The sequence below is a fragment of the Equus asinus genome, chromosome 7, assembly GCF_041296235.1.
Source record: "Equus asinus isolate D_3611 breed Donkey chromosome 7, EquAss-T2T_v2, whole genome shotgun sequence".
Lineage (NCBI taxonomy): Eukaryota > Metazoa > Chordata > Mammalia > Perissodactyla > Equidae > Equus > Equus asinus.
In genome coordinates, this window is record NC_091796.1 from 12,678,180 (window position 1) to 12,750,268 (window position 72,089).

The following is a 72,089-nucleotide window of genomic DNA, read 5'->3' on the forward strand; positions in this document are numbered from 1 at the left end:
AGCCAGAAACTCAGAGTAACCAAATATCCATTGCTCCACTTATCTATTCTAGCATAACAAACTCTCCCAAAACTCACTGGCTTACAACAATAGTGTTTTGCTATTTCTCATTATTTTGTGATGAGGAATTCAAGCAGAGCTCAGCTGGTGTTTCATTTTTTCCACGTGTCATTGACTGAGGTTTTACTTGAAGCTATTTAGATGGTGGAAGGGCTGGTCAGGAGGGTCCAAGATATCTTCACTTACATATCATGCCCTTTAGCACGTATAGGGGATGAGCTCAGTTGGCGTGCTCAGAGCACCTGCATGAGGTCTCTCCAGCATGATAGCCTGTAGGAAGTCAACTTCTCACATGTGAGTCAGAGCTCCAAGAGAAGGTGTTCCAGTGGAGAAGGTAGAAGATGCATGGTTTGATGTGATCTAACTTTGAAATTAGTTCTATCACACTCTACAGGCTGACACTGTCACAAGTCCACTCAGATTCAAGAGCAGGGATATTCACTACACATCTTTTTGGAAGGCGTTTCAAACATATGTGGGCATATTTAAAGAGAAAAAAAAAAAAGCAACACCAAACTACACCTCTGGCCATAAATTTCACATATTCTTAAATGCAAAATGAAATCACCCCTGCGAAACACACTCTCAAAAGTCACATCCCACATTGGCATCAACTTGAACTCAAGGATTAGAATTTCTGTTCAAATCAAATCCAACCCCAGACAAGAATCCTCACCTTTAATTTCTCAGTTCTAAAGAATTGTGAACTAGAGAAGTTATCTCCTCCACACATCCAAAGCATAGTAGTGTGGCAGGCACAGGGTAACCTCAATAGAGAGTTCTCTTCAAAAACAGGAGAAATGGGTGTGCGCAGCAGTCACTAGCTCACAACCATTCTGAAAGCCGTCTAGGTACATATTACCAAATCCTTGAATAGAGCTCAAACTTACTTCCTTGGAATGAATCTCCATGGCTCTTGACTTTGCCCTCTGGGCTCTTGATTCCACATTCTGTGTCTTTCTTCCTGGAAAAGTAAGAAGTAGGCTTTGTTTTTAGCTCCAAAGTTTTCTTAAACTGCTTTATTCCCATAGAAATTTTAGAGTCTAATTACTTTATCTCCAAACAATTAAGCCCAAACTAATATAATCCTGTAAAATGCATAAGGGTTTTACGTATCCAATTATAACACATTTCACTAGACAAAGGACATATCCACAAATATCTCTGAGACAAATTTTTCTCTATTTTGGATATTTTATGAGGCTACAGGGTGAAAATGACCTTAAAATTCTTAGAAGCTTTTTTATTAAACAAATAGGGTTTGCCAGGCCTATCTTGAGATCTGTAGAAGGCCTTTTTCTATCTGGAAGGATCTATGAAGCATCAACTTAAATCTTTCTAAGATGTTAAAAGGTTTTTATGGCCACAACTTTGGCTCCATCTTCACACTGAGATGAAAACCTAACAGTGACCTGGATTTTATTTTTTCCCTGAGAGTTTTACTCATTCTTTAGGAACGCTTTTCTGGTTGGAAAAACTGTCCTGGTCCCTTAACATTTCATACAAATTATACTCAAAAAATAAAGTTATCTCCCTCTTTCATCTGTCCCTTTCTTTATGAAAAGCAAATAGAAGAAGACAAGTGACAACTCAAACACTCAGCCCAGAAATCTCATTAACCAGATCATTGAGTTCATTTGGAATATTTCCTATTTTCCACATTACTGCAGGCAACAGTGTTGCCAAAATTTCACTACTATATCACAAAGGCCCTCTTTTCTCTACCTTCCAACTCATTTTTCTTACTTTATCACAAACTCTCATCAATAGAGTCCTCTCGGGTCCCAACTGCCACTCAATTCTATAACAAATGTCATATACTTTAGGTTTTTGTTATAGCATCACCCACTTCCAAGTGTAAAATTTTTTTCCATTTATCCTTTTCCATGAAACCATCTCTGACAAAACTTAGTGGCTTAAAACAACAATCATTTTGTTGATCTTATGATGTGGGGATCAGAAATTTTAGTAGGACTTGACTAGATGATCTTTTTGTTCCATGCAACATTTACAGAGGTTACTTAGTAATATTCAACTGGTAGGTGGACTGGTCTGAAGGTTTCTAGATGGTTTTACTCACATGTTTTGTTTCTAGACCAGGATTACTGGAAGGCTGGTATCAGTTGAGACTGTTGACCAGAGTATCTATATGTTTAGTTTCCATCATGGTACCCTCAGTGTAGTTGGACTTCTAAGGTAGCATCTTAGAGCAATGAGAGTAACTGCTCCAGTGAACAAGATGGAAATTCCATGGTCACACACCACCTAGCAGTGGAAGTAAAGCTTCTTTTCTGTCATGCTCTACTTGCCAAAGCAGACATAAACCTGCCCAGAGTAAAGGGGAGGGAACACAGATCTTAGCTGGGGTGGGTAGGTATCAAAGATTTGAAACTTTTAAAATTGCCTCTTCCATCAGCAGGAAAATGGATACATAAAACGTGCTATGTTCATACAGAGATGTATTCATACTACAGTGAAAGTAAATAAACTGCAGGTAAACATATTATCATGAATGAATCTCATAACATAATGTAACATAATGTTGTGTGATGGACACGAACCATAAAAGATTACACGTCGTATGATTAAATTCAGATAAATTTAAAAGCTAAGACAACTAAACAATATATTATTTCATTATATACATATTGAAATAAAATTTAGGATGGTGGGTACCTGTAGAAGCAAGAGAAGGAATGCAATAGGAAGACACATACAAGTGCTTCTACAGTACTAGTAGCTAACTCTTTCAGCTAGCTTTTAGGAACACTAATTTTTGTTTTCTGTTAACTGATCATATACTTCTGGATACCTTGGAATGTATGCTGTACCTCAAATATAAAAAGATAGGAATAGATAAAAAAATAACAGAGATATAATAGGAATAGATAAAAATAACAAGGATGGAAAATTCTTGAGAAATTTAACCTTGAAGAGGAGGAGAATAAAAGAAGAGGTAGAGAGTAAACGAAAATTTCATGTATGTTAGTTGGGAAATAAAACAGTAAGAAATGATCCAGGAGAGAGGGAAAAGGAAAGATGTAAGAAAAGAGAGATTGCCAAAAGACGTATCTGTGCCGTGATAACGCAGGAGATGAATCAGAGCACAAGGAGAGGGGCTGGTGTTTGATAGGAGAGACAGAGCCAACAATGTATGGGAAGAAAAGGAAGATGGATTCAGATGCAGGTAGATGTCTACTGACAAAATGAAGGTGTAGTGGATGAAGAACTAGTCCTCTACCATCTTGGTCCTTCTGGCTGGTCTAAAAATTAAACTGACATGAGACAGAATAACAGGATAAAATCCAACAAAGTTTAATAACATGTATTTATGGGAGAAACCCCGGAAAACTGAGTACCTTGCCTAATGGCCAAGGCCATTATTACCTTCTTTAGCTAAAGACAAAGGAGGATGTTGTGGGTAGTTTGGAACTTCAAATGGGGGAAGGCAATTCACGTGGAGATGGAAAAGCAATTGTTTGATAAACAAATGTTGACCATGCCTTGTAAAGACAATGAGAGATGGAGAGGACTTTGATTAAATGGCCTTTGCTAGCTTCGTCCTTGTCTATCACATCTAGTTTATGTAATACTACAGTTATCTTATGGTATTAGCTCCTTCCTGGAACAGGCCTTTTATTTTAAATTCTTTTAGCTAGTTAGGCGAAAGATCAAAATTTCTTCCTGAGTCTTCTGTTCTGAAAAATAATCAAGCCAAAGAGACACATTTTGAAGTGGCAAATTCTGATCTCCCATGAAGGCAATACAGATTTTAAATTGCTTTTTTAAAAAGGCATATTAGGGGCCAGCCCTGGTGGGGCCTAGGGGTTAAGCTTGGCATGCTCTACTTTGGCAGCTGGCTTGGTTCCCAGGTGCAGACCTGCACTGCTCTGTTACAGGCCGTGTTATGCTGGCAGCCCACATACTAAAAAATAGAGGAAGATTGGCATGGATGTTAGCTCAAGCAAATCTTCCTCAGCAAAATAAATAAATAAATAAAATAGGCATATTGGGCTAAAATATTGATTTAAATCTACTCAGGATGCCATTTATCAATTCACAATGAAAAATACAATTGCTAAGAAACCCGGACAATAACATGCCACCTCGATATTTTTCATTCTTTCTGTAGGAAAATCTAGATGGGAGTCTAAGCATTGTCAAAATGCTTGTTATTTCCCCAACATAAGAATATGGGAATTTGATAAGATAATTTTACTTGCTAATGACATTAAGCTAACATATCCATCTAGTTATTTCCATCTTTAGTGATAATCCTGCCAAGGAAACTGGAGTGTTATGTTAAACTGGACATCACTGAATGAATACTGCCAAATTCTCTGAATCTCATTGACATAAACTTTAGGAAAAAACAGGTTTCTAATTCTACCTCCGAAAAGAAGTATCAGAATTTGTTTTAGAATACCTGCTACCCCTACAGTCTAGTAAAGATTGTAAAACATAAGTTATAATTTGAAACAGATAACATTATTCTCAGTACACGTATACTGACAAATTCATAATGCATCCTAAAATACCGAGTCAAATATATGAATACAGAAAGAGCCCACTGATGCAGCCTTCTCCCGTCATGATGTCTGCTGCTTCACTTCTCACTTTGTGTATTTTACACTCTCCATTTTCATCAAATGGAAGTGAGCTAGATTAAATAGATTTATCAATCTAAAGGCTACCTGGGAGTAGTCAATAGCAATGTTTTCCATTTTCTAGCTTAGATTTAGAACACAAATGGTGTAAATGACTGGATAAACATAAAAAGTGCTCCATATTTTGTGTTATGGCTTTAAAAGCTTTTTGAAAGTAAATAATAATATTGAGTAAGCATTTCCACCCTCTTTTAAGTACAATTTATATTTAGGAACTTTAGAGAATCAATTCATAGAAATGGAGGAGCAGCAAGTAAAGTGGAAAGCTAAATAAATTATATGCAATTTGTAGAAAGCCACTGAAGAAGGGAAATAGCATTACCCTTCAGATTTAGTGCTTTCCTTGTCAGGGTGCATAAATTGTACTTCTAACAGGTTGTCTGTGCACTAGAGTCACTTTAGGCCATCTGTGCTCTAGAGCTAGGAAGTTGTTTCAGACTTAAGGAGCATAAAGAACATCTAAAGTCAAGGAGATATTCAAAGAAATTGATCAAATATGTGGTTTTCCCAGCCTATTATTCTAGCTGCTGGCAACTAGATGGTTATAAGTGTAAATCAAAACACTTACAAGCTAGATGTCCACTGATGTAGGTACTCACACAGTATTTCCATCAAATCTCATTTCACTCTTCCTTTGAATGAAATGATTGATTGATTGTTCACAGCTTGCATGACTCTGTGCTGCCCTAGATCCATCTCTACTCGCCACATTCCACACTGAGTTTGCATCATTGACTTTCTGCCAGCCATTTAGCTGCCAGGACACGGAGTGACATTTAATGATCTTTCAACGTGGCAATGTCACATTCATCACTCTTTATCACTTGTGACAGACCTAAATTCAAATGCAAACGTGAAATGGAGACTGACTTCAATCCAAAGTCCGATATGCTTTTGAGTTGACATCTATCAACAGAGACTGACATGATAACATGGAAGAGAAAATAACTTGTTGCTTATACAATAATTAAAAACACTAGTCCTAAGACTGTCCTGAGAAATGAAGGATATTTTAATTTCATGAGGCACTGGTTTTTATAAAAAGCTTTGATGTGGAAATTGTATTATCTCAACTGTCATATCAACTAACATCAACTATCTACAAACTTAGGAAAGATAATTTACTTTTAAAGTAATATTCTGCTTTATAAACTAAATACGATAATATCCATGCATGCTATTTACAGAGTTCTTAAGGGGAAAGGAGACTTGAAAGTTGTGACAATCATTTAGAAGAAAATGTAAATCAATAGAATTACACAATATTGCTCTAAGCTCCTTTTTCTTCTGAGTTTCCCTACCCTGCTGTGGCCACTGTTATATTCTACACTACAGTTTTTTCTAAACCAAATACCTCCCTGATACCTGCACTCTTCCAATATCACAACAGAAGCCTACATTTCGCTGATGTTTTGGGGTATTGGAATATTGGTACTGTATTTCAGTACTGTTTAACAAGTAGTTGTTAGAATATATACAAAGACAGATAAAAAATGTATACACGGAATTCAGGTTTTTGGAGCTCCTCAGCCATCCTCATTAGCTTAAACTGCAAGGAAAACTTCACTTCCTCTCTAGAAACTAAGAGATCCTTTGTTAAAAAATACCTTTAATTAGGAAAATTTTGCTATTTAACCACTCCATTTTCATTTTTCAGTTAAATCAAGAGAAAAAATAATCTTCAAAACATAAGGTTGACACTGACCTAAACTTCTTGAAGTCAGAGACTGTCTTATCCTGCACACTTCTATATCCACGGAACCTGATATTTTATAAATAATTATAGTACTAAATTGAATAAAGGCGTCATAAAATTTTATTAATTTCACAGTGAAGGACAGCAGCGTTTTTTATATGTCACAATATCAAGAAAACCCCTTGCTATTACAGTAGTCCTCCTTTATCCATGGTTTTGCTTTCCACAGTTTCAGTTACCCAAAGTCAACCATGGACTGAAAATATTAAATGGAAAGTTTCAGAAATAAACAATTCATAAGTTTTAAATTGTGCACCTTTCTGAGAAGCATGATGAAATCTTGCACTATCTTGCTTCATTCCACCTGGGATATGAATCATCCTTTTGTCTAACATACCCGCATTGTATACGTTACCTACCCATTAGTCACTTAGTAACCATCTTGGTTATCAGATCAATTGTAGCAGCATCACAGTGCTTGTGTTCAAGTAATCCTTATTTTACTTAATAACGGCCCCAAAGTGCAAGAGTAGTGATGCTGGCAATCTGAATATGCCAAAGAGAACTCATTGTTAATCTCTTACTGTGTCTAATTTATAAATTAAACTTTATCATAGGTGTGTATGTAAGGAAAAAGCATAGTATAAATAGTGTTCAGTACTATCCAACGTTTCAGGCATCCACTGGGGGTCTCGGAAAGTATCCCCCAGAGATCAGAGGGCACTAATATAAGCTCATGGAAGTATTTCTCTAAAATAAGTGCTTCTTTGATCTCATCTCCCTTTACTTTAGACCTAAAGCAATTTCCACATTCTGTCCTACATTTTGATAACCGGAGTACCTATCTAACTTTTGTTCTGTCAACTGCTTTAAGAATGCAGAACTGTGTTTTGTATGCAAGATAGGGCCTATCAGAGAATTTATCGTATTTTAAATGTTCAGTGAACATTTATGGAGTGAAACTGATATCTTAAAATTATTAGCCTCAAGAACCACAGAATTTTCATGATGTTATACTTGCTAAAGTGAATTCTGGTGGTGTTTCCCCAAGTTCTATTTTAGTAGCAAGAGCACCTATCACTCTGCCTGGTAGTGTTGCCAACAATTCACTTGCCAGAGAACTGCCTTCAGCTAAAGGACGCCACCTCACTCAAGAGGCCATCCCCCTCTTGCCTCCACCTGGGGCAAACCTTGCAGCAAGATGCATGTGCCTTGCCTCAAGGTAGCACTAACTCTGTGGAGCAGTTTCCGAAGTCCATTTCTCCTGAGAGAACTCGCCCAATATATCACTTGAACGGGAATTCCCATCTTATATTCTGTTTCTAGGGAAGCTGTTCTAAGGCACTTCATGGTATGAGTGGCCCTAGAAAGCAGACTTAAAGGATGACGTCCTGGATTTGCATCACTTGCCGGCTGATTGCAAGGTGTACCCTATCCTTGGTGGTATGTGAAATAATGGAAGTCCCTGGTGACCATAGCGATGTGATTCCAAAGAATTTTACTTGTTTAAGTTGGGGTGGATACAGGTGGCAATCTCAAGAATTTGAGAAGTATGGAGGAAACAGCAACTATAGAACCGTGTGGCTATTTCTCAGCATGACTGATTCATTTAAGAGTGGAAATAACAAACTTAGATAACCAAGTTAGCAATTTAAAGCCAAGTGTGAGAGTCAGAGGGACTTTAAAGTATTTAAATAGATACACAGCTCTTACTGCCCCAAAACAGATACAGCTGAGTCTCAGATGCAACGCTTAATTCTGAGAGTGATAGACATTCAGGGAAGTCTCACACATTGAAGTTGCTTTGGCAGGAAAAGAGAGGGGCCCTTCCATTTGGTATAAGAATATTGCAGTAGATGCATTCAAGAATTTTGAGTCCTCAGTTTCTTCTGTACCACCTGACTCTCCAAATATGGTCCACCCTTGCTCATTAAAAGAGAGAGACAGAGACCCTCCTGCTGGAAGAAAAGGCAGAGCACTCGAATTAGGCAGATACCTTATAAGAAAACGCTTTCCCACCACTGGGTTTGTTCCCTGCTCTTCTGATCATGATATAATAACTAGGATCAAATCTCAGCATAGGTGTCAAGACCTCAAATGGAGAAAAAAGAATACATGTCAAAGGTGCTGGTACTGACTAACGTCTACTGGTGAGTATGCCTGAGAATGGATCCTGTGTGTGCTAGAACAAGAAAGCTGGGCTATAAAGTTGGATAGAAGAGTTTGTAAACATTTTACAGGATTCAACACACTGACAAGACCCTAGTGACAGTTCTATTATACTCCTCTGACAGCTCTTAGAAGCTTGGAAAAATGACAGAAGTGTTGATTCACATAGATGAAGTAGAGATGCCACAACTACCAGAACAGACTGTGGCATAATGGATCAAAAGGCTCAGAGAAACAAGTGTGTTAGAATCGACCCATTGTAAAACTCACCTTATCACCATATTCTTTGGGAGGGCTCTGAGCAGCCTCCGATTACCAAGGACACAGGGAATGCAATGAGAGGAGAGCTTCCAGAATCATGGAAAATTTCAGTAGGGCTGTTTCACTAGCTGGGACAGGCAATGGAAGCTGCTACTACAGATTCCCCCTCTCTAGTAGTAATAGGGACAGTTTGATCCCAGAAGGGCAGAGACCAGTTGGCAGCACTTAACCGTTGCAAAGCATGGCAAGTATAATGGTGTTAGTTTGGAGCAAGTTTGGAATGTCAATCAGTGATATGACAGGCAGGTATTTATGGAGAGGACTTACAGGAACTGGTGTCTCCTAGAGCTAGACTAATGCACAGCCAAAATAGTATTTCTTACTATAGAATTAAAAGAGATTAAGAATGCAGGTGCTGAAGCCAACACTGCCTATTTTCCAGAACTAAGTCTATGCAGATGTCCAATCCCCAATGGAAGGGGACCTTGTAACACCAGAAAAATAGTAAACAGTTGTGATCTTCCCAGTCTTTCAAGAAACCTGAGACCATTTCCTGGGGCAATCATACATGGGGGAAGTGGACTGCCAAGTTATTTCGAGGGCTGTTGGATACAGGGCACATATGGGGGTCAGATAATAATTGGAGTTTTAACCCAGATCCGTATCAAAATGTGTCCACAGTGTACGTGGACTCGCCCCCTAGTCATTGCTTCAGATTTCAAATGTATAATTTAAATGGGCTTTCTTCGTTGCTTACAATATAATCCCAGTGGGATAAGAGCTATTATAGTAGAAAATTCATGTGGAAGCCTCTGAAACTGCCCCTTACCCACTGTCAAGATAGTAAATAAAAGGCAATATTATATCCCAAGGAAATGACACAAGTTGATGCCGCACTCAAAGATTTAAAGGATGTATTTAATTTATAAGCCTGATCCTTGCAAAACTGGATAGGTCATGCCAGATAATATGGGACTACTGCAAATTACACCAAGCAGTAGCTAAAGGATACATAACACCTTATGTGACTCTTGATACAGCTATGCCCAATGAAAATACCTTTCAACAATGAAAGCAAAATAAAGATATCTAAAGATGTACAAAAGCTGGAAGAATTCATCACCACCAGATGTACACTGTAAGAAATGTAAAAGGAAGTCCTCCGGGCAGAAGGAAAATAATATCAGAAATTCTGTAGGAAGAAATTTGGAAATATGGTAGAAGAGCATCAGAAATGGCAACGTGGATAAATACATAAGATATTTTTCTTTGTTTATAAAACTCTTTAAAAGATAATTTATTGTTAAAAAAAACATAATAACACTGATTATTGTGAGGAGGTAGAGTTGCTGCTGTCTATTGGGGGCAGGGAGGAAGATGCTTGACACCCGATGATCCCTTGGCTATCTCTTGGTGCACAATATCTACTTATAACTCTTAATTAGCACCTACAGCAACAATGACCTGTGTCTGTGCTCAGTTTTTTAGTAATAGCAACACAAAGGACTAATAACTAATTTAAAATACATTTAAACCAGCTATAGAGAAGTCTATTCAGCTGGTAAGGAAAAATAATTGCCAAGCCAGAATATTTAAATGTCAGTCTAAATAAGTAGAGTTAGCTCTTATTATCAAAGAAATTATCAGAATTACCCTTCCTACAAAACTTGCATTTGAACAGAAAGAGAAAGTCTGCTGTATTTCCGTATTAAAATTTAAGAACTCTTGAATTCGTTGTTTCAGGATATTATCAAAAGTTTTACCTAGTTGGTATTTTTGCTGTAACTCTGTGTGGAAATGTGATGGTGGTAATAATTGCTGAATAAGTTAATATATCACTGATAAATATCATATTATGATATTAGTAAATAGTCTCAAAAACGAGCATTCATCTCTACAGACCTATTCTTAAGGGATGGATCCTAATGTTTTCTAAGCAAGTATCATATCACAGCAAGAACATCTAACTTAGCATATGAACCCAATGATATAGATTTGCCCAAGGACACTTGCTGTGAAAAGTAATTGAAAATATTGTCAATTCTCTCACTTTCACAAGACGTAATTTCAGACCAACTGCCAATGTTTTCACAGTTGCTGATTCATTTAATGTGAGAATTTGACAAATACAGTTTTCTTCTATACAGATGCACTATTTATTTGAATCAGTCACTTCACTCAATTAGTATATATGCTAAAGGAAAATATTAATTTATATATTATTACATGCTAAAACGTCATTGAGTAGAAAATAATAGAATCAATATGAATGTATTTTTACACATTTTACTTAAAGAATTGAATCAATTGAGTTCAAATACTGGCTCTAACATTCACTCTAGGCAAAGGTACAAATTATTTGAATCAATTTGGTGCATATCAAGGTGTGCATGACCTTTCTGAAACTTAAACCACTATGGTTTAATAATAAGCTTTATAACCACACAAAGAAATCTACAAGTTTTATATTCCTACTTTTTTTCTTCTTCTTCTCCCCAAAGCCCCCCAGTACACAATCGTAAACTCTAGTTGTGAGTGCCTCTGGTTGTGCTATGTGGGACGCCACCCCAGCATGGCCTGATGAGCGGTGCCACGTCCGCCCCCAGGATCTGAACCAGCGAAACCCCAGCCGCCAAAGCGCAGTGTGCAAGCTTAACCACTCAGGCATGAGGCCGGCCCCCAAATATTCCCACTTTAACATATAGGGAAAGTAGATGTAAAATATCAGCTTTTATCTAGCCAATTGAATTAATTACTTTGGATGAGCAAGGATGGAATTTTGTTAATCATTTTATTTGCCCTAAGCACAATTTGACTTTGTCCTATCAGTGATGATTATGGTTAATTTAGAAATTTTTACTTGCATTTCTTATTTAAAATTAAGAAAAGAAATCATTCTGAGATGCCTCTACTTTTTGCTTGGTTTGGGGACAAAAAGAGCAGAAAATCCACTAAAGTTTAAAATAAATTATCCTATCCATAGGAAGCCCAAAGTTTAATTTGGGAGACAAATACTTAAATAAGTGCAAGTATGATAAATTATAATTGATAAGACATTTATATGAAGAGTACTGGAAACTTGAATGAAAAAGTAAATTCTGCTTGAGGGAGTCATGGAATAATTTCAAGAGGTGGCATTAATTACTCCGATCTTGTTTGCACTTATCCCCAGAGCTAGAATATTGTCATTGCATATTACACACTTAATCCGTAGAATGGATGATTCTCCTTGTTGCTAGTCATGTCTTACTTGACTTACCGTAATAGCTTTCTTTCATCTTCCTCCACTTCATTATAGTCTCCCTAAAACAACTGTATTATCTTTTACAATCCTAAATGAGATTTGCCACTCCTCTACTTAAATGTCAATGGTGTCTGATTAAAATGAGACAGAACTCCAAACAATTTTTTGTGGTCTACAAGGCTCTCCATGATCTGGAGCACCTATCCAATTCTCCAATCTCAGCTCATATTGCACCTCTAATGCCCCACTCCTGACTTTTCTGAGGTATTTGAACTCACAATATCAAGACTTTAATGTTTTATTTCCTTTTTTCTGAGCTAATTTTCTTCCAAATGTCAGTGTGGCTGACTCCTCAATATTTAAGATAGTGCTCAATTGTCACCTGCTCGCCTAATTTAAATGCCTCTTTTCTTGCCTCCGGTCACTTACCCTTCGTCTACTGTATTTTTAACACTTATAACTAATCAAAATTATTATATTTAGTTATTTGTTTACATTGTTTAGCATAGATTTTGCTTTGTGTTTTGTTTTCCACCATTTCCCTAGCACTTAGACTTTGGTGATAAGGATTCAATAAATTTTTTTGGATGGCTGTATCCATCTTTGAAGTATGGGTAGTTATTGAGAAGAAGGAATGACCGTATAGGATTATGAAATTATGAAAAATAAATGCATATATGAAAATAAATGTCTTATTTTGGCCAATAAATAACACACTGAAATTGAGAGGGTTGCAGTGACTGAAAAAATGAATAACATGCCAGCTTATTGAATTTTTGCACTTAAAAAATTTGGTAGCAATTTTTGGGTGTTGTTGAAACTCATCAGAAGATTGTAAGCAAGTACTGTAAATTTATATTTCTGTTTTATTAGATGCTGTGGCAAGCTGAATAATGGCTCCCTAAAGATGTCCATATCCCAATCCCAGAACCTGTGAATATGTTATTTTCCATGGGAAAAGGACCTTTGCAGATATGCTTGAAGTCAAGGATCTTGAGATGGGGAGATTATCTTGGATTATTCACGTGGGCTCAAGGTAATTACAAGGGTTCTTATAAAAGGGAGGCAGGATAGCAAAGTCAGAGAAGGTAATGTGACAGCGAAAATAAAGAGAAGGGAGAGATGTGAAGAGGGTATACTGGCTTTGATGGTGAAGAAGGGATTATGAACCAGGGAATACTGGCAGCTTCTAGAAACTAGAAAAGGCCAAAGAACTGATTCCATCCTAGAGAATGCAGAATGAACCAGACCTGCAACACTTTGATTTTAGTCCAGTGAAAATGATTTTGGATTCAGAAGTCCAAAATATCAGACATCTAGAACTGTAAATAATACATTTTTGTTGTTTTAAGGCACTGAGTTTGTGGTAACTTGTTATAGCAGTGGGAGGAAACTAATACAGATATCATTTCAGATGAAAAAGAAAAGCTGTGTTATGCTGAAGGGCATTAGAACGGAGTAGGGAGGGATGAAGACCAGACTGGAGGCCTCTGCAATATTCAGAATAGTTATATCTAGGATATGTGGCAAGGACTAACGTAATGACGGAAGATACAAATGCAAAAGCTGTTTCTGAAAATTGACAGAACTTGGTAATTTATTTGACATAGGGAATAAAGTAGAGTAAAAATATCAATAATAAAGTAACAGATTCCTGACTTGGGCAAACAGGCAAATGGAGATTCATTTAATACGCAAACAAGGAATGGGTTTGGAATGGAATATCATGAATGTAGTCTTGCATACTCTGAGATTTCTCTGGATATTCAAGGAAAGAAGTTTAGTAAAAAGTTGGAAATAATGGTCCTAATTTCAAGAAATAGTTTGAGAGTCATTAGCATTAGCACAGAGGTTAAGTCTTGGGAATGTATCAAATTGCCCAGGAAGAAAACATGAAATGAGAAAAAAAGGTAAAAAGAGAAACATGAGAAATCTAGTAAAATAAAGAGTAGGGGCTTCAAGAGGTTACTGTGAAAAAGAAAAAAAAAGTTATGAGAAAGATATGGGTAGAATCGTATTATGCCAGGGAAATATCAGAAAGCAACAGACCATTGTAAGTATGTTCATTACAAGCAACGGGTAATCTCAGACATAAACAAAAGAAAAAAAGTAGCTTACTGGAATGATACTTGGCATCTCATAGAACTGAAGGAAGATTTCAACATTCAAGGCTTAAGAAGAGAAGATAATGGAAAAGATTAAGGATGCTCCCAGAGAAGTACTTGGGTCTTCTCTAAAGCTGACTCCTTTCAACCACCTCTCAGTCTCTGCTCCCACCACTTAAAATGTGAAGGTGGGACATCTCCTTTTATTCCGATTCAGCCTCAGTCCTTGGCAGGCTCTGTGTACCCAGGTCTCAGATCTGTGGCTTTACAAGTTCTCCTGCTCTCTCCCCAGAGATAGAGACATTTTTTCCTGTCCCCTTCCACAGTTTCTGGCAGTCCTAAGTTTTCTTGTTCTTTCCACTTTTGTTCCACAGGGCAGTTAGGGCAGATGGAATGGGCAGATTTTCAGCAGTGTCCTTTCTTCAGCCAGCATCTTGGGGGAAGCTTTCTCAGATCCCTCTCCAGTCTTCCCTGTCAGTGCCTCCTCTCTTTTCAGAGAGGAAAAGACTGTAAGAGCAGGCAAACCTTCACGTGCCAGAAGCCCCCAGAGCTTCATATTCTCACACCAGTCACACTTGGTCATTAGCAATTCATTACAAATATTTAGCTGAATCTTCTTACTGGCTAAGACGGCATCCAGCAGCGACTGGCCCAGGTGCACATATGCTCAGGTCTTCCTTTGTCCCTGTAAGGACCTAGCTCTCTCCAGATATTGGCTTAATAGTTTGCCCTGAATCCTCAGTTCTGCTTATTTCAAGAAAAGTCATTAATTTGGAATTGGTCCAGTTTTTTTTTTCTTTTCGTTGTTGTCAGGGGAAAATGATGCTCTTTTCAGCTCTACGTTTCCAAGATACAACTTGATGTCTCAAGTAACATTTGGCCTTTTACAAGAATCATTGCAAGTTTCTTATTGTTAATTCTTCAAAAAAATAAGGAATGATAATATAAGAATAGATTAGAGTTTAATATCTGAAGCCTTGTTCTGACGGTTTAAGTCCTCATTTTCAGACACTATGCAATAAATGTGTATTGAGGGTTTGTTGTGGTCATGTGTAGTCTACCCAGATGGAAACAGCCTCCTTTAGAAAGCAGTTTGTAAGGTATAGTGATATAGTTTCTATCCATTGAGAAGAATAATTTTGGCACAACTGTAATATATGAGATAGCCAAATATCGCTTCTATTTATACATATGTAGTTTATATTTGGATGAATTCCCGCACATATTTAATAACTGAAGAAAGTATTTAACTCAAGACAAAAAAGGGAAGACAAAAAAAATTCATTCACTTTGACTAAACCCACTCTATAATGGGAACGGAATATCATTTTCTAAGATTTAACGAGTAGAAGAAGAAAGAGAGGCAGACGGGCAGAATGTTGTAATTAAGGTGCATCACAGCTCTGTGTTAGTCTCCTTACTCTTCCCTAGGGAAGTAAGGAGATGCTTCAGCGGGTAGCTAAGAGACCTCCCTGTTCAGCTTCTAAAACTCTCCTCTAGATTGCTAGTTAGATCTTCTCTGGTTCTCTTCTGCATCTCCATGAGATTCTGCCCAGGGACAGCTTCGTTCCTCTTCTAGAATACGATAATGAGCTCAGAGAATTCTCAGCTGCTCCCTCTGCTGTTATGCAGCGTTCTCAGTTGAGTACCAGGCCCACAATATCTGTATTTCTAAGTAATGGTATTTGCTTTGATGACAACCCTCCTGTAACTGTTAGCAGGGCTCTAACCCAATAATAGTTTAATTGTTGTTTGTGAGCAACGAGTAAACCAGCACTATGACTATTGGAGAGGAATCTTTTTTCTCTTTTAAATGTAATTGAATGTTGTCGTTGCGTGAGGGAAAGAAATGATTTCTTTATAAGCAAAATCTCGGAAATATGCTCTCCACAGCACAGAAGTCAGTGAATTTCTAACAACTCCTCTTTCATTCAACTGAACATCTTGTACCCAGGTACCCTGTATGCTTGAACATGGGGTCTCTATTTCCCTTCCCAACACTGATCTTCGCATGTCACAAAAACTAGTTCCTCAAGTAAAAATGTGTATTGATTGTTCATGAATCCAGGGGAGAAAAAATGCAAAGGCCAGAATTGGGAACATTGCAAATAAGAATATGACTAAGGAAATTATGATTATAAACCATCCAAAATGTTCTAAAGGGAGCTAGTAAAGCGAATGTTAAGATAAGGGATGTTTTTGTCAGAGAGAAAAGAAGTTAGCCTTCTATTCTATTTCCTTACCCTCACTGTTAGCTGCTTCACGCCTGCTATGTGGGAACTGCACGTGCAGGGCATTTTCATACTGAGCAAGTGCTATACTCTGATTTTGCCTAATTAACAGCATTGTTTTAAACCTTAAGTATATGTGACGTTTTAAGAATTACTTTGTATTATACATGAGATGTATGTATCCATCCAACGTAGAGTAAATGTTAAGAAACAGTCAGAATTCACTTGAAATATATTCAGGCGTGAATTTAAAATTATACAGTTTTATATATCTTCAAGGGTCACTGAGATACCTTCTAGCAGATGAAGAAAATCTTCTGTTAAGTGAGAGTCCGGCATTCTAAAATAAGCACCATTAACGTGTAACTGCATACCTTTATTTTATCAAATTTTCAGTGGAGTGAACAAAAAAATTCTGTGAAGCAGCACTGGCCAGTAGAAATGCAATGTAAGCTACAAATGCAAGCCAGATGCTTCATTTTAAATCTTCTAGTGCCCAACATTTTTGTAAAGTTAAAAGAAAGATGAAATTCATTTTAAAATACATTATTTAACCCCAAGTATTATTATTTTAATGTGAATAAATAAACGACCATTAACTTAATATTTTGCATTATTTTTTCATACTGAGAGTTTTTGAAATCTGATGTATAATTTAAGCTTAGAGCTCAACTCTATCTGGATTGGTGACATTTTAAGTGCTCGATAATTTGGCTAGTGGCTCCTGTATATGACACTTTAGTTCCAGAGTTTTTCTTTACAGAAATGCTAGTCTTACATAATTGAATGTATGTGCTGTGATAAAGAATATTTATCTAGGGTCTTTTACTCAGATCATTACAAGGTGGGCTGTATCATCCCCAATATTCACTCTTTTGAACAAAATCATGGACAATAGCTGTTAAAATATAAATAATATCTCAAAGGAGTAATGTAAAAAGCCATTATCAAGCATTGAATATTTAAGGCAGATAACTTCATCAAATTAATTCTCAAAACATGTACTAAGGCCCTTAGAGATAGGCTATTCAAACCTGTATGCTTGAACACGGTGTCTCTATTTCCCTTCCAAACATTGATCCTAGCATGTCACAAAAACTAGTTCCTCAAATAAAAACGTGCATTGATTGCTCACGAATCCAGGGGAGAAAAGATGCAAAGGCCAGAACTGAGAACAATGCAAATAAGAATATGACTAAGGAAATTATGATTATAAACCATCCAAAATGTTCTAAAGGCAGCTGGTAAAGAGAATATTAAGATAAGGGATGGTTTTGTCAAAGAGAAAAGAAGTTAGCCTTCTACTCCATTTCCTTACCTTCTAACCAAAAGCATTAAACTACTTATTGCTGGGGCTCGCCAGCCTGTAGTCTTTGGTGAAGTCAAATGACAAGCATCATAAGGAAGCTTGAGGCATTGGTCATCAGCCTCCCCTTTTGTGTCATGCAAATATAAAGTTCTTGCTTGCTTGTTCTGAAAGAATACCTCACTAATATGGATGTTTTAAGCTCTCTCTCCATATCCATTATATGGATAAGTGGTCTCCATCATTTAAGTGGACTTCAGAAGAAATCTATATAATTTATTTCATTTTATCACTTCTGAGAAAATGGCTGGGCCATTTTAATTGGTAACCATCTACAAATTAATAAATTGAAGCTCAAGGGGATAATTGATTAGCAATAGGATATAAAGGTAATTGAAACTATGGGCTAGGATTAAAAATCTAATGAAAGCCAATATTTATTAAACACTTAATGTTTTCCAGATAAGATGTGTGACAACCAGGGTCTTTACATGGCCAGAAAGTAAATAGTTTCCACTTTGCAAGTCATACGATTTGGGTCACAACTACTCTGCTCTGTTGTAGCATGAAGCAGCCATGATAATACATAATCAAACCAGCATGACTGTGATCCAACAAAACTTTATTTGGTGCAGTTTACTGACCTCTGGTCTAGGATAATAACAATAATGTTTCCAGGTAGAGCAGAGGGCAGGCATGCTAACTGTCCATTATAAGATAGAGCAGAGAGCAGGCATGCTAACTGTCCATTATGAAAGATTTGGGTTCTCTAAGCGTGCCTCTTCTGTAACACATTCCACTGCGTGTGCAGCAGCATTGGCCCTTTTTGAGCTGCCTTGTGGGAACTGAGGATCAGGAAATCAATGCAAAAATACTCATACCCCAATATGACTACCTATCAGCAACAAACTACTGTGCTTGTGGGAAGCGAAATCAAGAAGAAAAGGATAAGCTCTTGCACATTTAAGAGTGCGTCCATAAATGTGGATGTAAAACTCTCCTCACGTTCCATCAGCTGGAATCTATTCACATGGCAACACTTAGCACAAACAGATTGGCTAACTCTTTTGTTATCATAGAAGAGAAGGTGAACATTATGGGGACATCTGAGTCTCGACTGCTTGTGGAAATCCATATATATTGCACATATACTTATATATACATATATACATATTTGTATAAAAATAGCAAATGTCTATTGCATATATGAATAATTAGATGTGCAACCAAGTGTAGATATGAGACAACTCCTTTTTGTTTCAGTTTTCTGGTTTCAAAATGGAAATTACTGTGCTCTGGTTTTACCCCTATCATAATCTAAGGATTGAATGATGAGGGCTAGCAATGTGTAACTTCTATCATATTTTTTAAACATTATTTCATGCAATTTCTAACATATACAGGAGTAGAAGAATAGTGTGTTCAACCTATATGTACCCATTACCTAGATTCAGCAGTTAAGTCATGGCTAAATTTATTTCATCTCTGTCCCTATTCACTTCTGCCCTCGCTGAAATACTATGAGATGAGCCTCAGAAATCATATCATCCATAAAACCTGCAGGTATACATTCGAAAAGAAAATTATTCTTTTTATTATTAATACCATTATCACAGCATGGTGTTTTAAATAATTATTGTATCCCAGAAAATGAAGGTGAAGTCTCTAGACAGCCGAAAGTGTCATTTAAAATTAGAAAATATCATGGAAAATTGTTGAAAAGGAGCAAGAAAAAAACTTTACTTTGAAATGACATAGATATTTTTTCTGAATATTGAAGTCTAAGAAGGTTAGAGTTACAAGTTTAAAATAAATGAAATTTTCCTGAAAAATATATTAAATATTTGCTTTCAATTTGAAGTACTACTCTATACTATGTGTACATGTTTAGGTATTGAAAGAGAAAATTTTAAAAATAGAACAAAAACATGGATTATATTTAGGTTGTTTTTCTTCCCAGATCCCCAGCACATAGCTGTATATCCTCGTTGTAAGTCATTCTAGTTCTTCCGTGTGGGATGCAGCCGTAGTACGGCTTGATGAGTGGTGTGTAGGTCCGTGACCAGGATTCAAACTGGCAAACCCCAGGCTGCCAAAGCAGAGCACAAGAACTTAACCACTTGGCCATGGGGCTGGCCCCCTAGTTTTTTTTAAGGACTATAACGCCTTTTAAATATACAGTTCAGAAAACTGTTTACAGGGTAAATGAAACTTAAAACACCCAAAAAGGGGGCAGATTATGTAGAAGGAGTGAAACAAATAGGAGAGTTATATTTTACAGTGTTGGATCTTATTAATTGTTTTTGAAAAACGTGAAAGCTAATTTTTGGATACCATATTTAATTCTTCCTATCTTTTTAGTTACCATGTGTTTTGATAATATTGCCTAAACATACTTTTATTGCTATAAGAATATTAAATGAAGATTCTTCCATAATTTGAAAGAATAGAGGCAAAAAAACACATGGCTTTGTCCAATAGTGGCAATTGAGCCAAATAAAATATGCCTCTTACCTTTACTGTATGAAATGTATTTAAACCTTGAAGGAGATAGAAGACCAAAGAGATACATTTTCCAACTTGAACACCCTTGCAATGTTGAACAAACAGAAAACATCTAGAGACATTTCAACATCTGTATCCAATGTAATATAGACTTTCACTTTTACTTACTGCTTCTAAAGCAAGAGTCTTTACTTATAATTAGAAAGCGAATGATCTATAAAACTAAGCTAGAAATAATAAATTATAGTCATCATAAGTCTCTAAAATTTATATTCACTTTTTACATGTTCATTTTTGTTTAATCCTGCTTTGTGCATAAAGTTCTAGTTATGAAGCAAAAGCCATCAAAATTGAAATACTTTCAAAAGACAAAAAGGCTGAAAACACTTTTTTAAATCTAAGTCAACAAGGCTCTAAGGGAATCAAACATAATCCACTTTAAAACACAGAAAATTCTTCCTGAAATTGAGGTTTACTTGTAATTCCTATGATATTTAAACATGTATATTCAATAAAATTATTAACTAGAAAGGTTAGATTGTGGTTTTATTAGAACAAGAAAAGCCTATGAAATCAAGCATAAACGCATATAGCTAAATTCTGAGAACAAACCCAATGATGTGGGATGACATAGTTGTTAAGTCTCATGATGTCAAACTTTAGTTTTCAAATCAAATGTCCTCATTTTAAATTTCAAAATATTTTCTTCATATTTTGTAGCAATTTCATCTCTACCAGAAATCAGAATAAAGACAAAAGAAGAACACTTAGCATTTTAAAAATATTTATTTACACTCTTGTTTACAATAGTCCAACAATTATGTGTTCTATCAGCATGTGTTTTATGATGAATTTGGGAAAATCATATCAGTTTATTGATTTGAAGATCGTATTGCCAGAATAAGGACATGCATTCCCATGTATGATGCCGGTATTGGACAGCAAAAAGAAATTTATCCATAATGTGAGAGGAACAAATCTGAGGGACATAGAAGCTTTCTGAAATTAAAGAGTATTACTGGATTCTGTTTGGCACCTTTACTTGAACTAAGCTTTGTACATTCTAGAACTTGACATCACACATCCAATTTCCTGCTTTCTAATCTCCTCTCGAATCTCTTCTCATCAATTCTCTTGGTCATTACGCATCTACATCATATTTATTCTTTGTGAATGTATTTTTTAAATATGTTAGAGTCTACTGATATAGTCTTCTGATTATTTCCTTCTATTTATGTCATAATGTCTCTTAGATTTTAAGAAATTCTCTAATAAGAATAAATGCATGTAAATTTCTCTTTATAGCACAGTTTAAATAACATAAAATTTAAACACTGTTTTGAAGATGATGCCACATAAGTAAATGGTAGAAATAGAACAAGTTAACCTACATAATAATGTAGGTTTAGTGAATATGTGTGTGTGTCTGTTGGATGTCTCTGTATTTACATAGGGTGAACACAAATGTTTGATGAAGCATATAGGAATGATAATTTACAAGGTCACTTTCATTCCTTACTTAAACAATGTTGATAAATCATTGTTTCTGTTTGATTTGGATGTAGAAATAAATTAAGATCCTTTTGTCTTGCCTTATTTATTTTCCAGTAATTTCTTTTATGTGAGCACAAATCATTAAATGAAAATCAATACAAAAGCAAAATAATATTGTCCCTAAACAACGAATTATCATGTCCTGCATTTCAATCCTCTCTAGGCAAGTGTGGTTGATATTTTCTGTTTCTATTCAAATGATTGTCTAAACCTTTAACTTATTAAATCTTGAATGTCACTAAATTTTATGTATTTGTTCCTTCATGAAGATTACTAACTAATAAGGCGTTATCATATCTTATAGAGTAAAATTTACTCAAACATATCTTTTTGCAAAATTAGAAGTATTCACGTTTAAGTATTTCTTGATGGATACGTGGTAGTTTGTGATACTTTACTAAGTATTGAGTTTATTTTGACAATTTCTTGGCAACAAAGGAAGCAAAGATAGTAAATGAATTCAGGTAGTACCAAGTTATGGGGGAACGAAAACAAAAGATCCATGACATAGGTCTTCACACATCAGATAAGCGATAGAGTGCATCCTCTAAACCATACGGACTACAGGTGGCCAGTCTGTGCTGCTATCACTGTTTAACAGCAGGATGTGGTAACAGTATTCCCCATTCTCTCCAGTTACTTTGGGCATGCTTATTGAAAGATAAAATGATGGAAACTATAAGTTGGAGGGTCTCCCATTGATGCACCATCTTCATCTCTTGGTGGACCATGGCAGCCAGTCAAATAAATTGGAGAAAACAGTTCATACTTTGAGTCAAGCCACAATACTTTGAAAAATTAGACGCATATCTTAATATTTTCCTTTCTGAACACTACAAATTTATATTTACATACATGAGACTTTTTAACATAGCTATTGTGATTAACATTTTGGAATTCTGTTGAAAGTATACATTCTCTCCACCAGCGGAGGGTGTGGGGGAGTGATAGAAAATGTGATAGCAAGTTTTCTCAAAGAGATCACCTTTCTTTTATAGCAAGTCAGCAACTGTTAATCCAGGAATCCTGAATATGCTAAATACCATTGGCCAGGTGGGCAAGCCAAGTAGTACTCTTCATGACAAAGTTCTCAAGGATTGTAACAAATACGTTTGGTATATGGGAGAGGAGTTAAACAAAGAGATAGAGGCAGGTCACAGAGCACGAAGTGACAGAGATAATTGAATTGGAGTAACCAATAAAATTTAAAGGATCTCAGTTTCTGCAAGTCTCAGTGAATGGCTTGACTCAGGAAAAAACATAATGTAATTTGCTTCTCTGACAATTAAGATCTTATGTGCTTTTTACTTTTGAAATCTATTTGTTAAATGTTTGTTTATTTGTGTGATGCCTGTATCTACTATTTTTCTTAGATTCTTCTTCATATCTAAACATTATTTTTTTCTGCATACTTTATCTTGAAAGGTTTTAAGGTTTCTTCTATATTTGAATGTTCTATTCTTGAGAAATAACATCGGTGCATAGAATTTTCAACTTAGAGATAAACGAGTCGTTCAGAGGCAATTTACATTACACTGCCCCCCAAGGTTTTACAGTCATGGAAACTCAACACAGAAGAGTTCACGGAATATTTCCACTTTTACATGTAACTTTTATATTTCTTTTCCCATTATTACTTTTAGTAAATACCTTACTCCAGCAGCTAGTGAAAAAATAAGTATAATTTAAATCATTCTCTAAGATATTTTCAATACGGCAAAGTTAGGAACATAGTCAAGGGAAAAAACAAATGGAAATTTAATGTCTTCCCTTAAGAAATGGACACTTCATGGATACATCCACTGTTCAGATCATATACAAAAATTAAATAAGCAATTTATATTATAAAATAACTCAGTAAATGAAGAGCAGGTCAGCATTCCCCATGACCTGTTTTGAGGAACACTATTCTCATTAGATAATCTGTGAAAAAATGGTTTATTCCGTTGACAAACAATTTGGGGAGCTCTGTACACTATAGCTTCTTGGGGACTGATTTTTCATATAATCATCTGAAATATCACTAGGACAATTTTTTTCTTTTTTTATCTTTTTCTCCCCAAGTCCCCCAAGTACATAGTTGTGTATTTTAGTTGTGGGTCCTTCCAGTTGTGGCATGTGGGACACCACCTCAATGTGGCCTAATGAGCTGTGCCATGCCCACACCCAGGATCCGAACCAGTGAAAGCCCCAGCCACTGAAGTGGCGCACAGAAACCCAACCACTGGGCCACGGGGCCGGCCCCATCTCTAGAACAAATTTTGATATAGAGACCTGTTAACTTTATCTTCCACAGCATTTACCAAAGTTATTTGTTCATCAGGTGATTTTTTCCTTTTATATCTACTGACATCCCATGAAATAAATGTCTTAGGAATAAACTCTGGGATATAATGCTATTTACTAAATTTACATATGAGTCAAATGGGAAACTATTTAAAGATATGTATATGTTTTTTCTTTTTTCTTCTTATCCCTGATTATTCCTCTTTTTTTTTTTTTAAGATTTTATTTTTTCCTTTATCTCCCCAAAGCCCCCTGGTACATAGTTGTATCTTCTTCGTTGTGGGTCCTTCTAGTTGTGGCATGTGGGACGCTGCCTCAGCGTGGTTTGATGAGCAGTGCCATGTCTGCGCCTAGGATTCGAACCAACGAAACACTGGGCCGCCCGCAGCGGAGCCCGCGAACTTAACCACTCGGCCACGGGGCCAGCCCCATTATTCCTCTTTTTTTAAAAAAGATTTTTTTCTTTTTTCTCCCCAAAGGCCCCCAGTACATAGTTGTATATTCTTCACTGTGGGTCCTTCTAGTTGTGGCATGTGGGACTGCCTCAGTGTGGTTTGATGAGCAGTGCCATATCCGCGCCCAGGATTCGAACCAATGAAACACTGGGCCGCCTGCAGCGGCGTGCGCAAACTTAACCACTCGGCCACGGGGCCAGCCCCTAGTCCTCTTTTTTTAAGATCACCTTTTAGGTTCATGGATGCAACATCTTACCTCCTTACGTCTATTATTTACAATTATCTTGGATATTTCCTTCCAGATAGCACATTGTTTCTGTTTCTTATGAGTTTTGTTCTTTCTGAGTTTTTATCCTTTCATTCCAGAGTTTTTTCTCAGCTATTCAGTGGTCCATGGATATCTATTTTTATTCAAGAAAAGAGCATTAAAAATTGATTGGAAGTCCTGTGTGTGTGGAGAATGGCTGCGGCTGCGTTGCAAGGCAGTAAAGCAGAGTCTTTTCAACAGTCATTCAGTTTTTCCAGAGGACTGTCCTCCAGTCTTCTGCCTGAGAGGACACGACAGGCATAAGATTGCTTGCCAGCATGATAGGAACCAATACAACAAAAAGCTAGAGACTTCTCTATTTCTGTATGTAAAGGTTCGATTGATCCCTCTCTGCGTAGCCCTGACCCTCAACCCTTCTTTCTACCATCTCTAATAATTGTTCCAGAGCCTCTCTTTTTCCATTTCTCCTGAGAATAACCCTTGTATTTCATAATTATGGTTTCGTGCTGAGTGGAAAGTCAGGCGGTAAGAAAAAGTTTCATGATTTCATAAAGAGGTTGGAGAAGGAACCGAAAGAGGAGCCCAATAACTCTGTCAAAAACCTTTGGTATCTGGGGCTGGCCAAGTGGTGCAGTGGTTAAATTCACACGTTCCGCTTCAGCAGCCTGGGGTTCACTGGTTCAGATCCAAGGTGCGGACCCACGCATTGCTTGTGAAGCCCTGCTGTGGCAGGCATCCCACATATAAAGCAGAGAAGATGGGCACAGAAGTTAGCTCAGGGCCAACATCTCTCAGCAAAAAGAGGAGGATTGGCAGCAGGTGTTAAGCTCAGGGATAATCTTTCTCAAAAAGAAAACAAAAAACTTTTGGTTTCTTTCCTATTGATCCTCTCATTTTTTACAGCATAGTATTTTATCAACAAGAACAATAACAAAAGAGAAACTATAAATGCTGGTTGAAAAAATCAAAATATCACAAGATTCTGAGTATTTTAAAAAATATTAGCACATCACACTAAAATGATTAATTGAATATTATTCAGCATCCTCTATTTCAGTTAGCAAGTTCTTAAATAGCAAAGTACTGATTTCTTTTAGTTATCTCCATTATCTCATATACTTCATTCCAAATACTCCATTCTAAGAGCAGGACATGTCTGGGGCTACATAACTCACACATGGACGACCAATGAAATCAGAAAGAAATGACATGCATTCTTTCACTCTTCTGTAATCTGAATATTATTTTCTTTCATGCAAAAGAATTTTCACATGAAGCTTTTATCATTTTTTCCCATTTTGTCCTGATTTTAACAATATAACTTTGGAGACGTGAAAGCTCTCTTTTTCTTGAAAATCTGCTCTAAAAGCAGATCCAATAGAACATTCAGTTTTTGAAATGATCCCATAATTCTTTGAAGTCTCTTTCCCGAGTATTCAATTTTGAACTCCAGCTGTAGAAGAGCACACCCAAGATAGTAGTTTTGATGTTTTCCCTCAAATGAAGAAAAATCCTTTCACTCAATTCTTGTTAAAAACTCATAATATTACAACATAACGCTTGTAATAAAAGTAGCTATTCATAAACCCTTATCTATTCAAAAGCACAAATGTGGTAACACTGCAAATGACTCTACTCTTCCGATGCTATGCATCAGTGAGAGACAGCATGAATCATTCAACTTGGAAGTAACCACCCTCCTGATAGAATTGGCTGAAATCAGGAAATCCAAGTCGATTCAAAACCACATCCTGTAGGTAAGAGTAATTCCAATCTCCTCTTGTGTTCTCTCTCTCTCAGCTACTCACGTTCAGCATGGTTTCCTTACTTGTAAAGTCATTCATTCAACATGTAAGATCTTTTGATGAAAGATCAAGGGTAGCATGAAAAGTCAAAAGCAGACTAACAAATAGGGATGATTGATATTAACATAAGTTTTGTGTCCTCTGAAAAATTAGACAAAGATAGAGGCATAAAGGATTGAATGGGTTTAAAAGCGGTGACCATAGTATATTTATTTTCAAAGGGAGACTATTTCTTAAAAATAAGAATATCCAGGTATGGAACACTGCTGCAAAAACATGTGAAAATATGCTTTAAGAGAATGATGTGGCCGGACATCTTGTAGAATACGTGTAGAAACTCTTCTATCATTTATAATTACAGCACTGTTTATAGAGTCTCTTGCTATTGAAACTTTGGCTCACAGAAATGTTTTCCTTAACTGAAACAATAACCACTCTGTCTCAGGTGCACCATATGCCAGATTGTCTTATTTGCTGGTATTTCCTAATTTTACGTTGGTTTCCTCAGTTGCTTCTGGGCTGATTTAGGTAAAGCTATCTAGAAAAGAAGTATACTTTCAGAATTGAAGTTAAGTTTTTTGAAAATTATTTATTTTCCTAAGTATTTAATCGGCAAGCAATTAAAGTTTAGTTACTGAACAACTTAATTGGGTTTAATGTTATGAAATTGTTTTTTGTTTTGTTTACTTTTCCCCATATTCAAATTAATTTTGGTGGTTCAGTTCAACAAAACATTTTGCAAATGACAGTAAACATTTTGCAAACTGAATATCATCCACACATCATATGTTCTTTAACAAAAACAAAATAAGCACACTTCTTCAGTCCCAATTATATTCACTCAATCAGAAATGTCACCTGCCATTTTTTAAGGGACTCTCCCACTAGGGTGTCGGAGGACCCTTCATACGGGCAGACTGTGGGCCAGCTTTCTCAGTACGCATGAGAATGACAGTGCCTTACGCTTTTGTAACCCTAAGATTTGCCTATATTACTTCAAGACTCTTATCTTATGTTTTCCAAATAACTTTTAAGTGAAGCTTAGACAAATTCCTGAAAAGGAAATAAGTAGGCTCCTGAATTCAATATCTATTGAAATCAGTTCCAAGTTCTATAAAACTTCATATCCTCGTTCTATGTAAATATACCTTCACAATTGTTCGTCTCCCTGAAAATCTTGACTTAAAGAACAATTTGATGGATAAGAGATATAGTACTAAGTAATGTTTATTAAATGAATAAATAAATGAAGAGATATTTGTAAACAAACTCAAATATCTTTTTTTCTTCTTCTTCAGGGTCGAGGGGCAAGGCTTCGAGCACATACCACAGTTAGATAATTAGGTGACATGATTATATTTTTTTCCAAGAAAAAAAAAAGAGACTAGTTAAGAGTGATGACATAACAGTCTATAGAGCTATCTTTCCTCTGATTGCTACAGGAGTAAGATTTAACATATATAAGTTTGTTTCTCCCTACCCCTAAAGTATACATACCATTCAGTGCCTTGCAATGACGGAAAAGAAACTACTATGATTTTTTGAGGAATTTGCAAGAAATATATTCCTCTAATCTTTTCTTAGAATTAAGCAAGAATGATTGACATAGAGTTTAGATGCTGATATGAAAACAAACATTATATGCCAACTGATGTACTGATGGATAAGCAAAATGTTTTCTAAAATAGATTATTATAATAACAAATTTATTGCTGTATAAATGTAATGTATAAAATGTATATTCCTGTACAATTAAACGATTTATGTTAGGTGCTTTTCTTAAGGCAGTGTATGTTATATTTTCTTTTATTTCTCTTGTGTCTATGTGAGGCCACTCATTTTCGGATTCTAGAGCCTTGAAGATATTCTGGGAGAAAGGAAAGAGAGCTCCCAATATGAGACAGTTACCAGAGCATACTGTGATTGCTCACCAACTCTTTGGCAGAGAGTTGTAGTGCATTGATAGCATCCTTCCCAAAATTCATGTCTACCCAGAACCTTAGAATGTGACCTGATTTGGAAATATGGTGTTTGAAGATTTAATTAGTTAAGTTAGAATGAGGTCATGCTGTATTGGAGTGGGGCTCCAAACTCATTGACTGATGTCCTTGTAAGAAGATGAGAAGACACACAGACCCACACAGGGAAGAAGGCCATGTGACAATGGAGACAGAGATTGGAGTGACGCAGCTACAAGTCAAAGAACACCAAGGATTTCCAGTAACACCAGAAGAAGGAGAGAAGCATGGGACAGTTTCTGCCTTAGAGCCTCCAGAAGGAACCGGCCCTGCCAACAGCTTGATTTCAGACATCTGTTCTCCTGAACTGTGGGGGAATAAATTTCTGTTTTTGTAAGCCACCATGTTTGTGCTATTTGTTACAGTAATACTAATAAACTAATATAGGACCTTAGAGAGGGTGTTAACAAAGTAGGCAAACAACAGAAATATTTTAATATGATCCATTTTTTGACATAAAAGGAAAATTGGTACATTTCTTATTCCAAAATATTTGCTCTTAAATGTCTAAAATAATTACGTCAAATATTCTAATATTAATGAAGAATGGAGTACTTCTATATATAAACACACACATATGCATATATAAGCAATAGCTTTTCCTAAATGAACACTTATCTCTAATTTACATGAGCATATTAACCAAAAAAGTCAAACACTCATTAGGTTTTCTTATATTATTACGAAAAGAAAAGATGTGTGACCATTAGGGGTCCTAATTTCTGGCACCAGGACTATTCCTTAGCGAGATCTTGGCAGCTATGACTTTAACTCTTTTGTGTATGTTTCTAAATCTGTGAAACAAAATCCTTGGACAAAGTGAGCTCTATCACACTGTTTAACCACAAATCACACAATTTCCCTAAAAAATGTTTTATTTCTCTGAGCACTCTGCATAATATTTTATGTGATACAAGAATTTTATGACTGTATTTCATTACAATTTTTAGAAAGAATAAGATAACATTGCTACTTTGAATGTATATTTCAATTAATCCAACAAGTGTTTACTAATTCTTTCACGTGTATTAGGCTCGCTGTTCCTTCTTGCACAAATATTTTTAAGATAATAGTGACCAGTGCAGTGACAAGGTGTCAATAATGTTTAATCACAACAGAATGTTTATGTAAAATAGTATGTTTTAAATTGTATTATATACAATTACATAATCTAGTAGTTAGCTAATACGTGATTTTTTCACAATGCCAAACAGCCTCCTCAGCTGTATATATCAGAGGCATTTCTGTTCTTCATATTTCAGTTGGAAAATCTCTGTAGGTTTAGCTGCTATGCAGACATTTTACGAAGGGACTTCCCTAAAGTATGGTTGGTCAAGACTGCACTAAATACCTTCTAACACATAGCTGACTTGCAGTCCAAATCATCTACTTCAGGGAGAGATGAGAAAACAAAACAAAGCAAAACGCTATCCTTTAAGGAGTCATCGATGCAATGTGCAAGAAAACATGGCACATGTAACCTGACTGTCTCTACAGAGCCTATGGAGGGATGAATACCTGCCCTCTTCTGTTCAGATGAGGGGCTCTTCTGGTTTGGAGTGAAAACCTTTGCCCAGGATCAGAGCACCATGGTTCTGAGTACAGTATGCTATCTATTATTGGGAAAATCATACTGATTCATTCTGGCATTACGTATTTGTGTCAAAAGAAGAAAGCCATGTGAGTAAATTTGAAGTATTATGACAATAAACTGTGTAATATTTTGGGGCTCAGAGAGTCAGATCTGAGACTTCTTATAAAGCATTATGCAATGTAGTGTCTAATTACTTAAAACTGGGTGAATGATGAGACTTTTGTTGAGAGCCTTCCAGTTTTACCGACATCTGGCTCCTTACAGTTTGTAGCTTAGCTCCGAGGCTGCACTACAGATGGAGTCGAAGAGGTCTCAGCTGTGGACGTGGGAGAGTGGGGAAAATGGGGTAAGGCTGGGAAGGCTGTTATACCACCAAAGATACACAGTCTTTGCACGTTCCCTCTCCAAACGTCGGGCTATCACTTCTTTCCCTGAGACATTTATTCCTGAAATGAGTTGACAAAGTGCTGAAGAAGACTTTCATTAGCCCTCCTGATAACCTCGCCTTTTTTGGTATGTCTAATAATTTTCAGGAAACCTACTTAATCTTGTTTTTTCCCTTACATATTCACAAGAGCATAACCTGGCTGGCATCCTCTATAAATCCAATTGCCATTATTCTGTGGAAATTTGCTTACTTGAGGAACCAAGGACAGGGTCTCAGTGCACTATCTTTTTCCCTTAAAAATATAACAAATCATTATTGTAAATCGTAATAAAAAATCCAGTTGGCCAAATTAATAAACTTATAAACATGAAACTTTAAATTTTACTGGAAAAATTTATTAGTTGCAAATATATACTATAATTATCAGAGTTTGGCAATGATTTACATTTTTTTCTCATCATGGCGTACTTACTTCACTAATGTTAGAATCACATCTATTGATAGAAAGATTAAAACCAAAATATTTTAATTGGGAAAAAAGTGATTTAATACTGTTGAAGTGGAGTGACTTGAAAACACTCAATTTTTTCTCTGTTTAATGGTGTAGGAAAATAAATTATTTTCAAATCATCCTTCTGTATTAGTGTGTGTCCACATCTAGAGCGTAGAATAAGTTGAGTTGAGTTTAAACAAAGCCAGGAAGACACCTTTAAAGCAAGTTTAAAAATATTAAAACACACATATATTTACAATTCATCCAGTGATGGTCTCCTTTCTTGATGAGCTATTTTTATTGTTTAAAAGGAATTTGTAAGTAATTTTGTTCCTTTGTTGACACAGGGGGTGCTGAGAGAGAGAAAGAAGGCTGACATCGGCACGTGTGAATGATAGCAATGAAAAGAGCTCCGTTGAGTCACACAGATTGTTGTTGAAGCTGTCCATCACATTGTCAGCAGTACGTATACTAGTGACATCACCAGAGGAGATGGGACCAAACATTGCATTGCACATTGTCTTGCTCTAAAGAGAGTTATGAGGAAATTATGAGATCAGTTAAATCTTAACAGTTGTGTTCAACAGATAACCTTTTTTTAACAGTTTGTGATAAAGAAATCTATGTGCCTGAGGGTAAGCAAATATATCTATCTTCTTCCATAATTCTTTATTTTAACAATATTTTACTCCTTCACTACAGAAATACCATATAGAAGAAAATCATGTAAACAACTAATGCTGATAAAATGGCACTTCAAGACATATGAAGTCTCACTATAAAACTTCCACTTATTTATTTACTCGATTATGAGTGTTTACATTTAAATTTGGAATCGTTAAATGAAAAAATGTAACATATAACAATATTCTGCCACTTATTATTCTTTAGGTGACTTTTAAGATGTAGGATATTAAAAATGGTTGAGAAGCTTTTTGCTGTTTACATTTTTACTAAAAATGCCTTCTTTTTATGACTTGTCTACTTATGCAGGCTTTCTGGATTTTGGTATTTTAAATATCATAAATATGATGTAGGCAAATACATTCAATGCAAAGTCTTCAATTATAAAACATAATCATCTTGCCTCATGTGATTTTATTCTGAGTCTATATACGCAGTTTAAATTTATACATGCATGCACATCACTTGAAATTGTTCTCCATTTTTAAGGGAAGATAATTTTCAAGCCCTTCAAGAAATAAATATGAATGTTCCTTTACCAACCCCCTGTTGCAAGATAGCAAATCCTAGGAGAATTCAGGAAAGCAAATTTTGTATTAGTTTGTAGCTGTGGCATTTTAGAGCAGGCAAATTCAACTTGCAAATTGGAGCCCAGCTGCTGGTTTAAATCAGCTGAAAATGAAATGGGAACATCTTACTGGAAGCTTCATTTGATACAGGTGAATGTCTTTCCAAGAGGAATAATGTGAACTCTATAGGGAGGACTAAGGTGATCAGTCAGAACCAGTGTCTAGGTTACAAGAACACATCAAAAAGTACAGAGTACAGATTAGAAAACACGGAAATATCAGAAAGATTATGCTCTGATAGACTGAGAAGCAATCTAAAAGGTATTTGCTTTTTGTGTCGTCTCATCACTCATGAGTTAAGTGCGGGATGATTGGAGCCTAGGTTCATTTATTTACCCATTGGCAATGAAGCCTGACTTTTGTCAAATGATCCTCCCTGCACTCACCTGGGAGGCATTCATATCTTTGTTTCTCACGACAACATAATGGCATGTTCTGTTTCAATGATCTCCTATTTGTCAGAATTATCATGTTGCTCAAATTTTCTTATGTTAACATAGATGTGCTTAGGCTTTAGAAGGCCTATCGTAAGTAGAGGGTCCTCGGCCAGTGGCCATAATAGATGCAAAGGAAGTCACAAGACATCTCTTAGAGGTCCTCTCCATTATAAAAAGAAATCTGACTGCGAAATCATATACTGTGTGTGTTCACTTGTTCGTCTGTGTTTTCATGTATTTATTAAGTCATTTTAATGTGCAAGGAAAGGTGGACATGGGACATGGGTCATCTGAAACTTGCCACTCTTTGATTTCTACCAGATTGTTGAGGCCACAAAGAATATGTTCATGCATGCCAGGCTGACTTCGATGAAGGAATGAACTGACCTTTACTACTGAAATTCTGACATTCAACTCACTCACTTCCCCCGAGCATCTCCAGAGGGAATGAGCCCCAGTCGCATGCATTGGAAAGCTCATTAATGCACTCGATTGACTTTTTCTCCTTCCTAGTGCCTTCCTGTGCCCTCAGTGCAGCTTTCTGGGATCAACTTCCCAGTAAATTACCCGCTCCATTTCTCAGAGTCTGCTTCCCAGGATACCCAAACTAAGACAAATATAGTATTCCATCGAGATTATATTTCAACGTATTAACTCCTTCCCTATCAAATGACATTTATGTTATTTCCCCTGTTTTATTGCTAGGAACAATGCTGCTATGAGCATTCATCTATGTTTCTCTTGAAGTACAGCACACGCATACAAATAAGGTTTTGAGGAACATATACTCAACTATTAACAATGGTTATTTCACATAGGCAGTATTAGAGAGCATTGAACTTTCCATGAAAACATTTCTTATTTTGAATTTTTTACAATATACCTGTATTTGTAATCAGGATTTTACATATAAATAATAGAGATATATGAATATATATATAAATGAGTGAATATGAATGAATATTCATATACATGCATAAAGAAGAAAATTAAATACAGAATTGAAAGATATGTAAATTCCTGAATATGTTTCTCTTGTTGTACAACTGGCAGTAAAGCATAGTGCTAAGCATAGAGTGTGCCCTCTAGGAAAAGACTGCCTAAGTCCAAATGTTATATTGGTGCCCTACTGACTGTTTGACCAGGAGCGACTCATTTATACTGCCTCGGTTTCCCCATTTGTAGGAGTTATTAAAAACCCACAGGTTTACTATAGGGAATAAATTACATATGCATATCACTAAAAATTTTGCCCAAGACTTAGTTAGCATTACATGACTTTGCTATTAGTATCTGATTCAATTTAACTCAAATATATTGAAAACTTAATTGACAGGCACATAGATAAATAAGATTTGGCTTGTTTCTTTCAAGATACTAACTATTGAATAGAAAAGAAAAGGCACAGACTGGAGTTCCTTTAACATACATGAGGATGTATGTGATTGACACAGTGATAGTGACATAAGAGAAAATGCTATCAGTTATGGTGGGAAGAGTGCTTCTGTCATGGCAGATTAACAAGTACTTCATTGATGAAGTAGAATCGAATTTATCTTTTTTTATAGAAAAAGTATCTCTTAATACCCAATGAAGGGAAATGTTTTGAAGATAGGTACATCTCTAAATAAATCATTGCTAACTCATTATTTTAAATATTAACCTTATCTAAGAAAGAATTCTTCTACTTACAGATTGTATCCTTATTGCTGGAGTACAATCTGTAAAACTAGCCGTAAGTTTTTAATCTTTTATTTAAATAAAGTTATATTTCTCTAAGTGATATAATGAATGATTTAAACACATTTGCATATATATTTTTGTGTATCATGCCTATATTATATAATAGGATTACTATTTTCATTTTAGGAAACACAATGTTCTATAAATGAGAGCTGAATGGGAAAAGCAAATGCAATTTCCCAATTTCTCACATACATATTACAGACTATTTTTTCGTTACATTCTAGAAGTACAGATTGAAAATCTGCAGAAATAACTAAAAGCCCTGAAAGTCTTCCCCTTCCAGCACCACTCCTTCCAATGCAAAAGATTGTATGATGCCATTAGTTAACAAGCTTTATCAAACACCAATATTCCAAATGTGGGATGGTGCTCTTGTCTGTTGTTAATACCTTAGTGTTAAAGCTAATGCTAGTTTATCACTTGTGACCTAACTAGAAATAAACTTGGGAGGTGCTATAGACTTGTTTGTGTCCCCTCACAATTCATATGTTGAAACCTAAGCTCTAGGGTGGTGGTGTTCAGCAGCAGAGCCTTTGGGAGGTGATTAGGTCATGAGGGTGGAGCCCTCATGAATGGGATTAGTGCCTGTATAAAAGAGACCCCAGAGAGCTCTTCCTTCCACCGTGTGAGGACACAGAGAAAAGACAACCATCTGTGGACCAGGAAGCAGGCTCTCAGCAAACACCAAATCTTCCAGTGCCTTGATCTTGGACTTTTCAGCCTCCAGAACTGTGAGAAATAAATTTTCATTATTTATAAGCTACTCTGTCTATGATATTCTGTTGTAGCTGCCAAAACAGACCAAGACAGAACGTTAAAACTGCTAGAGACCTAGGCATCAAAGTACAGTAGGACAACATTGGGTGTGTGGGAGAGAGGCTCATCCTGAAAGGAGAGGAGAATTAATTCTCTTCACTTCACATTTTTTGTTGTTGTCATCCTGTTGATTGTGAATTCTAGTATAGATTTAATGCCTTTATTTGTATGACCATTTGACATACATGTAATAATTTTAATTGGAAATTATTATGTACCTGGTGCCATGCCATGTGCATAGGACTAAGAAGTGAACCAGATAGAAATAATCCTAACCCTCCTGTAATTGACTGTTTGAGTTATGTTGATCAAAAATCTCCAGTGTAGACAGATTCATCATGAAGATATGGGATTAAGTCTCAAGGTAGTTGCTATCATCCTGCATTGTCCTTCTTCATAAGTATGGGAGAGAGAGAGAAAGAGAGAGGAAGAGATACAGTTAGCAGCAGTTCCTTCTATTCAAATCATGAACAAGGTTTCCCAGAGGTCATACATTTTTGCTATCACTTAGAGAATAAACATTTATCTAAAGTTTCCCTTTGTATTATGACTAGTATGATGGCACCAAGTACAATTAAGACTTTTTTGGGGGGTAAATGCAGTAAAATCAAGCACTCTACTAAGAGTTTTCAGACTGGAAATCAATCATGATCTCCTTGACTTTTCTGTCCATAGAAACAAATTCTGATATATCCATATTCCTTTTTTTATATACTTTCAGAAAAACAAGAGTTTTGTGTACTGTCAGAGTACAGATATTAAAGTGCAGATTTTCACACATTTCTGCTCAAAAAACTTTTTGCTTTTGCTCTGTCCTATTTACCTAATCAGCAATTCTTGAAGAAAAGATTATCAAATTAGTGGCTTGGGCTCACTAAAGGCAGCATAGGACAATGGAAAATAAGACAGAAAATTTTAAATCAGCTTTTAGTATTTTGGGGAAGGTAAATTACTTCTAAAATTTAATTAATACAATTACACATTAGTTTGGCACATATACCAATTTACCAAGACATTGATGTGTTGACACAATTTAGCAAGTAACTATTGATCTAAAAATAATCTAAGCTTTAAGATCCTTGTCAGTATGATCTTACTTTAGTTTTTCAATGTTCTGTAACTATTTTCAGACAATTTACACTTTTGCCAAAATATGCCACCTGCCACTTTTTAAATATTCCATATGTTTTCTATTTTGATGCCTTTGCTCATGTTATTTTCTGGGTGTTCATCACCAACACAACCCGTTGTGGAGACAAAACTGAGTTTATCGCCTTCCATGAGAAAAAGATTTTGTCAGAGTGAGGAAGGGAAAGTCAGAATTTATTGAGATTTGGATGTTTGGTTTAAGGTGTATCTTTCAATGCAGCAGCTTGATTAGGATTGAGTAAGAGTCACAATACAACAGCTCAGGATTTGTGAAAATGGTATGGTTAAGATTTTGTCCAGGGGTTCAAATGATTTTAAGGCACAGACCCTTTGCTGATCTTTTCTACTGAAGAATTGGGGCTGTCAAAAAGTTCCAATAACAAAAAATCAAACCAGTTGCCTGGGCAGGACAGTCCTGGAAGAGTAAATAAACGCTAAGGAAGACAGAAACAGCAAAGTCACGTTGAAGTAAGCTTTGTTTTAGGTCGTCAGCATCCAGGCAAAGTGTGAGGGTGGATGGTTCTGGTTCTCAGTTCTACTCACCAAAATACCCCAAAGAATTTTGTTAAGATATAAAAGTTTAAATTCTACCTCCAGTTGTGTATCAAGTCACAAGTCATTGGGAGCTCTTTATGTGTGACTGAAAAGAAGTAAGTTCAAAATTAAGATAAAATAATGTAGGGGTTACAGAGTCCCCAGAAGTGACAAGAATTTTGTTTCTTCCATCCACTTCCTAGCCAATGCAAGAAATAATGATCATATTTACTATTTGGAAACTATTAAGTTCCTCTGCACGATTTTGCCATTGTAAACCAGTAATACCTTCCATGTGGCACTCTCAACACCAATGTATTGTAATAAAGTAGTACTTAAACAAGATAAAAAAGTCCTTTTGGCAAAGGATCCTTGAACACCAATTAAATAAATAATTCACGTGTATTTACAATCACAGCTAAGGTACGGTGCTTGGGCTTTTTTAAAAAATCCTAAATCAAGAGTTTATGTTCCAAAGCAAGGGTTTAACTTTAAAGGGCATAGAATCCCATGTGTATATTTCCAAAGTTTTTGTGTACAGGAATAATATCTATTAATGTTCTTGATCCTGAATTTTTCACTTATTTTTAGGCTGGGTGGGGGTGTAGGGGGGAAGAACTACTCCTCTGCCCTCTGGGTTCTTCTGCCTGGCATAAGAGTTAAATTGACATGAGTCAGAATAACAGGAGACTATCAAAGTTTAAGAAAATGGATACATGGGAGAAACCCAGGGAATCTAACTCGCCAAAATGGCAGAAAACACTACCTTAAAAACCGTCTTCAGCTAAGGACAAAGGAAGATTCTGGCAGGTAGTGATTTGGGACTTCAAAGGGGAGGAGGGTGATTCATATGGAGATGGAAAAGCAAATGTTTGGTAAACAAATGTTTGTTGGGCCATCTAACTTTGATAAATATGGGGCTTGCCAGGCGTCTTTCTGTCTACCATGAGTAGAGTTATCTACGGTGATAGCTCCTTCCTGGGACAGGCTTTCTGCCTTAATTTCTTTTAGGGAGTTAGCAGAAAGGTCAAAGTTTCTTTCTGAGTCTTTCCTCCTTAAAAATGATCAAAGCAAAGAGACACATTTTGGGTTGCAAATTCTGATCCCCTGTACAGAAGGAAATGAAGAATTCAGCAGACGTTTAAGCAGCACCCTTCTCTTTTCTCCTGTCTGTTACTAGGAAAACAGTGTTTCCGCTGCTAGGCAGAAACAGTAATAGACACTAGATAGTGAGAATGGAGAGTGAGAATATGGTCTTTTCATTAGCACCTGCTCAGCTTCAAAGAACAGTAGCCTTACTTCTACAGCATGCTTGTGAAAGCTGTACTGCTATAAAGGTGGCCTTAGGCGAAGTGTTGAAGCTGGGAACGATGGCCTTGAGTGATCAGTCTTCTCCTGCTTAACAACTTCACCTCCCTCAGGGGCAGTCACTTTTGTTCCTTCTCAGAATTGTAATTCCCTCCTAACAAAACCTCCTTGCAAGAAAGGATTTGATCTCAGTCATTTACAGCCTAGAATAAATAGAAATCGATGAGCTACCCCTCTGAAGTACTTGTCTCTTTAGCTTCAGTGGTATTGTGGAGTCAAACACTACCTGTCCTCCTTAAGGGAATTGCAGGCTGTGGCTTTGCAGATGAGGGGAGATTTTGCAGGCGAGAGTTGCCTTTCATGTTCATACAGGAACTGATGGGACTGGATTTTGCTGCTGTCACTGTGTTCTGAACATAACCTTTGGTGTGTAAATCTAGAAATAGCAGCCTTTGAATTTGACTTTAATTACCAGAAACAAATTAATTCCATCTTTAAATAGATAATTGTACCTAAGTAAGTCTGTGTATTACATATTATAGTATAGAGGATTCTGGGGCAGCCTACGTAGTAAGTGGAGGGGTCATTTTACAGTACAGTATGTAGGTAGAATGGTACCTATGATGCAGCCAGAATGCAGTGGAGAAAAAAGGGCAGTAATATCTTCCAAAGACAATTCGGTGCATTAAGGTCATTAGTAGCAGAAGGTTCCTGCTACATAAAAAGGTAAGAACTAAACCACAGCAAAGCAAGGCTGATAGCTACTGTGCAACATTTTAGGTCACTTCTGAATAGGAAGCCAGCACAAGATTCTGTGGCCTCTAAGGGAAATACAGAGAAGAGTGATTTTGATTAATAAATAACACGTAGTAGCTCTTTCTTTAAATCGATGTAAAAGGTGAATAGAATAACCCAGAACAACTGGCTGGTTTTCTTTTTTCCTGCTCTAAAATTTAACTTTCTCTGTAAACATTCCAAATTGTTTTCTGTTACCAAATCAGTAGTTGGAGAACAGTGCATTTTCATTGTTTTGGCCTACCGAACACATGGCAGAAGTTGTAACCCCACGAACAAAGCATATCTGTTTTGATAAACAACACATTTAGGTAAAGGAAAAAGATAATAGAGATGAGAAGTTGGCAGAACTTTTAAACAAATATACTTGGCAAATAAAAATGCTCTTTATAAGAAGGAAAGCAGAGTCTGATTTCAGCACCCACATATTTATGTTATCTGTCTGCTGATCCATTTACTCTTTTCATTCTATGACTTATTAGATCTATTTGTGATGTGTTCACCTCCCTTCAGATCTGTTGAAATAAATTTCTAGGCCAAGATGGAGCAGCAAGGTCCCCAGGGTGCCCCGCAAACTGAAACTTAGGTAACTTTCACTTCCCTGTAAATGCTCCAATTGTCCAGAAAGGCAGTACATCCCCTCAGCCAATCCCCAAAGCCCAGCTCTGGGCTTTACACTTCCTTCCTTCTTCCTTCCTCATTTTCTGTTTTTCTCTTCCTTATTCCATATTCTTTATTCTAGAGCAGCTTGCTTCCTTCCATCCTATCTTGCAGTCCTTTGGACCCTTGGGAACAGAGGCCACCTGATTAATGAAGAATTAAATTTGTTTGTTTGTATCACCTAAATTGTTTTCTTTACTCATTTTTAACAGATCAAAACCTTTTACCTACGTTTTAAATTATTCTTAAGTGTTATATGTATGGGTATGAATAGTTACATGTTGATATGTATACATATCACGTACACACACACACACACACACACAGAAAGAGAAAGAATTCAAAAGTAAAAAAGGTAAAGAGGCATATTGTTCGTGTGAAACTAGGTAATTCCCTCAATTTTTCTCTTCCTTTGGCCAGCATATGTCTGACCTAATTTTGGCTGGAGACAACTTCAGAAAGAGCTATTTTAAAAATTCACTGTAACTATGTGAAGAATATAGCTTAGAGAAAACCCCATGAGAATTGTCATATATATTATAGGGGAAAAGAGAAAAGAACACATTAAAATATAATATAGGCATGAATATCTTATTATATTTCATAATTATGCTAAAATGGCACCAGCTACCTTCTTTAAGTGCCAGGATTTTCATGAACATTTGTCTGAAAAGGTCTCTCCCTCTTTCAAACTTCATCTTTTCTAGAGTCATTGTTACTCGCATTGACAAAATTAAACATTCCTATTTATCCTTTAATTATTCCATAAACATTAATTTTGTCTCTTTAATAAAGACTATAAAACCTTCAGGGGCAACAACATTGTCTACACGTCAAAAACTTTTAAGTACTTATCATGGTGTGAAGCACATACCAAATTCTTAATAACTATCTCTTAATGTTGATATGTTAAATGGTGAAAAAAGGGATAGAGAAAATCAAAAGGGAAGGAAAGGGGAGACAGAGAAGGAGAAAGAAGAAAGTAAAGGAAGAGAGAGAGAGAGGAAGAAAGACAAAGAAGTGAAAAAGAAAGAAAACATTTTATTTAATTTAAAATAAAAGGACAAACACATTTTAGGGCCTATTACCAAACAGCATTCCAAAGCGTCTTAGCTAGAAATTAATTCTTAATTCATAATAAACTAAAATGCATGCGTGTATATATATGTATGTCTGTGTGCGTAACATTGTGTAAATGCTAAATTTTATCCCTAAATTTGTAGTTGATAATATATTAGCACATGAGTATTTTTCCTTCTCTTGTTATTGAATTAGAATTAATTAATCAGTGGTGATTAAAATATATCTTTGTCCAAAAGCTACTTTTATATTCTAATTTATATTCATAGTATATTAAAGCTGATTGTTCAAATCAGTTATCTAGAAAGAGAATGTCTAAGACAAAATAAATTTCTACACTAAAGATTTTGTGTGTTCATAGCTATGCTATCCACCAGAATTCTATTGGGTTTACCATCAACATATATCTGGAATCACACCATTTTTCACCATTTTCACCCTGCTCCCACTGTGTCATCAACCTAGCCCGCTTCCCGTTCGTTAACTTTCCTGGTCTATTCATGCACGTAACAAAACAGTGTATCTCATTCCCTCACATCTACTCAGGGACTTCACCCCAGCTAATCTCACCATTTTCCGTTACATTTTGACACCTGTTTTCTCTCTGTACAACATTGTCCACATCAACATATGAAATGCAGTTATTTCTACCATATTGAAAAACTTTTTCTTGATTTCACTCCATCCATCAGCTGCTGCCACTTTCCTTTATCTCCTCTACTGGTCAGGGTTCTCCAGAGAAACAGAACAAATAGGACATGTGTATATACAGGAAGAGATACATTTTATGGAATTGGTTCACGGGATTGTGGAGGCTTGGTGAGTTCAGAATATGATGGGGAAGGCAGGCAGGTTGGAAGTTCAGGAGAGAGCTGCAGTTAGAATGCAACATCAGTCTGCTGGAATACTAAGAAGAGCCTATGTCACAGATGAAATCTGAAGGCAGTCTGCTGGCTAATTACCTCTTGCTGGGAAGAGGTCAGTTTCTGGTTCTATTCAGGTCTATCACTGATTGGATGAGGCCCACCCACGTAGTGGGAGGCAACCTACTCTACTCAACGTCCACCAATTTAAAGGTAAATCTTATCCAAAAATACCCTCACAGAAACCTCTAGAATAATCTTTGACTAAATATCTGGACACTATGGCCCAGCTAAGCTGACTAATAAAATTAACAATCACAAGTCCAACAAGCCCTAAACTTGGCACCCATAAACCATCTCCTTTAACTATATTTAATCTCTAAATAAAGACACTAACAAGTCATACTTCTGCCTAACACGATGCAACTATTCCATGTACAATGAAAATGTGCTAACTCCTTCCCTATAGGAGGATGTAAATTCTTCAAGTGATATTTGCTCTTCTCTTTGATATTCTGATAATAATACTTAACATTAATAATACTTAAATTCTATAATATGAAATCAATACACCTATGTCACACGAGAGAGGAATAAGAGAGGGAAGAAACAAAGATATATATAATATCATATATGTGTGTGTATATCTATCTATCTGTTGAGAGACATAAACATATTCATAACAAAATAAGAAAAAATACTCATGACAATTATCGTCCTTGTTTTTATAACTCATCATGCGGTAGTAGCTGGTGTTTATAACCACCTTATTTCACTACCCATTCCAAATTCCCTTTGCACTCAGCAAGCACTTCAGCGAGTTGTCCTTTTTGACCTGGTGGGGTGAACCAAACCTTCATTTCTGAAAGGTCTGGGCCATTAGTAATCCTGCCTGGATTGGATTGTCATAGTTTTCCATTGACTTTAATCACAGAGCAGTCTAATACTCAGAGACACCCTAAAGGATCTTCTGTATTTCAGACATACTTTTCCTTACCTCCACTGTTGAGTAGCCGTACAACGACTATAACCTTGGTAGTCAGGATCAATCATCTCAGCCAGCATAGAAACCTTCTTTTTTGCCTATTGATTTAGGCATAAGGAGCCTGATGAGGCAGGATGGCAGTGTTAACTTCCCATTCAATGGAGTTGGATTTCCTGGGGCAAGCATTCTTCTCTCTGGAATTAAGACCTCTAGGCCAACATAAATTTCAGGACAGGAAGCCTAACCTGGCCACCCTAATTATTACTGCTCACACATGACACAGCAGTTCTTACACACTGTGATTTGTCTTCTTTCCATAACACAAAATCTCATAACAAAATGTATAGTTTACTTATCTATCGTATTTCTTATTTAAACTCTATGTCATGTCATTTTTTCAGTTTTATTTCCAGTGTCCTGTATAGTTTCCTCCTGCATGTAGCAAGCACTGGATATATGTTTTCAATGAATAAACATAAACAATCAAATAAATTTATCATTCTACTTTTGCCATTCTGGTTCAATCCACCATCATCTCTCCCCTGGATTATTGCAGTCCCTTCCTAACCAGACTTCCTGTGCACTGTCTTGCCCACTTAATTGGATTCTCCACTTCCATCCCTGTCCTGCCATCACTACCACACACTTGATGTATTCTTATTTCACTGGATTAGAAGCTAGATCAGGCCCCAGACTTTGGGTATTATTTTCACCATTGATAGATTTCCCACTTTCTGAAACCTTGCTTGATGCATAAGGAACACTCAGTAAATTTTTGTTGAACTAAGAAACACAAAAGTATCTTTTTTCCTCTAAGGAAACTTCAACGTTTTTTACTCTCCATCCCAAAAATAATTCTGAATTGAAGCAAGCCTTCAGTCTTCTGCCTAAGCGGAATGAGATTGTATGGAGTGCAATGTATCAGTCAGAATATGTGGTTGGTAAGAGGAAAGTCTTAACAGAAAGAATTAAAGGCTGATATGACCATTGAAAAGGTTAGGGGGACAGAAGTCAGAGAAGCTGTCACCAGTGATATCAGCCTGTTGCTCCAAAGCAGGAAGTTTTAAAACTCTCACCTAGCAATTGCTGAAAATCCAAGATCATCTCACCCTGAAGCCCCTGTCAATCTTACCAACCACTGGAAAGCTCTACTTCTGTTTCAATTTCCATCATTAACATCAATGATGCTCAAGAAAATCTCCCAGCAGCTATTTTGGACCTCATGTCTGCTCATGCACAGTTAAAACTGCATCTGGAGAATAATGACCTGCCTTTCTCTTTTGCCCTCAAATCTTTTCATAATTCCCTGTTGTTTGCAGATTCTAACCTGTTGTGTACATGAGGAAGGAGATCCAAGGGGATCTGACATCTCTGCAATGCAGGCAAAATCTCAGAAGTGGGTGGCAGTGATGCTGAATTGAAAACAACCAAGCACACAAACTTACCCAGGAAGTAAGGACTCTTGGAAAAAAGATACTGTCTTCCCCCACTCATTTATTTTTCTTCATAGAATATTGTTGATGTTATTCTTTGTTTAGTTTTGTTTTATCATTGTCTTTCTACTTTATTCTGTGCATAAATCTTGGGAGAATCTAACTTATATTTATCACCCACCAGGCATATAACTCAATTATCTGGTCCCAACTGTTGTGTTAGGTGTACAGTACTTCTGTAACACAACACATCTTCAAGGGAAGTGTTGATTTATCTAAGTTCTAAGTAGGCTGTGTATTGTAACCTGCTCTAAGCTTATTTTTCTCTTAAAACCTCCTATCATATCAGAAGAAAAACTATAAAGCTTTCTTATGACACTACATATATCATCTTACAGAAAGACTAGCTATTCTTGCTACACGTCAATAAATATGCTAAGGTTATTGGAAAAAATGTTCATTAGAAGCAAAACAACAACAAAAAAGAGGCTTAGCATCAACACTTCAACATAATTAATTTAGGTTGAACAAATACCTGCTGAAGTAATTTTTTACTTTCTTCATTCCGACCACAATATTTACTTTATTTTAGCTTTATTTCATTTTTCCCTACTACCCTCTGTATATTCATTATTAATAGTTAGATGCTGAAAGGCCTAGAGAGAAACAGAGAGGTTATTAAATAAGTGTTAACAGGCAATTAAGAATCTCTATAAGTGGCTTGTTTTCCTCAGCAATTTATACCCATATTTAACAGTTGCCAAGAACTATTGTCATGAGATCAAAATCACTATGACCCCTAATGTTCACAGGAATCCAAACAGTTATAAAATACATTATACATTTCACTAAAGGTGAACATTTATCACCATGTGTGCATGTCCTTGCAGTGTCTTTCAGTTGTTTGGATAAAAAATAAAAGTATTTCTGAGTAAAAACTTCTCCAGTGGTATTGACCAATTAAGTATACATTTCTGGATTGAGACAGAATTATCCCTGGGTCTTTGTCTTTGCCCCATTTTAAGGCAACTGCTCTGTATGCCATTGGCAATGACAAGTAAATACATTTTTGCTTCCCAGTAGTCAATAAAAATGATTCCATCCTGTGAGGAACACAATAGACCACTTACCAAACACCTTTGGGCCTTTCGTCGATGACATGAAGGAATGAGCAGTGTGCCCTCACATATAGAGACAAATGAAGCTTTCTTTCTCCTAATCTTTACATGCATTAATGTACAAAACTCAACATTTCATTGATATTTTCATTTTTATTTTGACATCAAATGGAAACTCCCATGAATTAATACAATTCTGCTAAGTACCTCATAGGCATGAACCAATAGCTAGACCAATTGCCACTTTGCATCTGTTCGGGGTGAAGCAATCACAGAGCATATGCATGACTTGTTCTTCTGTGATGTTTTCAGTCCTTCTACTCTGCTTGGAGTATTTACTGGTGACTCCAATTTTAATTTTATTTAGTATTGCCTGCTTTCTCCTATTTGCACAGACATTGAAGTATATTCACATTTTGGTTGTATTCATCACTGTATGATTCTCTCTGTGTGTCCCAATGTGATTGTACATGTGTTCACAAATCAAAGTAGACATGTATACCCAACATGAAAACACCCACATGTACACAGTGGTGAAATACAACAACCAAACACCTTTGTTTAAACAAGGTCCTGGCATGACATCTGTTTAAAATTTAATTTGATTCATTTTGTCAAAATTCGCGATTTCTCTTAGTGATTAATAGTGCACGCTCAGTCTCAGATGGAAAAATGATTAATGAATGTTTAATGTCAAAAATAGTTGGGCACCAACCTTTCTGCACGTCACTGGCTCTGCCTGTGATGTGAAACTATGGTGCTCTAACTGGGAGGAAAGCGTGTCTCTTTGCTGAAAGCCCCCACTGTTTAAATGCAGGGCACTGAGCACGGGTGAGGGGAGACGAGCTGTCACCATCAAACAGGCTCTGATAATAAACTTCCAGGCATGAAGGGTGAAAGGGTTCTGTAACTTTAATTCATGTCATCGTTTTAAGAGCTTATGTTCACACCATTCATAGGGAAAAACTAAGGGTGCTAATACCACACAAACCGCATAAATTAAACCACCGCAGTAGGTGCTCGCCTCCTTGACAGCAGTGAAATGATATTAGGTAAAGGTGTGATGCTTTGGAACTAACTCAAATGACCTTTCCAGGTGTGTAAATTCCAAGTCCGCCTATTGTAATTATATTTGATGGGTGAACTGAGATTACACATGCAGGAAGTAAATGCAAATAAAGTCAATGTAGATTTTACACCAAAATATTCTGGTCTCCACAGCATATAATTTGCAGAAACAACAGTTAAGCTTCCAGCCTAAGACCATTACATGGAGAAATGAATTGTTAGGAAAAGCAGGACAAGAAAAGACATGAGAAGAGAATCATGCTTGTCAATTTCTTGGAATATGAAATCATCAGAGGTAGCAGAATACATATCAGACAGAAATCATTCACAAGGCATGAAGGTATGGCATTATCATGCATCACCACAACACTACAATTTAAGCATTTTTTTTCAGGCAAATTATGCATTTTCCATGGGGCTTTGGCCCAGCTCAGATTGGTACATTCCTTTTGATATCTGAGCAGATGTCCTGAGGCTCCTTGCTTGTAGGCCTCACTTTGATTCCTGATTTTTCTAGGGACCTAGAGATTAAAAGTGTTTTCTTAGCACATTACCCATGTAAGGGAAGAGAAATAAAAAAGATGACACTATATCACTTGACTTTAAAATAATCCTAGTTGGCAGCTATTATTAGCTCTATTTAACAGGGGAAAACAAACAAAAGTATAATAAAACAAAATCCCAAGGCTCGTTTCGCCTCCTCAGACAAGATTTGTAGGAATGAGACTGAAATATCAGATTGTTCTAGTTCTCAAGTACTAGGGAAGATAACTGAGGATAATGATAATTATAGCTAAGGTTATTTATAGGTTTGTGGAAAGCATAGTGAGAGTGAAGCATGTCACAAACAACACCTTCTGACGCTGTTGTGGGGAAGGTAATAGCAGCCCCAGTTTTCACATGGGAACTGGAGGCTTAGAGAAGTTGTCCAGTCAATATACTATGCCACCGTAACATTGAGGAGCCTGTACTCTGTTAAAAGATAGACTGAGGCATATTAAAATTTTTAAGAGTTTTTTTCAGCATTTATCAAAAGGGCCAAATAGGAAGTGGTTAGGAGTGTTCCTTTGACAGGATTTAGCGGGGAGACTTATATAAGGAAAATCTGGAAGCAAAGAAGGGAAATTTGTTGGTTGGCTATGGCTTAAAGCCTAGTTGGCTATTTGTGATTGGTTGTGCTTAGAGTTTTGATTTCCTAAACTTGAGGCATTTACAGGCTTAGATTTTGGTTTGCATCCATAGCCAAGAGAGCATCAGACCCACCTCAGTCTAACTGACTGTTTGTTAATTAATTTAACAGCTCTCAAGCAGGACAGTCTTCTGTAGAGATTGGAAGAAGCAGAAGAAACGGTAACACTGAAATAGAAATCTTTTTAGGTGTATAAACACATTTTATTACATATGAAGTGATCCTATTGGTTAGAAACTCCAGTAAGAAGACTTCTAGACATTTTAAAAATCAAGAAATGGCAGTTTCATTTTTTTTTTTTTTGAGGAAGATTAGCCCTGAGCTAACAACGTAGACCACCAATCCTGTTCTTTTTGCTGAGGAAGATAAGCCCTGAGCTAACATCTATGCCAATCTGCCTCCATTTTATATGTGGGAAGCCTGCCACAGCATGGCTTGATGAGTGGTATGTAGATCTGTGCCCAGGATCCGAACCTGTGAACCCTAGGCTGCTGAAGTAGAATGCACGAACTTAACCACTATGCCACTGGGCTGGCCCGAAGAAATGGAAATTTCTTTGGTTATAGGTATCTTAAGATGTCTGCAAAACAAATAACGCCACATTTTTGTGATATCATCATCTTGGACATACAATGCTTCATTAACTATAGAATATGATTATTTCAAATGTGGGAGAAGTAAGATAAACAAAAAAAATTACCACATTTGGGACTTAAAGGAAACATAATTTACCTTTTTAAAAGAATTACTCATAAAATACAATCTTCTCCTTTTCTTTTTCAAAGAAATCACTAAGACTTCTTTTGCAATGTAATCCAAAGGAATGTCCTTTCACTTTGAAATGTGAAAGTATGTGTTCTCGGTGGGGCGGGGCGGGGGGGGGGGGTGGGCATTCTTGCTCTCCATTTTAGCACATGCTATTCATACGTAATTTACAGGTATCATTTATTTTCACATATGGTAATAAGGAAGATATTTGTGCATGTAAAAACAGACCAACTTACATGTGCATATATAAGTACAATTCCTTAAAAAGTGCTCTTCTTTAAAGATTCCTAAAAACAAAATTCAGATTATGTGAAACAATTGCTCAATTCACTGAACATTGTTTGAGAAAGCATAGCAAAAATAGTAAATAAATATTTTAAGTTGTGGATTAGAAAAATTTTTTGGAACTCGAGTATGTACTTCATAGTATACTTTTCCTTATGCAGTTGAATAATTATACACTTCATTTTGTATCTCAGAAGAAAAATCAGAATAGCTGTCTTCCACTTTTTTCATATTTGTATTCCGTTAACCTGATCTTTGCCTTTACCAGGAAAAATAAAAAGTAGGATTAGACTATAGATCTACAAAGATTGGCAAGGTGATCTCATTCTTTCTAGCAAGCAATGGATGAACTATGACATCTAACACAAAAACAAGCACCACTGATTGAACGGGTTCTTGATTCAGTTACGTAATAGCCTGGTTATTCATAAAGTGAAATATAATTTCAAAAGTTCTGCTAGTACAACATCTTTTTGACATCACCAACCTGAAGCTACTGACAAAATAAATAATTTCAAACAGGAATATGATGCTTGTAGAATAAAATAACCCAAAGGCTGACGAGGAAAGTGAACAAATGCGCCAGACCAGCCATTTCTCTTTCAGCTCCAACGCCAGGCTATCAGAAAAAGCACTAGCCTTTACCTCTCAGGATGAGCACTTTGGGGTGGTAGACAATCCTATCATTTTAGATTTGCTCACTAAACACTTCAGATTCTTAGAAGGAGTAGCATGTGATAATTACAAAGAAGTGTGTGTGAAAATATACGCTGACATTACCTAGAGTTATTGTACTTTTCATACGTTCTGAACTTTAATACATGCATTGCTGAGCATATTAATCTCATCAGCTCATACTACCTTTTGTATTATTAAAATGTTCCACTTAAATTTACATCAAATCTAATTGAAATGATTTTCTAGTATTGAGTTGACTAATCTTTCTATAGAAGTGACCACTTAGACGTTACATATTCAGCATAGAGTTATAGATATTCCGAAAGAGTAACTGAGGATAATGACACTATCAACATGTCACATTATTTTACCTAAACTTTCAAATAATTTGGTATAATATATGCTTTAAAGGGTGAGTTATTCAGAATGAGATTACTTTTTGGCTGATAGAGAAGGTGTACCTGGAGAAGATAGAGATGGATAAGTAGAGTGTAGAGAAGAAAGCCAAGTGCATATGCATGAAAAGAGTAGTAAATATATTAAAAATATCTCACTGAGCCTATGGATCCAAACTCAATCATCCTGGGGAAAAATAGGGAAATACAGAAAGAACAGTAGGAAGAGAGGTACGGAAGGGGAGAAAGAGAGAGGGAAGGAATGAAGTGATATACAGAATGCCCAACTGTTAACTCTTACAATCTTCTGCATCAGAATTTAATTTTGTTAAATAGTTTAATTGCCTTTCCCAAGTTTCATCTGGTCCTCCCTACCTTACCTTATCTTACCCAGTGCTAATTCCACTTCCTAAGCAGCTCTCAGGCCACAAAGGTATAATTTCAAATCAGTCAGAAGAAGACCTTCCAATTTCTGTCTCAGCTTTCCCTAGTTTTTGCCCAGACCCTTGCATGGCAAGTGTTAGATCAGAGGGATTACTGCCCACGAGGAGCACAGCACTCAGGTACTGAATCCTTGACACCAAGCCAAAGTGGGAGAAATGTTTAGTCAGGGTGGTCCAAGACAAAGAGGTGGAGGAAATAAGAATCACAATCTGGAAGGACTACAGAAAGGTAAATCAGGAAAGCATTGCCGAGTCTGCAGAAAGCCTAACAAGGTTAGAAGCTGAATTTGTATTGCAATACAATTAAATGACTTCCTCCCTTGGCATCTTGCAGGAGCCACCAAATAGGAATGCCTATGACATTTTTGCCCTCCATGCTATCAGAGTAATCTTTTCAAAATGCAAATCTTAATTTACCTCCCTTTAAAACAAAACATATTGAATGCATTCTCATTATTCTCAGGATATACAGCAAATTCTTAATGGTATCCAGGAGACAAAATACAAGATTTCGTACTCTTATTTTTTTCTGCCACTTTTTTTTTTTTTTTTTTAAAGATTTTATTATTTCCTTTTTCTCCCCAAAGCCCCCCGGTACATAGTTGTATATTCTTCGTTGTGGGTTCTTCTAGTTGTGGCATGTGGGACGCTGCCTCAGCGTGGTCTGATGAGCAGTGCCATGTCCGCGCCCAGGATTCGAACCAACGAAACACTGGGCCGCCTGCAGCGGAGCGCGCGAACTTAACCACTCGGCCACGGGGCCAGCCCCCTGCCACTTTTAACTTTGGTCTCTATTACGACAAGTCTTTCTTTAGCATTAACCATGCTCCTTCTTTCAAAAGAAACTTTAAGCATACTAGTTCAGCTGTTTGGAAAGCTCTTCCCTACATTTCTTTACTTGATCAACTCCTGCAGTGGTTATATGTTTTTGTATACTTAGTATCTATAATGGTTAATTTTATGTGTCAACTTGACTGGGCTAAAGGACACTCACAGAGCTGGTAAAACATTATTTTTGGGTGTGTCTGTGAGGATGTTTCTAGAAGAGATTAGTATTTGAATTGGTAGACTGTCTTAATTACTACAGCTTTACAATTTGTCTTGAATTCTGGTATTTTGTATCTTTCCACTTTGTTCCTCCTTTCCAAAATTTTGTTGCTTATTCCAGCTCATTTGCTTTTCAGTGTAAATTATCAAATCATATTTTCAGTATCTTAAAAAAAATGGGAGTTTGATTGGGATTTTGTTAAATTTATAAATCAGTTTGGAGACAATGTGAATTTACCAATATTGACCATCTAATCTATGAACAAAGTTATCTCTCCTTGTATTTATATTCTATTTGCTTTCTCCCATCAAAGCTTTATAGTGTTAAGAATACAAATTTTGCATATATTTTGTTATATTTATACCTATTTAATATTTTTGGTGCTATAGTAAATGGTATTTTTAAAATTCAACATCTAATTGCTCATTGTTAGTATGAAGAAATGCAATTGATATTTTTTATTGACCTGCATCCTGCAAGCTTGTTAAACTCCTTTATTAGATCTAAAAGCCTTTTTCTAGGCTCTTTGGTATATTCTGCATAGATGATCATGTTATCTTCAAATATTCTTCTTTTCCAATCTGTATACCTTCCTCCTTTTTTCCCCTTGCTTTATTTTCCTGGCTAGAGTCTCTGGGAAAATGTCAAATCAGAGTGATAAGAGCAATCATTCTTGACTTATTCCTGAACATAGGAACAACGAGGAAAAAATTAAGTATATGCCAACTGTAGGCTTTTTTCAGATTTTTGTGTGTGTGTGTGTAGGGAGGTTGGCCCTGATAACATCTGTGCCAATCTTCCTCTATTTTGGATGTGGGGCACTGCCACAGCATGGCTTGATGAGCAGTGTGCAGGTCTGCTCCGAGAATCTGAACCTGCAAACCCTGGGCTGCTGAAGTAGAGCTCACAAACTTAACCACTATGCCACCAGGCTGACCCCAGGCTTTTTGTAGATTTTTAACTACATGTTTCTTAAAGTTTTAGTATAAATAGATATGGAATTTTGTCAAATACTATTTCAGCATCCATTGAGATAGTTACACAATTTTTTTATTTAGTATTTTACAGATAAATCACTCTGACTGATTTTTGAATGTTGAACAAACCTTGCCAAACTGTAAAAATTCCCACTTAGGCATAATGCATTATCATTTTTGTATATTGTCAGATACAATGTGCTAATATTTTGTTGAGGACGTTTATATGTATATTCATGAAACGTATTCATTTTCAGTTTTCTTTTTGTCTGGTTTTGGTATCAGGTTTGTGATGATCTGTTAGAATAATTGAGGAAATATTCCCAATATGCTTATGTTCAGGAAAAATTTGTGTAGAATTGACATAATTTCTTCCTAACATTATTGGTAGAATTCACCAGTGAAACTATTTGGGCATGGAGTTTTCTTTCTTGGGAAATGGTTTTATATTTAACTACAAATTTAATTCTTTTAATAGGCATAAATATTCAAGTTACCTATTTCCCTTCGAGTAAGCCTTTGTAATTTACACCTTTCAAGGAATTTATCTATTTGATCAAAGTCATCAAATTTATCACAATGAAGTGGTTCAGAATATCTCCTTACTATGATTTTAATGTCAGTAGCATCTGTAGTGATGTCTCCTCTTTCACTCCTAGCGTTGATGATTTGTTTCTTCTCTCTTCTTCTTGAGCAATCTTACTAGACGTATATAAATTTTCTCTTTTCAAATAAATAGATTTTGTTTTCATTGATTTTTCTTTATTGTTTTATTTTATTTGTTTTAAATTTTATTTTCTTATGTTATCTTTAGTCTTTCCATCTGGCTTTTTTTTAAATTTCTTGTTTTTTACTTTCTTAAGATGAAAGCTTATATCATAAAAGATCTTGTATTCTAATATAAGTATTTACTTCAATAAGATAATTCCATTACATTATAGCAATTAATACTGTAAAAACAGCTACTTTAGCCGTTTACTAGAAATTGTGAAATATTGTGGTTTCCACTTCATTTAATTCAAAATCTTTTCTTTTTTCACATCTTCAACATATGGGTTACTTTTAAGTTGTTTAATTTTCACATATTTAGGGACCTTTTCTAGCTATCTGTTATTCATTTCTAGCATAATTCCATTGTAGTCAAACATACTTTTATGTTTTAAATTTTTTAAATTTTTTTATAAATTGCTTGATGGAACAGTATAATATAGTTTATTTTGTTAAATGCTCCATGTGAATGTGAAAAGAATATGTGTATATCATCTATTGATCTTTGACAAGGGAGTAAAGGCAATAAAGTGGAGAAATATCTTTTGTCTTTTCAACAAATGGTGCTAGAACAATTGGACAGCCACATGTAGAAAAGAAGTAAATTTAGATACACACTTTACACTCCTCACAAAAATTATCTCAAAATGGATCATAGACCTAAATGTAAAATGTAAAACTGCAAAACCATTAGAAGATAAAATAAGAGAAAATCTAGGAGACTTTTGATATGACAATTACTCTTTAGATACAACACCAAAGGCATGATTAATGAAAGAAACAATTGCTACACTGGACATCCTTAAAAGGAAAACTTCTGCTCCGTGAAAGACAATGCAAAGAGAGTGGAAAGATAAATCACAGATTAGGAGGAAATATTTGCAAAAGACATATCTGATAAAGAACTATTATCTGAAATATACAAAGAACTCAAACTCAACAATAAGAAAACAAACTACCCAATTGAAAAATGGGCAGAAGGCCAGAATAGACACCTCACCAAAGATGATATACACTTGGCAAATAAGCGTATGAAAAGATGCTCAGCATTATATGCCATTAGAGAATTACAAATTAACGCAATGAAATAGTATTGTATACCTATTAGAATGGCCAAAATCCAAAACACTGTCATTACCAAATGATGGGGAGGATATGGAACAATTGGAACTTTCATTTATTGCTGGTGGGAATACAAACTGGTTCAGCCACTTTGGAATTCAATTTAACAGTTTCTTACATATACTCTTATGTATACTCTTATGATATGACCAAGAAATTGTACTCTTTGGTATTTACTCAAGCTGAAAATTCATGTTTACAAAAAAAAAACTGCACATGGATGTTTATAGAAGCTTTATTCTATATTCTTTATTCATAAATGCCAAATTCTTTATTTTATATTCTTCATTCATAAATCCCAAAATTTGGCAACCAAATGATCCTCACGTAGGTGAGTAGATGAATTAACTGTGGTATACCCAGATAATGGAATATTACTCAAAGCTAAAAAAAAAACAAGCTATCGAGCCATGAAAAGAGGAGGGAACTTCAATGCATATTAGTAAAAGAAAGATACCAATCTGAAAAGGCTACTTACCATATGATTTAAACTATATGACATTCCAAAAAAGATGAAACTATGGAGACATTTACAAGATCAGTAGTTGCCAGGAGTTGAGGCAAGGGAGGGATGAATAGGTAAACATAGAGGATTTTGGGGGCATTGAAACTAGTCTGGATAATACAATAATGGTAGATACATGTTATCATATGTTTGTCAAAACCCATAGACTGTACAACACCAGTAGTGAGCTCCAATGTAAACTATAGACCCTGGATGATGATGTGTCAATGTAGGCTTATCAATAGTAATAAATGGACCTCTCTGGTGTGAGATGATGCTCCTGGAGGAGGCTGTGTATGTATGGGGATAGAGGGTATAGGAGAATTCTGTACTTAATGTTCAATTTTGCTGTGAATCTGAAACTGCTCTAAAAAATAAAGTCTATTCAAAAAAAGTGTTGATTCTGCTGTTGTTGGTTGGAATTTTCTATAAATGTCAGTAAGGCTTTCTCTGTGTTTTTCCCTTTCCTTACTGTGGTAACTAAATTTTGCCATGTAAACGTGGCATGTCTTGTGCAATAGAGCTTTCTGCCCCTGTCTGCAGTAGCACACCTCACAAAATTTCTCTGGGATCCTGGGCTCATGAGTTTGCTGTTTCTCTTTGTTGGCTTTCCCCCAGCAGCACACCTGTCCCTCGCTGTAAGCTTAAGACTTTTGAGAGAAGCCTTCTGAGCAGAAGGGAGGGGCAGGACTTTGTGCTTTTCCTGTCAAGGCAGATGACCCCTCCTCCACACTGATCATTCTGAGAGTCTCAGGCTCTCTATGGTCTGGCTCTACCCACAATCTTTCTTATTTGTATCCAGTAAAAAGTCTGTGGAATAGAGTGTGCAGAATTTCCTTTTCTTTCATACTTTTAAATCACTTACTTTATATCAATTTTATCTTCTTGATTTTTCTCATTTATATCTTCTGTGTCTCTTATTATACTTTTAGTCAAATCTATTTTCCTTTGAGTACTTTGAATTTAGTATTCATTTCTGGGAATATTTTATTTTTTTCTTCAATTTATTTCCTGGGTTTTGTCATTTACCATTTCAAATGTTTCTTAGTTTATGCTACATTTTCTGAGATCTTGCATTTGTGGCATGGTTTCTCTTTATCACAGCTGCAATTACCTGTGTAATTATTTTTAATTAATACTGGAATTTCACGTTACATTTTCTGTTTTTCTGCCGATTTCTCCAGTTTGCTTTTTGTCTCCCATAAAGTTTTCTGGGGTTTGGTTGTTGCTTTTGCTTTTAGTGTTGTTTTTTGGTTTTATTTTCTTCTAGTATATATTTTTGAATATTATTTATATTTCCCAGGTATATATTATGTTATCTATTATTTGAAAATTATTTTTCTTATTAAGTTTTAATGTTTTGAATTCCTTAGCTAGTGGTTACCAGGAAAGTCTTGAAGGCAATACGAGGAATGGGAAAGGAATTTGTGTTTCTTTTCATTTTCCTTGCTTCAGTGGGTCATCGCTCTGTTGCTAGAGGACAGAGCAGCTTCTTTATTACGTGTTCCCTTAGAGGTATGTGTGTGCATGCATGTGTACATGGCCTGTTTGTTTAATATTATTCATATACATGTACAAGTATACGCATGTAAATTCTATAGCCGACTATATATACTTAGATTTCATATTGGGAAATTGAGCCTTAACATCAGCCACTTTGCTTTTTCTGTCCTTCATACTGGATATTGCTTTCAAGAGATATTACTTTCCAAAATGCTTCCCATACTTTCCCCAGAAATGGAATTTTTGCAATACTGCCATTGCTTATGCCCTGCACATATCAAGATCCCACTTCTTTCTTTCCTTTCTTCTTTTATTGAACTATAATTGATGTACAATATCCTATTGTTTTCAGGTATACAGCATAGTGATTTGTTATTTATATACATTATGAAATGATCACCATGATAAATCTAGTGACTGTCGCCATAGAAAGTTATTACAATATTATTGACTATATTCCCTAGGCTTAGAGCCCACTCTTCATTTGCTTTCTCTGACTAGCCAGTTGTCCATTGAGTTCTAAGTAGTTCTATCTTCCAGTGAGCTCCCTCCTTTTTGTTTTCTGGGTTTTTCCGCTAGTACAATCCCCTTGCCCTCTTCATTCTGCTTTCTACCCAAATCCCAGCAGTGGTGTACGGCTCAGGGTCAATTCTTCTAGTCTTGCTTATATCTTTACCCACTTGACTGTATAATCTTATTCCTATTCCAGCTATGTCCAAGACATCAATTTTAGGTGGTTTTGATGTGTTCTCATTAATTTTCTTTATGGTCCTAGATAAGGAATGGGATGATTTTAATACAGGCGGCTGTATTTAACACAGAAAACTGGAAACAATCATTATGCTGTCTATGACTTATTTGTGCTCTTTAAATTGTTTGATATTTATATGAATGGTTTAAGGTATTTACTCTAGATTAAGACTTCCCAAAAATGTATACATACATACTTGTGAACCTTCATGATTCTGTCTTTGCTACCATTATTTGTTCTTGTGGAGCGCTTTAAATTCTATCGCCATTATGAAAATACTTCAAATCAATAAATGCTATGTTCGAATTCTACCTTCATTACAAAAACTTCCCTAATCCCTCTAATGCTATTAAAGCAGAACAGTGCTTGAAACACTGTTAGGATGTGATTTGTTTTCTTGTCAGATTTATTTAACAACACTAGATTACAGGCTCCTCACGGAGCATGTTTGTAAGTTTCTTTGGAGCTAGCTTGTGAAGTACACACAATAGGTGCCCCGAACTTAATGAATGAATGAATGAATATTATATATTTTGTATAAATTCATCAAAAAGGAATTATGTATCCATTTTTTAATATTAAAGTGTTAAAAGCAGAAGCACTATAAAAGGATAAGAGCTTGTTGAAATGTCTTCGAAACTTGCTTATTTATGGAACTTTTGCTAAACAGTAGCACTTCATTTTCCTTTCTTTAATTGAGACTGAACTTCTGCTAAAGGAAATATTGTTCCAAAAGACCATGCCCCATTCAGTCTGGACACAACCCTTGTGGCATGAGCATTAGCAGCAGAAAGCTCAAGGCAAATGTCATATTGTATCAAAAGCAGCATCAAAATAAAAATTGCCTCGAAGACCTCAAAGCATACTGACAAAGGTGAGGTCATTGCCAATCTCTCCCTTAGGTGGCTTCTGTCGATACCATGCCTCAAAAGTTTGAGAAGGAGCTTTTGTGTTAGGTGTTTAAAACTAAACAAAGCTTTATAACATGTATACATGGGAGACATCGAGAAAAACTGAGTAATTCTCCAAAATGGCAGAGGTTCTCATCTTAAATACCTTTCTCAGCTAAAGGCAAAGGAGGATGTTGTGGGTTGGGGGAGTCAGTTATGGGAGAGTACCAGAAAAGCACAGCAAACAAGAGTAAGGTTATTATGCGTATTTAAGTGCTTGCCTTCCCCAGTGTTAAGAGTGTCTAGAGATAAGGTCATACCCCCTTTTTCCTGGTACAGAGAGGGAGACACCTTTACAGATGGAGATTTCCTTTACAAATGTAAATGTCTCTTAACAGAGGGTAAGTAAATTCTACTTTCCAGAGTTTCTCTCATGTCTGCAGTTTTTAGAAATAACAAGCCCAAAATAATCCTCATGCCAAAAAGATGTGTCTTGGGGTGGCCAATTCCAGTCCCTCATGTCAATTTAATTCATTGTCTGGCCAGAAGGACCCAGAGTAGGTAGAGGAAATGTCTTCCTCACCTACATCACCTATCCTGGTGCATTGGGAAGATGATATGTTGCCAGGATAGAAAACAAGAGTGGACAATGCAGGTTATCATTGAAATGGCAAGATAGATCCATAATGGTTATTTACAGAGGTATAACAATGAAAGTACTCCATTTGTAGGCACAGGTAATACAAAGCAAGGAAACATAAATGGTTTATTGCCACCTTTCTAGTTTCCCAAGGGAAAAAAATCTCATAATCTCTGCATTTTTTACTCAGAGAGAAATTTTCTGGCAGTCTGTGCAGACCAATTAGTAACGTGAGATGATGAGAGCAGTTTCTACTGTATTCCAGTACCATTAATCCTTACTCAAACTACCAAAGTTTTTCTATGGATCCATCAAAAGAGTACTTGCTTCACTGCTTGTCTGAAGATTCACTGACAGCCTGATGATTTGAAGTCTAATTGCAGTAGGTGGAAGTAATTATTGAAAACATTTCCTGTTTACTCTGGGCACTTTGCAGTTAATTCTGAATTGGGCAAATTTCTAAGAAAAAAACAAACAAACTGTATTCAGACCCCCTGCGGTTGGATAAGTCTGTTTTAATAAAGACGTGTCTTGATCTTTGCCGCAGATCGTTACACTGATGTGAAAGTGTTGTGTCTTCAGGGCCTAACACACTGCCTGAGATATGGGAGAGGCTCAAGAAATGTTTGTTTAAAAACAAACAGATAAATGTATATATTGTGTCCAAGGATCTGTTACTTGCAATATTCTATTTCTTATGTTTTGTCAAGCTCTGAGGTATTTGAAAGGCTTGAAATAGTTTAGATTACTTCATCTCAGCATGATTTATTTGCTCTGCTACTTCCTAGCCACTTTAATTGAGGCTAAAAACTTCAAATTGGATTCCAAAGTGTCCTTTGCTAGCTTACTGTTTTCCTCGCCAATCCATATTACAATTGTTTTTGCCTTCCAGTGTAACCCATTATTATCACTTGGCTGAGCAAACCCAGCTGGATGGTAATGAGTGCAGTTTCTACATTTATGGATAAATTTAGCTGTAATGCTACTCTATAATTCAATCTCTAAGACAGAGAAAAGATGTATAAGAATTCTATCCACCAATCCAATGTCACGAAATATATGGATGTTATTTTGAAATAGCAGGGACAATTCCACATCGATGAAGTCCTTTGCTTTTATTATTAGACGCAAACTAATGTTAGATAAAAAGATAAATAAGTGTAACACAGTCTTCCATCTTTCTTATACTTACTTTATTCTAGCTTTAACAAAATAATCTATGGTTTTGTTATCAATTTAGAAACTATAGTTTGAATAGTTACAGAAAATTATCATACTGAAGTGCTGGTCATTTTGTCTGGATTTAGTTTTCCAGTAGTAAAAAATTATAATGTAACAAATCACTAAATATAACAGGTAAATTTCATTTTCAACATCTAGGATTCTGATTCAGTTTAACCCCATAACTACGTTTTTTTTTTTTAGTTCCATCGCACTTTGACTATTGAAAAACATTTGAATGCAAAAACTCATGTTCTGAGTCTATGGTTATAATATGATGGCTTCTTCGTTCTAGACTTTGCATACCAAAAGGCTTAAGTTAAAATTTTAAGTTGGACTTTTGCCAATTAAAAATTACCAGCCATTCAATATAGCAGAAACAGGGTACAGGTGTCATGATTTCTACCCTTTGGTATAAATTAAATGCTGTTTCACCTCACAGAGTTCCCAGTCTGAAGTTCCTAACGTTGTGAGCAATTACGTTTGCGTGCTCAGTTAATATGGGCACCTGGGAATTTAATTTGCATGTACAAAGGCTCCATTCACAAACAGTCTCCTTGTACAAATATATCTGCAATAACCAAAAGACCAGAAGTGATTTGACCCCACAAAAACTCAAGCCTACAATGTGTTTCCTGCTTGCTTGTCAATTTGCAGTTGTCAGAACTGTTACCTATTAAATAAAAACACTAAGAAAAGCTCCTGCCAGGGAAATTCTTTGAGTAGCACCCAAAAGATCCAGGAACAGTAATTGGCTCATTTTGGATAATTCCTGAGCTTTTTTCATTTTCTGCTTTAGAATATGTAGACCTGGGCAGCCAAATTGTCACAGCTTTGAAAAAAGCATTCTTTTCTTTCACAGTATACATAGAAAAATAAGATTCACAAATAGCCATGCTAGCCCAAAAAAACCAATTAACATCCATCTAGTGCTCTTTTAGCTTCTAATCAGTTAAATGAACTTAAGCCTTACTTGCTGTTTCTACCCTCATTTTTCAATGTTTTTCAATTCTATTTTACAAATGTTGACCAATCTCCTCATATATTGTATGTTGTCGAATAGACATAACAAGAATTATGATGTCACACTTTAAAAAAACAGAAGTGTGTTTCTTTTAGTCATATTCATTGTGCTAATTTGTATGATCCTTTAACTTTTGTGCTATAGTTTCCTCTTTATTTAAGTCCTTCACTAAATTTTGCCTTTTTCAGTCCTCACATTTTTTGGGACAGCTTCGTTAAAAGTAAACCTTAAAGGTTACCTCTAAATAATATCCCTTGTTATTCATAACTTTAATCATTGTCTTGAAAGAAAAAGTGAAGGGACTGTCAAGAAAAAAAAAATGAATTCAGTGAAGAAAGAAATTAATTAAACTTCCAGTGTAAATGTAATGGCTCTGAAATCAATAGGTGTCTTTTAAATCTATGAAAGTAAATAAGTAGAAACATCAAGTAAGAGATAATAATAAAGTATAACATGCATATATATTTGTGAGGCAAGTGTGCTTTTTATGAATCATATCAATTTGCATGCAAAATTAAACTTTATTAACAAGTGAGATTAATCAACAGTCTTGTTCAATACACATATTGGAAAACACTGAATGGACAGAAACCAAAAGTAGTGTCAAAACAGAAGTTCCACTGGACAAAGTGAAACAGGTGAGAAAGACTTGATTCAAAGCTATTGCAACACAGAAGAGAGAATTCCCCAGGCAGCACAAAATCTGAGCTCAATTCTGCTGAAACAAAAGGCTGGAGAGTTTTTATGAAATAGGATGGAGATGAGGGGATCATAGGTCATCTGTGTTTGCTACTCAATTCCCACCAAAGTTGGCTCGTACTCTCCCACAGAGAGGTGTGGGAGGGTAGAGGTGCTATCTCTGCGAGACAGACGTATTAACTTGCTTGATTTTTATATTTTGAAGGGATGGCTCCTAGGGACTTCAGAATGACTGTCTAGATTGTAAAATAGGACAGAGGCTTTTAAAAATATTTACACCTCAAAGGGGCAGAGAAAGAATTTACAGAGACAGTTTTCTAAAGTAAATGCTGTAAGAAAAGGAAAGTCAAGGGTCTAGAGTCAAGAAGAAGTCTATCTAAAATTTAGTCAAGCTAAGAAGAACTTTCATGCCACCTTGCTCAGTAAGAATGATCATGGATAAGAGAAGCACATAGGCCATTTTGCTCATTGCCCTACTATACTTACTGATACAATTAGAATATAATTGGCGGTAGAGAGTGTTGGGGACTTTTGGGTCTCACTTGGAGACTGGTCAGCTCTGAAAAGTCTCTCCCCAGCGCCCTCTCTATCTAACAACATTGTGCTTCAGAGTTTTCTTTTTCGTTAGCTGTCTCCCACTGGTTGTAAGGCAGTGACAGTACCTCTGAATTAAGAAACAATTCTTCTCAGATTCTAGACAAGTTTCACTTCTCCTCTGTTTAATATACTTTCTTGATAAGTGGACATATTCAATAAATTTCTCAATGATTATTCTACTATATGGATTCATAGAGAGTGGAACCCAGGTATAGAGCATATTTTACCAAAAATCAAAAGTTAAAATTTCCCAAAACTAAGCTACCATTATCATTTATTCATGATTAATGTGCTTATATTTTTAAAAAATGCAACTTGAAGTGTAACATAATAAAACACAAGATACAATTTGATATGAAAAGAGTGAGTTAAACACAATGCCCAATATCTTCAATAACAAATATAGAAAGAGTAAGAAATACATTTTGTAGCTGTGTACTATAATGAAATTACGTAAAAGCAAAGCATGGAGGAGAAGTCATAGTGCTGTGAAAACATTTTTACTGAAAACTAAAGTAATTTAAGACATTTTGTTGAATTCATTTGCTACAAAATGTAGTGGAGGCCACTGCTTCCTGACAGCATTTGCTTCTTCCTGGCTGCTATGGACTGTGTGCCCCCCAAAATTTATATGTTGAAACCCTAATCCCAATGTGATGGTTTCAGGAGTTGGGGCCTTTGGGTGGGCTCCGCCCTCATGAATGGGATTAGTCCTCTTATTAAAGAGAGCCCACAGGACTCCCTATCCTCTTTCATCCTGTGGGGACACAGTGAGAAGGCACTGGCTATGAGCCAAAAAGAGGTCTCTCAGATCTCAACCATGTTGGAACCTCGTTCTTGGACTTTCAGCCTCTAGAACTGTGAGCGATATATTTCTGTGGTTTATGAGCCACCCAGTCTGTGGTGTTTTGTTATAGAAGACCAGACACACTGAGACGCTGACACTCCACTGGATGACATTTTTGCAGTTCCTATGGAGACCTCTAAAGCCCCTAGTCTACCCTGAAAATAGGTCAGTCCTGGAATGACAGTATGGGAGAACATCTGCAACCACAACCTTCAAAGGACTATGCGGAAAAATCTTGATATAGTAAATGACTGAGATTTTGAGTGTCTTCTCACAGCAGCTCATACATGATTAATATATGAGAATAGAGTTTAGTGAAAGTAGAGAGGTGAGTGGTTAAATATAATTTAGATTATCCCCATTAGATTAATCATGTCACAGTAGATGATTAGCAAACAATTTTAAGTAGAGCTTCCTCATACTTATTGAAAATTCAGTTATTTGATTTATAAATGGAAATGTGTTTTTAAAAACCACGTACTTTAGAAGCTAAGCATACAGATTTGAAATTCTACATTTTGTTAAGAAAAGTAAAATTTGTGCTTGCATACAGGGTCACCTCTTTCTTGCAGGTGATGGTGTTTCCAGCCAATGACTGAGCATGGCAGAGAGATTAGCAACGGGCCATTCTCCCCATTCTTCCCCAGTACTGCAGGAATCCTCTCTTGGGAAACTTTTGCCTAAGGACTCCTGGTCAGCTCAAACGAAACTTTCTCAGATCTGCACTGTTGAGGTCCTTTCTACCCAGTCGTCCATTCCCTCACTCACCTTGCAGAGAGGTCAGACATGCAATGAGAAATGAAGGCTCTACACTGGATATTTCCACCCTCATCCTTCATAGACACGTCCCCCAATGAATTTCTTGCACATCTAATACCATCTTTGCATCTTTATCTAAGAGGGCCTGAACCAACACCATATGTATTTTGCGATCAAACCACATGGCCTAGGGACCACTTTTGTCTCTAGAATGAGATATTAGTGAAACAATGACAAAAGCTGCAACTAAATTTTGAATATTTTTTTTTTTTAAGATTTTACTTTTTTTCCTTTTTCTCCCCAAAGCCCCCCGTTACATAGCTGTATATTCTTCGTTGTGGGTCCACCTAGTTGTGGCATGTGGGACGCTGCCTCAGCGTGGTTTGATGAGCAGTGCCATGTCCGCGCCCAGGATTCGAACCAACGAAACACTGGGCCGCCTGCAGCAGAGCGCGCGAACTTAACCGCTCGGCCACGGGGCCAGCCCCATAAATTTTGAGTATTTTCACTTATGGAAAAATAAGTATATAGTAGAGGTCAAAAGCAGAACTCATGTTTTTTTTTTAAAGAAAGTCAGCATGTAAAATTAAAGATAATGTAGTAGGTGGATCTTATACTACACATTACTTTCTTTTATCTGTTTTGAGAGTTTAGACCATAAACATCTTGACAGAGAATCACTCTCCATTGATCTTCATCTTTGATATTGTAACAAATAGGTTCTTCCAGTTTGTAGCTCAGCTCCATAATCAAAACAGGCAAGAAATAGTGAAGATAAAAAAAAAGAAGATAATGTGTACTTTTGAGAAATTTAATGTTTGGTGTGAGAACTAGTACAGTAGGGTAGTACTGAAATATATGAATACATAAAGATAAAATATTTTAAAGGGCTGAATATAAAAATGTATGGAACTGGCTTTATGTCAAAAATTAATGGTGATTTATTTTTTAATTATAGTATTATAATATCTACATGCAGACCAAGAAACTGCTAAGCTGTCACATGCCTGTAATAGCTTAATTTTCCATTTCAAAAAAGCAAGAGGAAAAACTTAATAGAACAATATCAGGAACTGGGCTCCTAAGGCAAAATCGCAATACAAACCATCTAACAAAAGTTTAGCCTTCCTCAAAGTTGTTTGCGGGAGCCAGATAGTCAATGACAGATCGGTTTAGTCTCAGACACGCTGCTCACAAAAAGATCTAATCAGGATGAGAAAAGCAGTGGGATAGAGACTCCAGACACTGCATTTCCTCAGATCACTGGAAATTAAATTATTCCCAGCTGTATCTCAGCAGATCTCTCTGTAAAAGATAAAACATGTTTCTCCTTAAATAAGTGACGCCACCTATGATTATCGAGACCATTTTAAATCATTGAGGAGGCTCAAAAAATAAAGTTAGGGTTGACCTTCAAAATGGCCAAATTTTATGCTTGTGACTGTAACTATATGAGAAGCTGTGAGCATTTGCTGTACATAATAAATTGAGAAATTAAGCTATGTATGTGTACCACACGATTTATGTCCTGATGTCATGTGTATAGTACGTAGTATAGAATCACGTAAGCTATGTCTGTGTACACAAGGTTTGTGTCTTAATAACGTGTATAGTATATAGTATAGGATCATGTACACATATATGTTTGTGTTGTGTGCATAAAATAAAACACCTCCTCCCACACAAATATGCATAAATACTCTATATTTGGTAGCATTCCAATTCTTGTATTTAAGTCCAGTAAAATACAATTTTATTCTAGTAAAACTGTGGTCTTTGTTAAGTGTGACATAAATTGTTTTTGTTGTCTAGTGTATCCGCTTTGTGTTTTACAAGGACTAAAAATCAAGGAGAAGAAAGGGTGCCAGATGGAAGCTGAAGGCTCTATGCCTCACAGGCACCAGTGAAAGCATGATTTAAACCTCTCTAGATACTGCCATTGTGCACTCTTGCTCTTGTATTTACTGTTTAGCAAGCAAGGTATACTTATCACTGAAGAAATGCTTTACACCTGACCATAATCGATGAGCGCTGAGTTATCTCCATCCTTAGAAGTAATATCTTCATTTTTTTAAGTTGAAAATCCACCAAAATTATTTTGCTAAAATTAGCTCAGGTATTTTTCTGAGCAGTCTTAGAATAACTTAGACTTTTTATCTTTTTAGGGCCATGCTTTTTTCTTTTGAAAATAATCAGATATTTTGATAAATAAATAATTCTAAGGTACTTTGCTATATCAGAGGTAGAAGGGTGGAGTGTGATATAGACTAATGACTCAACGGTGCATAATTACTTCTCCCTGTTCCAGAAAATTACAGTTTAGTAAATTTGTTTCATAGGTGCATAATGTCCCGTGTTTGCTCACAAGTTTGAGTTAAAGATACAATTTGATAAGGGATCTTTTATGTCAGTGTAAGAAAATTATATTAATCATATCACACTAAAAATAGTAGGTGTTAACTAATTTTTAATGTTTTGTGCAAACCTAGTAGTCTATATGTTTCATTTTATATAAAAATTATTTTAAATATGGATTAATATAAAACTATGATTAACTCAAGAAACAAAAATGAGGTATTCCCTACAAAATGTGGATATAAAAGTATGGAAATATATTAAATTTAATGGAAATTTAACAGTAATATATATAAACAGTAAATTTTCTTTTGCTTATCAGATAATATCCTTCTAGTTTTAAAAGTATTATACAATTGCTTGAAATATTTAAAAATCTAAAGAAACTTCATGAGCATTTTTACTTAATGGAACTGTGATAAAAAATAATTTGGGAACTGCTGTGGGGGGAAGTTTTCATTCTTCCCTTTCAGATTCCTTGGCTGGCCTAATAATTAAATTAACAAAAACCAGATTCACAAGAGAAAAATAAATTTAATTTTGTATGTACAGGAGCCCCAGGAAGACAAGAGAGGCTCCCCAGCAGTTGGGTAATTGAGGCTCATATATCATCCTGAGCTAAGGAGAACGGAGTGGGGGTCTATGGTCTCAAAATGGAGGAAGACAGTTCACGGCAAGATGAGAAGAGGACGTGTTTGGCAAACAAATGTTTCCCGTGCTATACAGATAAGTCTGTCACATAAAAACGTATCCTTGATAGTTGCTCTCTTCCTGATACAGACTCTCTACCTAAATTATTTTAGGCAGTTAAGGGGCGAGGAGGGGGTAAAAAGCTCTTCCCCAGTCTGCTGAGCCTTAATTGTCTTCAGCTCAAAATAATCCACATGCCAAAGCAGCACATTCTGGGACAGCCTGCCCTGAACCCCGTCAGGGTCACCAACTTGGTAACATTTTAATTGTCAGAATCTGATTAATATCACTGTTTACTGAGTTCTGTTTTCAAAATTTTTGAAACAAAAACCGTGTATATTTTAAGTTTTGTTTGTTTGTTTGCTTCTCTTAAGGCCAAAATTAACACACAAACAACATATGATAGGTCAACTAATGTAATATATGTTACTTGAAAATCATGCTAAGAAATGATACTGTAAATAGTTTTAGCGACTACTTCCTTGTGTGGTTTTTGTGGGTAGTTTTCATTGACAGAACATCTTCTTATGTTGTGATTCGGCATCCTTTTCTGATGCATTACTGTATTGGCCTTGTGCGGCACACTGAGATGTTCAAATTATTCATTATTTAGCAGATATTCTAAAGAATTAAAAACATTTTGCCTCAAAAACAAACCTCTGAAGGGGCTGGCCCCGTGGCCGAGTGGTTAAGTTCGCGTGCTCCGCTGCAGGCGGCCCAGTGTTTCGTTAGTTCGAATCCTGGGCGCGGACATGGCACTGCTCATCAGACCACGCTGAGGCAGCGTCCCACATGCCACAACTAGAAGAACCCACAACGAAGAATACACAACTATGTACCGGGGGGCTTTGGGGAGAAAAAGGAAAAAATAAAATCTTTAAAAAAAAAAAAAAAAAAAACCTCTGAAACAACTGGCATTTATGAGCAGCCCTGTTTAATATTCGAAGATTTAGCAATACAGAAATTGGGAATCTTGCAGGACATCAGTCACAATAAGAGTTATTGTGGCTCATAGTTGAATATTATATGCCAAATTCAGAATGATAACTGTTTTGTGTTCTTTCATGAGATAGTCAGCCAGGTACAGCCATACGAGGAGACAGAGAAGAGACTCAGGAGAACAAAGTTTATTATGCTCACAGGTCCTAGAGACAGGAGACATGGAACATGCAGGGTCCCATAGAAAAGAGACCAGGGTGGCCAGGAGGTAGAGAATGGGAGAAGGAAGGAAGCTTTATGGGGTTTCTTTGGGAAAGGCAAGGCAGTAAACAGTTTAGAATTTCCCAGTTTGAATAATTTTGGCAGGCTCTAGGCTATAGGCATGGTCCTTGGTTGCCTGGCACCTGGTCCAGGATGATAAAGGCAGAGCAATATTGACTCCTGGGGTGGACAGACCAGAGAGAGGAGGAGGCATGGCTCTGGACTGGTTAGTTTGCATATCAAAGACAAGCTCCTGCTGGGCCTTTTGGGGATCTCTAAAAATTGGCTATTCCCAGAAAAGGGAGGCAGTCTCTTCCCAAACAGAAAGTTCATTTTTCCTTTTTTTTTGATACGTCAAACATCATAACACTGTACACAAAAATTTAAAAAAACATATAGTCAGTACAAAAATAATAACACCTACCATTTATTGAGCGTTTTCTTTGTGCTAGGCTCTCAACCAATCATTTTATGGATTTCATCTACTTTTAGAAGACAGTAATGGCAGGGCCGTGATACAAACGCTGGTCTGATTCTAAAGACTGTCTTTTAACTATTGTTCTATATTAAATCCGTAAAACTAGGTAATAGGCTCCACTAGCATATGGTGGTTGGAAAGTAGACTGGGGGAGACTTTTAGAGAGACGATGAAGAAAAACATCGTGAGGATGTTAGATTTGTGTACAATCAATTTGCTGAACCTGGATACTTATGAGCACAAGGGTAAAAGAGAAATGCTAATGGTTTTTTGTTTTACCTTTATGGCCCATGAACTGTACACACGAGTGCTGATCTGTAGAGCAGTTTGGACTAAAGACAAAGATGAAGAAGAAGGAGAAGAAATTGTTAAATACATGACACTGAATGAAGAGAAAATAGCAGAGTTCAGTTTTGAGGAAGAAATATCAGCCAGCATAAGAAAGAGACAAAGAAGGCACAAATAAACAAGGAAATTGGAATGCTGTGGAAACCAAGGAAGATGTGTTTTGAGAAAGAGATGGTCAAAACATTTACTACTTCAGAGAAACCAGCAAAATGAAGATCTAGAAAAATGGTCAGTTACTACAATGACATTTAAGAGTCCAGCCATTTGTATTCTTTGGAAAGTTTTATTAAATAGTACAAAAAATAGAATTTTATCTTTTGTGTGTATGCAAAAGATACTTTTATGAATACTTCTCTCTTCACACAGTCTTAAGCAAACATTTCTACATTCTGCTTATAGAAGTTTTCAGCCAAACACATACTTTAAAAAAAAAACTTGGGGCTGTCTCGAATGCAACTCTGGCTCTTAGGCAAAGTAGAAGCTTTTTTTTCCAGAATGAGTTGCCTTATCTTACTGATACACTGAGTTTTGCTGGTCTTAAATTTCAGCCTTCCAACACTGAGAGTTCAGTGTTGCAAAGGCATTGCATTTTCTCTATTTTTTTACTATTTTCTCCTGTTCCATTCAACATAAATTAGCATCAGGGTTCCCAGAGGTTTTAAGTAGGGTGGAGAATTACAAACTTGAAAAAGTGGTTCTACTCTCAAAGAGTTGTGGTCTGACCTGAAAGAGAGAACGGATACAACTAAAAACACACACTTTCTCAAGTTATAGCACTAGTCTTAGAAACCACACCCATCGTTCGACTTCTGTATTCCTATGGTGAAGTTCAAAGGAACACTCACTGACTTGGGAAGACTGGAAAATGTCAGTTGGTCATTATATCGCTCATATGCTTTTTTGACTTCTACTTTGTTTTAACCTTGTGGCAGTTTTTAACATTAATTTAGAGTGAATGTGTATTGTTTGTACACCGTAAATTTTGGCTATTCCTTCATTTAAACGATGTCACTAGGTTGCTTTAGACAATTGTATTTTAGAAGTGGAAGACAATATATATACATGGGATATTCCCTTTTCCAAACTCATGTAATCACCCAATATCATTGTTAAGATGTAATCTACAGTGGCAAACTGATTTATTTTGACCACCATGGACGTATCTACCTGTCATCTAAATTAAGCATATTTAATTGGAAGATTTTAATTTAGAGTAAATTACATTTATAAAACTGAAACTTTGAACAGTATTATCAAAAAGGAATCTATGATTAACAGAGTAAGAGTTCTGACAACTCGTTACATTGGAAAATGGTGGGTGAAGGTTATATTAAAATCCTGGAAATAAAATAATTAAAGTGTATAACCTACGACAGATTTTGTGTCCCTTGAAGGCAAGATACATATTTTATCTATCTTTGCCTAATGCATGACATAGTATTTGGCTCACAATATGAGCCTAATAAGTATTTGTGAAATTGACAGACTCAAATGATACAAGGAGATGTAATCTATTTCATCTTCCTTAATTCTATTGTCTGGAAGAGCAAAGCTTAGTTTAATACAAAATTTCACCAGCTCCTCTTACTCTGAGTTTTCTCATATTCTTATTCTCTTAATTTTCCTTCACCACCATCCTCATTTGCCCTGTCCTTAACTTTTCCCACTTTGGTTTGATTCCTTGTACTGTAAGGGTGCTCAAGTGTTTTAGAAGTAGTGATAAATAATCTTTAAATACATACGTTTCAGTTTTATGTGTATCTAAAAAATTCATGCTACTGCAACATTGACAAAAAAGACATCTCCTATAGGACTAAAAATCCATGTGGTAATATATTAAAAATTATATCTTGTCCCCATCTGATTTCCAACACACATTTATACAGTTTGCCCTTAAAGTTCACATTTGAACTGAATGTCATTGAATATATTTTGGCTTAGAATTCAGGTCTCATTGGTGTTATTGCCAACTTACCTGCTTTCTCTCATTCATCAAATCATGTTCTTTATATCTTTTTCTAATAATTTCTTAACTTCTCTGGAGTAACAGTTGACTTATTTTTCCTTATGCTGTTCCTTCACTTTTGGCCCAATTTCTACTTCAGACTCGCAATAAGAAGTTTTACATTTAGTTGCCATAACAGTGATGCTGTACTGTTCTGCTTGCATTTACTTGCCACATAAGCAGTCTTAGAAAATGCCTTTACTTCAAGGAAATGTAATATTTTCATATTTAAGAGAAAATTCAAAAATAGTTATAATTATTAGGTTTTAAAAAATTCCTCAAATATGCATGTCTTTGTATTCATCTTCATTGAGTTCATTAAAAAGTAATTAATCTGAGAATTGCAAGTTATTCTTTTCAGTCCTTAACCTTTTTCATTCTTTTGTTGGAAAAACTTGTGTTCTGTAGAGGAGTGAGTTTATAAAAGCAGAATCTTTTTTTTTTACTGCTTTTATCTCCCCAAATTCCCCCAGTACATAGTTGTATATTATTTAGTTGTGGGTCCTTCTAGTTATGGCATGTGGAATGCTGCCTCAGCATGGCTTGCTGAGAGATGCCGTGTCCATGCCCAGGACCCGAACCAGTAAAACCCTGGGCCATCAAAGTGGGGCACCGGAACTTAACCACTCAGTCATGGGGCCAGCCCCTAAAAGCAGAATCTTAAGATAGAATTAGGCAACCAATGGTAGGGACATTGGCAAAAGCAATAAATATTATTTTAAAGAAATGACTGACTAAGAAATGTGGTTAAACCTGTGAATTTGTATTCAAACTCTACTGTCATTCCTCCCAACATAGATATTAGTCACAAAAGAAGGATCAACAAAATTTTGAAGGTTAAAATTAATATCATGTTCAGAAAAGAATATTAATGCATATATTTTGTTTTATCTATTAGGTACTTAGTTGCATTTGAGAAATGATTTTTAAAAAATCTCAAAATCATATTTCCCTGACTACCAGGGTTGAAGTATAATGAAATTAAGATACATGATCAACTTATTATTATGTATGTGAATTAGTGAAAAAAAGGGTAAATTTTACGCATTTCCATTTTGGTATCATAGTGTCATGAGGTCCAATTTTCTACTCTCAAAATCCGAGCTTAATTTTGAGGTTTCTGACCTTACTTGTGTGACATACCAGTGTCCATCTTACTCTTCCTTCACAGCTGCAAGAGAACCCTCCGTGTATGATGTGTAATTTTCCAGCGCTGAGAAATGAAAATAAACAGATATATTGTCCCTGATGATCACTTCAGCAGTCTCTACTAAAAAAGAAACCAAAGCAGTTCGAGGTTAGCACTGCATCTGAAGACTCAGAGTTAGAGAATTTAATATACCTAATTGCTGCTTCTTTGAAATTGATGTACAATTGTTATTGCATTGATGTAAGAATGCTTACAAAATTATTCATCTTCCTACTTTCATATATTTATAATTAGTCCCCCTCTTTTGGAAACTATTTTTTACTTTCACAAGTAAAAAAAACCAC